General features: G+C 35.8%; 4 protein-coding genes, 1 long non-coding RNA gene and 1 pseudogene across 6 annotated transcripts; 3 read left to right on the top strand and 3 right to left on the bottom strand.

The window, feature by feature from the left end:
* The first annotated feature begins 34044 nt into the window (after nt 1-34044).
* On the top strand, nt 34045-36824 carry LOC120778379 (annotated as a pseudogene).
* A 5152-nt stretch (nt 36825-41976) lies between these two features.
* Nucleotides 41977-44127, top strand: LOC120777113 (UPF0489 protein C5orf22 homolog). Its single transcript, XM_040108249.1, has 2 exons — nt 41977-42733; nt 42786-44127. The coding sequence occupies exons 1-2, from the start codon at nt 42154-42156 to the stop codon at nt 43670-43672; spliced, it is 1467 nt and encodes a 488-aa protein (XP_039964183.1). The 5' UTR covers nt 41977-42153; the 3' UTR covers nt 43673-44127.
* Nucleotides 44128-45007: 880 nt separating this feature from the next.
* On the top strand, nt 45008-46675 carry LOC120777114. Of its 2 annotated transcripts, none has more exons than XM_040108251.1 (5): nt 45008-45454; nt 45563-45904; nt 45967-46223; nt 46291-46398; nt 46462-46675. In XM_040108251.1, exons 1-5 carry the CDS (start codon nt 45398-45400, stop codon nt 46649-46651), a joined length of 954 nt encoding a protein of 317 aa, XP_039964185.1. In that variant the 5' UTR covers nt 45008-45397; the 3' UTR covers nt 46652-46675. The 2 variants fall into 2 exon arrangements, with proteins under 2 accessions (XP_039964185.1, XP_039964184.1); XM_040108250.1 differs by having other exon boundaries at nt 45010-45454; nt 46453-46675.
* Nucleotides 46668-48083, bottom strand: LOC120777115 (protein Gemin2). Its single transcript, XM_040108253.1, has 3 exons — nt 47765-48083; nt 47519-47704; nt 46668-47457 (listed from the first exon to the last, which is right to left on the bottom strand). The coding sequence occupies exons 1-3, from the start codon at nt 47900-47902 to the stop codon at nt 46840-46842; spliced, it is 942 nt and encodes a 313-aa protein (XP_039964187.1). The 5' UTR covers nt 47903-48083; the 3' UTR covers nt 46668-46839.
* An 11181-nt stretch (nt 48084-59264) lies between these two features.
* On the bottom strand, nt 59265-60100 carry LOC120778728. Its single transcript, XR_005705578.1, has 2 exons — nt 60063-60100; nt 59265-59626 (listed from the first exon to the last, which is right to left on the bottom strand). It is a non-coding gene; the product is annotated as an uncharacterized LOC120778728 (long non-coding RNA).
* A 1454-nt stretch (nt 60101-61554) lies between these two features.
* LOC120778727 lies at nt 61555-62129 on the bottom strand. The gene has a single exon (XM_040110691.1). It carries the CDS (start codon nt 62096-62098, stop codon nt 61571-61573), a length of 528 nt encoding a protein of 175 aa, XP_039966625.1. The 5' UTR covers nt 62099-62129; the 3' UTR covers nt 61555-61570.
* Nucleotides 62130-72089: the final 9960 nt, after the last annotated feature.

The raw sequence follows: 72089 nt of genomic DNA, 5'->3' as shown, positions 1-72089 counted from the left end.
AATTATATAATTAAATATATAATAATGAAATGATTGCATTTTAAGTACAACTCTTCATTCATTCTTTCCTCATGCGAAGATTAAATCAAATCAGTTCAAATTCAACTGAAAGAAATTGTTTTCAATTCAGTTTCATTCGATGAAATTTAATTACATTCAATTCAATTTAGTGCAGTGCGGATTTAAATTGAACCAATTTAATTTCAATAAATTCTATTCTAACTAATTAAATTAAAATTTCACATCAATTACATGTCAAGGGAAGTTGATTATAAAGCCCCGAAGCATAAATTTCATTCATGGAAGCAAAGCCGTTCCAAGAATATCTGACGTTTTCGAACCAAATTTAATTCAGGGATGAGGCACATTTTTGTCTCCATGAGTATGTAAACAAGCAAAAATCCCGCATTTGGGACGAAGAGCAACCTGAGGGCATTCAAGACCGGTTATTTCATCCAGAAAAATCCTACACATCGCGTCAATGAATGGAGTTATTGAGAAAAGACTTCGGTGAGCAGATAATTTCACGTTTTGCGCCGGTCGATGGGCCACGAAGATCGTATGATATCACACCGTTAAACTGCTGTGTTTTAAAGTCTAAAGTCTATGTGGACAATCGCGCTTCGATTCAGACCTTGGAGCAAGACATCACTGCTAGTTACCAGTCGAAATGCTCGATCCATAATTTGGGTTCAGAGGTAAAAGCATTGCCTTGTCCGCTATGAGCGATCAAGTGGGAGCTCAATACGCTATAAGAACAAACAACGCAAAATAGATGAAGATCTACAACCAAATGCAGGATAACGAAGTCAAAGTATGACAAAATAAAACCAAAGGACTTATTACATAGGTCCAGGAAAATTAAATACAGCTATCATAACGGAGCACTGGTCATTTGGAGAGCATGTGTCGAAAATGGGAATGCCCCCATGCACGTGTCATAGCTGCAAACTCGAAGGAAGCAAGAAATCGGTTCTTCAGTTCCTCTGTGATTGCTAAGCCTTATCGCAAATTAGACATCGAAGCTTTTGAAACTATCAGATACCAAATTTTGAATGTCTGTTTACAAAAAGCGTAACGGAGATAAGTAGTTTCATTGAAGGCACCAAAAGATTTGAACGGTTTCAATAAAAATGTCCGAGAGAACAGATTGGGAAAGGAAAAAGCCTATCGGTCACCAATACCAAAAATGAAAATATTACAAAATCATAGACCAAAGGTATTTGCTTTCATTCGAATAAAAAAGACGGTTTTGGACACAGGAGACACTAGTTGAGAGAAAACTGTATTTCAATGTTTTGTCCCTTCGTGTTCCCTTTACTTTAAACAGCAAATAAATACAAATATTTGATTTTTTCTGCATTCACTTTGTACTTTCATTAGTATCCCTTTCGTATTTACTTTATCCCAACTGTGTGTGCTTTAAAGTGTGCTAGCCTGAGAGCGGGCGAGAGTGCGCCACCAGTTTTTAACGGTTAATGGCTGCGGATTGAAGTAAGGGATAATTTTATCACGCGCAAAAAAAGGGCAAAAAGAGAAATGCTTGCAAAAAATTGAAGACTTAAATGTGTTTTCCTGCGCAGGCAGACATAAAAGCGGAAGAGTCTCCTAGGGGAAAAAGTCGTGAAAGTGGATAAAAAGTTGGATACGGAACTTTTTTTAACTCAGTAGCTGGACCTTTATATCCCGGAACACAACTTAATTGCGTTTGCATTATTTACAGCCCATAAATAGACAATTTATTTGCAAAGTCGACAGAGCGAAAGTTAACGGTGTTTTATTGCTTTGTTTAATGTTGCTCTTTTATTTATTGTACAAATTAAGCAATTTGCTCGACAAACAAAATCAAAACACTTTTATTTGCACAATTATCGAGTGTTCTTTTGATTAGCAATTGTTTCGTGTCAGGAAATCAGAATATTGCATTGAAAACCCTCTTAAGAAATGACCCCTTTTACTTCACAACTGTGTCGAAATGGAGTATTTTATCAAAAAAATTTAAAAGCAATTAAAAAAATATATAAAAAGCTAAGTTTTGCTACTTTAATGATGGTCTTAGTTCAGGCTTTTATACAAAGTTCTCAAAATTTGTTTACCCAATATCATAAAAATAAATAAATTCGACATCTATACCACCCTTTATTTGAGTCCATATAACTGTTTTTATTATATTGAGGCGTTCCTGAACTACCTAACCTCTGGCCTCAAAAATATTAGTCTCGTTGTTCATAGACTTATACACCCCTAATAAAGGGATTTCCAATAGGGCACTACAAAAGTAAACCAATAGGAACAGCAAACGACGCAATATTTTTTCTCGCTCTTTTGACATTTCTCTTTAGTAAGGTTTGCCATTTCATCATGGAAAGATATACGATCCAACAACGAGTCGAAATTATTAAACTCTAAATAAGATAAACTCTAGAAAGCTATACCTGAAAAGGACTAATTTGACTATTTCGAGGACTGGGAATGAAATTGATTTGAAAGAACAATTAAAGAATTTACAATTTATCAACAAATTCACCTCACTGTTTGATAACAGTAGTAAATCAGACGACCGCAACACTCACAGTGGTTCACTTAGGGCCACTCTTATTTATTCTAAGATATAAAAGATTCGATAGTCGGAACAAGATTACTTTTAAGTATTATGTCCGAAGACTGTCAGTATCACTCTCAAAAAACATTTATTACTTGGGTCTATGTAACTTGAAGTTCCAAAATTTTCATACACATAAGGACTTTTCAACAGTATTTTTCTACATCTAATCTTACCGCCTCAGTTCTTCATGGTTGCGGTGATTCAGGGCTATTTCATGGATTAAGCCATTAAAAAAATTCTGAGCAGAAGAGTACAATCGGTTTTTTATAAATTTCATTTTCTGTATGTCTCTTAATGCAAGACAGGGCTGCTCTATTTTTAGAAAAAAATATGTATATTAGTCAGAGAGCAGCAACAAATATGACTGCATCAGATCCAAATCATCAAGCCAAAAATACATTCAAATCATTTCGGCTGATCATAAACAATATAGCTGATCGATTCAAGTACCGATAAACGTTAACTGATTTGAAGCAATATGAACAATCTACTCTTCGGTAATTACGAACTGGTTAGAAATACGTTAGGTTGAAAAAGTAGTTAGAAATACGATAGGTTGAGATAAATACAATAAGCTTACTGTAAAGGCAAGTCAGTGGATACAGCCCTGCATACTATTTTGTCATGGCTTGTAGCAGCCATTAGGGTTAACGTCCTGCCGGAATCAATCGTAACTGCTCTGGACGGTCTTGTGGGTTAATCAAACCTCAAACATTTTCAGTTCTGGGCGACAGAGTGAATGGAAGCCAATTTTCGAAAAGAGAGCAAAACCGGCATCGATTACCTTATACCATTGGCAAAAGGTGGGGTCTCTTACCGAAAATTGGCCTTTCGCTCTACGACACCATTACTCATTAGCATGTAGTACTATGGCCCACTCCAACCCTGACACGCCCACAACGCCATCTTGCACATAGTGTCCGTAGGCATCGTCGAAAGATGTATGGCTACGAAAGTTGCTATCAGACTCAGAGGATTTGCGTACCTAAAAGAAAACGTGTCTGAATAGACGGAAAGCCTCACACACTTTGACTTCATAACGGATCACTTGGATCATGAAGTCGAAAGTGGGCCATTCGCTCTACGACACCATTACTCATTAGCATGTAGAACTATGGCCCACTCCAACCGTGATAAGACTGGTATGGGTGCCAGGCCATCGCAGGAAACTGTAAAGCTAATGAGCTACCAAGGAAAGGTACCCTAGAATAGCTATCAGTAGAATGGGACACCATATCCTCTTGTGTTCTACTACTGGATAGCTGGGCTTCCCGGGAGCTTGGCTAGCACTGGGTCAAAGGAAGTACAATACCCAAACCAACTAGGAACTCGCCCTTTCCGCGTTCAATGCATGGTTAAATACTGGCTATCAATCAGTAAATCAAAGGTCCGAAACTCATGCACTTTTTCATAAGCCGGTTGAAAAGTTTTCTCACTTTAATAAACTATTTCTCTATAACCACTACTTAAAAAAAAAATCACTCAGGATAAGTAGCGCCTCAGAGAGTCCATTTATCTTCAATCCCACCTTCTCCGCTGCAATTTGCGACTAATGACTTATAAAAACGACTCCACAAAAAAGAATCCGCCATCCGCTGAGATTTACTCGAGGTAATCTACATACTTGCCATGCAACAGCGTTGCACCGGGCAGCAGTTGCTACAAACGGCCAACCAGCTGAGGCAGAAAAACTTTTAAAGAGACAGCCAAACAACAACAAAGCCCAAGAGCGCAACTCAATCAAGAAGTGACATTACAAACTGCGAATTCAAGGGAGAATATAAGTGCATGCAATGCAACGAGCGACGAGCATTACAACAAAACTAACCAAGCAGCAGGCAAGTGAGCGCATAACGGCAATGAAAACGCAAACATTGACTGAGTGGTAATTGAGAAATTGCGAGAAAAGCAGAAAGATAAAAAATCGCCACTTTCTGCCGAAGCACACGCCGCATGGCTTGGCTGCCTGTAAGAACACGCTGTCAACGAATTATAATTACATTCTCGGTGAACACTTAGAGCCGAGTTGGCAAGTTGGAAATTGATGGACCACGACACAGCGAGTGAGGGTGACACAACATGTGTGGGAGGGAAGCGGCTCGCGGCATTCGCCTACATACCTCGTTCTGTTTGTCCCGCATATCGGCCACTTTCAGCAAATCACGCACATTCAGTATGAGCACACGCGTGAGCGTCGACGAGACGGAGGAACGTTTGCGCGCGTAATGTCGCCGTCGTATGCCGCGAAAGGATTCGTTTTTGCCGATTGTGACGTCATTGAAATCACACGCCTCAAAGGAAACTGACTGTGCATCGTCTGGTGAGAGGTAGTTTCTGGACGGCTGCGGAGCTGGTGGTGGTGTTGCGGCACGCTGTGGCGCTGAACTGAAACGACGTACTGTCGAGAAATCTTTCGAGACGCGACGAAGATATTTTTGCGCGACGCGCGGTGAGTCCACGATAACCATAGCGGCGACGGCGGTGCGACTTTGGCGCTTATTTCACGAACTCTCATTAGCAATTTGAAAATTTCGATTACACGACCACTTTGCGGGCCATTTGTGGCTTTCACTCGGCTGATTTGTGTTACTCGCTTGTTTGGCGCTTCGAATTCATCCGCTTAGACGGTATTATTTTTGCAAACATGTGCCACAGACTGTGCCCTGCTCGCCGTCGTCGACTTTCTTACACTTATTCTACTTGTTGCTCGCTTTTACTTGCAACTTATGAAAGTTTTTAATTAAATTCACAACACTTTGCAATTAATTGCACACCGCAACACCGCGTATGTTCGCTTCGACGCGCCGTTAACAGTTGTGTTGCCAGCTGTATACTTTTGCTCAGCATCAGCCACAATCTAAGAGCCGCGCGTCCACGCTGCGGTTAGACAGTAAACTGCTCGGTCGACGCTGGGCCGTTGTCGCCATCACCTAAGCCCTAAGCGACTTGACAGTTTGTTCGCAGTAGACTGTTGGACTGTTGGAAATAGATAGGTGACTTGGCGTATACATATTTATATGTGTACATAGATGAATCTATTTGTAAGTATTTGCGCTATTAATATATAGCTGTAAATATACGCAGAAGCAGAAGCATTGATATATGGTAACCCCTCAGTAAAAGTAGATAAATATTTGAAAAAGAGAACTAGTTCGGAACTGTTCTTTTTACGACTGAGTTTGGCCTAGTCTTACGGTTAATTATCGGCACTCTACGTTTCAACTTCCTTCTGTCGATGAAGTTTTTGAACACTCGGTAACTAGCTTGGAATGTCTAAGATGAATAGCTTACCACCCCTAACTAGGAAACACATATTATAAAGCCTCCCAGTTGTCGATATCTTTGTAGATAGGCAAATTTCCTGACTAAGAGTAAATACGAAAAAATTTAGTAAAAGTGCTTGGTTAAAACAGGTCAAAATTTTATTCTTCTTTTCCAAAACTCTTTGGACAGTATCTATTAATTGTCATAAAATGAGTGTCCAGGGTTTAAAAAGTTCTCTACCACGTAGCCATCACAGCACTAGTCTCTCAACTAATAGTATTTGTCGAGCTTAAATATAGAAGAACTTTACTTCGTAGGCAAGATCCAGAAAATTAAACATACACTTTTTATTGATAGTACTCTTCTCTCCCCGACCTAATGAATGACGGAAATGGAGCATTTTGAAACACTATCATCCCAAAGGCATTCCAAATAAACTAGTCTTCCACTAGTTTTAGAACTATTTGTGTATGGAGGGGTTTGCCTTGCATACACACACACAACAAGTATTTATGGATGCATACTGAAGTGCAGAAGCTGTTGCTGTTTTTATTTACCTTTTTTTGTTTATTTATTCAGATTAGCAAAACGAGTTATACTAAAAAAGCCAGGGTTGCCAACTTTCTTACACACTTTTTGTTACAGGGAATTGTTTACCTTTTATTTATAGGTCCACAACCAATGCGTATAATGGAGAGAAGATAATAATATTTGAAGTTGAAAAATTCTTAGTCCAGAGCTTTTAAATTGAGCAAAAGCTTTTTTTTAAATACTATCTTTTATGGTTTTAAAATGTTAAGAATGTTTCTCTTAATAAACTAATGTTTCTTTTCATAATCTATACTACAGCATAGAGCTAATAGAGCTTTTATATGAGAGACATCACTGAAAGCTTTCAAAGAAGAAGCCTATTTTTCAGCCAAGTATGCTCTGATTTTTTACAAGTTATCATCAACTGGTTACGCTTTAGGATCTTTTAGAATGCTTAAAGAAGTTTTACCGATAATATTTCAGCAATATAGTAAAAGCTCACTAATTAATACCGATAACAAACTACAATAAAAAAAGTATAAAAACTGTTTAACTTTTATTATAGCATAGTGCAATAAATAATGGAGTTTAATTCAGAGAGCTTCACAGGAAAGGAATATATTTCACTTATTTTACTTGACAATTTGGGTTAAGAAAAAAATTTGGTGAAATTATAAAATAAAGACCTGTCTTTTAGCGCCTTAAAACATTCTTAAAATAGTTAAGTTCATTCCGCCACAGTAATCTAAAAAGCTTCAAACTTTTGCTTTTACAAGCTTTTAGAAAGACTTTCTTTGAATTTACTCAGAACTTAGTGCTTTTCAAAATGTCTGTGAAATATCTCACAATAATTCCAATAAGCAGAAGTTTATAAGTTCGGTAAATATATTGTAGTGAATAAAATAGCTTTTTGAAGCATTTTGGGCTTTTAGAAGCTTCATGTGCCTTCAATCAAAAATCACTATTTCAACCAAATTTTTATAATGTCGAAAATGAGTTTGATTTTTTATAAAATTCATAAACTTGTGAAATGATAAGATTTCGTCAGCCTTAAATTTTTAACCACTAGACATTTAGGTATAATTTAATTGTCCCAACAAATGAAAAATAATGATTAATGCCAAAATTTCACAATAAACGCATTAACCTAATTTAATCTGGATTGAATTGATCTTGAATTGGTTGAAATTTGAAAAGCTCTTTTAAAAAGTGTAAGCTTATTCAAGCTGTTATCCTTATCAGTTTCAATTTCGGTTTAATTTATATAGTTTAATATTTAATACTGAACATTTTTTCAAGAATTCGATACTTTTCTTTCTGTTAAAATGTAAAATTTTTAAAGAGCTCCGAGCGAGCTTTAAAGTTTTGTTCAGATATGAGTCTCATTTTCAGCGCAAAACACGAAATCAATGCTATATTTTCTATAGACGCTTCCGAAACTACTTTAGAAAGTGTAAGCTTAAATAAGATTTTATCGAGCTTTTACTTTTTACCAACATGAGTTTCGTTGTCAGCGCAAAACATGAAATCTGTACTATACTTTAGGTTAAAACTGTTAAAACTAATTTAAAAAGTGTAAACTTAAGAAAACGTTCTTCGAGCTTTTAGTTTATTTTAGCTGTGAGTTTTCCATTTAAGCGACAGAACATGAAATTCTCATTTGCTGCTTAGAAGCTTCTTGGAAACTATGTTAGAAAGTAATAATGACACTTTAAAAAAGCTTTTTTTCAAACTTTTTTCTATATTTCTCCAGCATGAGTTTCCTTTTTAGCGAAAAACGTGAAATCATTACTGTATTTTAGATTAAAGATGTTGAAACTAATTTAAAAAGTTTAAGCCTAAAAAAGCTTTAATCGAACTTTTAAGGTTTTTTTTTAACATGCGTTTCAATTTTAGCGCAAAACATGAATGTATTTGCTGCAGAAGCTTCGGAAACTATTTTAGAAAGTGTAAACTTAAGATAGCTTTTTTCGAGCTTTTATATTTTTTCAATATGAGTTTAATTTTCAACGCAAAACACGAAATAGTTATCAAACTCTCTGCAAAAGCTTTTAAAATTTTTTAAAGAGTGTAAACTTAAAAAAGGCTTTATTAGAGCCTTTAAGCTTTCTTTAACATGAGTTTAATTTTCAGCGTAAACATGAAATCGATACTACACTTTCTGTAAAAAGTTTAAACTCAAAAAAGCTTTGTTAGAGCTTTTACGTTTTTTTTTAATTTATTTTTTTTGTTTTTAATAACTACATAAATTTTTAATGCTTTGCTAAAAAGCTCACAAAAAATGTGAAAGCTGAATTCAGTTAGATTACTGCTCGAAATTTCTGTGGCTGCTAAATATCTAAATTAATGAAATGTTTAAAAATGACTTTATAATATATAATTTTATATCACTAAAACCATTTCTAGGAAATTGTACGTCGTTAGTTTTTGGTATTAAAATCAGACATATTTGGCGAACTTCTGCGTAGCGCTTTTAAGCTTATCTAAACAGATATTAAATTGCATTTTTTTCTCAATGAATTTTTGTTGAAGCATTAGAAAAAAAACGTACTTTTATAAAATTCCGTAATATTCATATTTTAAAATTATTATTTTTCCATTTTAGTGCCAACTGAATTTAAATCTCAATATTCGCACTAATTTATTAAAATATTTCATTTTTATCTAATCTTTAACTAAATTTGGGTTTATTCCAGCAGTGACTTGTAATTAAACATAAATAATATAAATAAAAGCCCCTCAACGTTTAAACTCGCTGTCGAAATTCCCACAAGGTTAGCAGCTCTGACGGCCGCCGCTTCCACTGAAGTGAGTTCGGGCTGATGCGCTGCCACCGTTTTGATCATCTCCAGCAGCTAGACAGACGTCAGCGAGGTAGACTTAGCGTACACATTATAAATAAAATAAAAATAACACAAACATTGTAAAATTAGGTGCGGGTGTTTGTTGTAGGGCATCTAAATATTCGTATGTATGTGTGAGTGTGTGTGTGTGTGTGTACAGCTGATAATCACACTGAGTAAACATTTTCCTGACGTTGTCTAAAATTGACAATCCGCTTATCGCGCTGTTATGGCATCAAATCGGTAGCATTGCGCACCAACACACACACACTCACACATGCACACAAAGACAGTTGGGAGAAGAGCATTCATGCATTTACCCTGCATTCGGCTCCCGCCTCGCGAACATGTGCGCCGCCCTTTGACTGCTTGTGCAGCGCCCGTTTCGCTGAGACTGTGCGAAGCTGGCGCGTCGATGCTGTCTAAATTGAGTTTACTTGCTTGGCATTGAGCGTGTTGGTCGGACAGACAGACAGTACACAGCATAATGCCGCACACGCTTGCCACCGCTGCAGGCAGTGCGCTGAGTTTATCGGCGAGAAGCACGCGCGTGACAGCAACAGATGAGCGCGTATGTGAAGTGGAATGAAAAGTTATAAATTGCAGCGGGAGGAACATGACACCAACACTCCCGCGCGCACTCATACACACACATGCACATGGTAAATATGCATATCCGCTTCCGCCCAGAACTGCAATAAATAACGTGACACATCCGTTACGGCAGCAACAAGGAGCGCTCGCATCTTCGCACAGCCACAACTATATCCGTGTCCGCATCCGCATCCGCAGTGGCTTGCGCTCGGTTTCGCGCACACATTTGTCTGTCAAAGTCGCTGCCACTCGCAGTGCTCGTATGTGTATGTGGCATGCGCGTGATGCAATTAGTTGCTTAACTAGCTATATGTATGTTTTTGTTGCTACTAAAGCATCCCTTTAATTTTGGGCAACTGCGATGCTCCTAAGCGCGCCAAACGCCTTGGGGAGACTTGGCGCTGCGCTGCGTTGCCAAGCTCTTAAGCGCTTATTAACTGTGTTGGCAGCGCCAAGAGTGTCAATCGCTTGCTTGCGGCCAACATAAGTAATTGTGGAAGCAATTTGCGTAATTGCTGGGGCTTACGTGAAGTTCTTGTTATGGCAGGCAACTCCGATAACTCTGGGGTTTGGTTGAACGCTAGAGACCTAAAACCAAATTTTATGTTCATCAATTGCAAATTGTAATATCCGTAGACCACAGTTGATACCACAACGGTACTCGATTGCTCTTTTCGTGTCCGACTGCTGCTAAGTTTAGCACCTTCGGCCATTTGATGAATACCAACTTGTTTTCCTCTTAAAACTTCGGTCTTAATGCTGGATTGACAACTATTGTCGAATAATGTAATCTAAGGCTTCAAATCTGCAAACAGATACCATTAAAGGTGTAGTAGATAGATGACCTTGGTAGAAATCAAGCTTCTTTGGCTCGGATCTATGCAAAACTCGACAAAAGTCGCTACTATATAACGGGTTTTTCAATAGGCACGCTGCAAACATAGACCGATACACAGCAAACGACGCCATATTTTTCCGTTTTTTTTTTTGATATTTCTCTTCATTAAGGTTTGTTTTATTATGGAAATATATAAGTACGTTCTAACAACGAATCGAAATTATTAAAACTTACTACCGAAATTCGGAGTCAGTGGCCTCAACTTTAAAAGCGCTATGTCTATTTTATGATCGTCATAATCATCCTTTCAGATCAACAATTGAGCGTCTAGGGGAAAAATTTGGATCCTCAGGCACAGTACAAAATATCCCCGTGCCAGTGAGACAAGGAAGTGCCCGTAGTGTCAGTCTCTCACACGTCGTTCTCAAGCGTTGAGCATTTCTGCGACGTCGTTGTGGCGAATTTTGCGAAAGTATTTTGGCGCACATCCTTAAAAGACCAAATTGACTCAAGAACTGGCGCCGCTTGACCTCCAGAATCGTCGGATGTTCGTGAATTTGGCTGAGAAACAAATTGAAAATGATCCGGATTTTCATCGAAAAATCATCTTCAGTGATGAGGCTCATTTCAAATATGTGTTAATGGTCCGGCAGCAATCCACACGTTCACGGTTTGGTGCGGTTTAAGGGCCGGCGGTGTCTGTGGGCCGTACTTGGTCGGGATGATCAAGACCGGTACGTTCCTGTGAATGATAACCGATTATTTTTGGTCCAAATTGGATGATATGAACTTGGACAACATGTGCTTCCAACAGGACGGCGTCACAACCCACACAGCGAATGTCACAATCGATTTATTGAAAACCAAGTTTGGTGACGGCGTTTTGAAGCCGTTAAACTATTTCCTACAGGGCTATGTCAAGTCTATGGTCTATGCCAACAAGCCAACGACGATTGATTAACTTCTTACGAATATCGAATGTGAAATTGCAGCAGTATTGGCGGATTTATGCTTGAAAACCGTCGAAAATCGGGTTCATCGTCTGGACTTCTGCAAGCGTGTTCGTGGTGGCCATGCAAAAGAAATGAAGTTCCACACATAATGGCATCGAATGTACTATCACAGGAATAAAGAATTTCATTGATATCCCAAACTTTTGTAACGCCCTTATTGAAAACGCCGTTACTAACTAAAAGATATCAAAAGGAATTAGAAAGCGTGTGCACTGAATTTTAAATCATTAAGCTATACCATACTACGTTTAAATACAAAAAATTTCTACAGTGAAAAATGTGCGCAAAATTGGTAAAACAGAACTTTACGAGTCAGGTGCACAAACATTTGTCACGCCCACTAAGGTGAGCTAAACTGTTGTTACACAGGCACCGCTTGTAGATATATACCAAGTAGCAAGCAAACGCAGTCTTTAATGGCTAATGACATTTAGCTCGGAGCGCGCTTTGAAGGCGGACACGGGGCGTATACGCAACAACACTTAACTCAATGAATTCAGCGAACGCCGGAGAATTTAGATGAGAAAAAATTTAAAGTGAAAGAAAACTAAGAAAGGAAATCAACAGTTAACTGCTCTGATGCAACAGCAAAAGTTGAGCACAGACGGAAAGTGCATGCGGCAAAAAAATGTGAAAAATTAAGTGAAGTGAAATAGATAAAATCAATTAAAGAACAAACGCAAAAGCATAAAATAAGTGTAAGGAGGAGAAGGAAAGGCTAATTTTTAATAAAAAGTAGGCAGACTAGGGGGAAACACATATACAGGTACGCAAGAGCAGCGCGTATTGGCGCACCTAAGAATATTTTCTCCAAAAAAAATCACTTGACAGTCCAAGCGAAGATCAAGGCTTAGATTAAATTAACCACAAATTACAAGAAGCACGCATTGCGATGCAAGTGAATTGATTTCATTTATTTATAGACTAGTTCTACGTGTATGTATTGGTGTAAAAATAGTATGGCCGACCTCACTTTGCACGCGGTACAATTCGCGTAATTAAAAGGCTCTAGAGAGAAATAAAAGGCAAATCGAGCAATTAATTAAAGTCAATTAATTAGACGCTAGGTGACGGTGTGAGTACACCCCACGGGTAGATAGCTGCTTATGTTAATACTCGAGGCTGAATACACACTCTACTCTACAGACTACAAAGAACTAAAGCTTTGACATAAGAGAGAGGAAGTGCGCTTTCACAGAGACATGTACAGAAGAGCACCCTGAAGAGATTCAATAGCTACCATTTCATTTCTTCAAAAATGATGCAGGTGAGAACGTAGCATTCAACGGTGACCGTTATCGCGCCATTATAACCGACAATTTTATGCTTGAAATTGAAATTCGTGATTTTGGCGACATTTGGTTTTAAAAAACGGCGCCAATTCGCACACATCGCATCAATCAATGGATTTATTGAGAAAACACTTTGGAGAGCAGATAATTTCAAGTTTTGGGCGATTGGACACCAAGATCTTGTGATATCACACCGTGAGACTGTGCGGACCTTCCCGCATCGATTAAGGCCTTGGAGCAAAACATCACGGGCGTCATTCGCCAGCTACCAGTCGAAATTGAAAGAGGCAATTTTTAAGTAATAAATGCCAAAGAATGTTCTTGATAATGATAATAAACATTCCCAGTTAAATTTGAAGTTTCTATATTTTTCTTTAAAAAAGTAGGGAAACTCGAAATGGATCACCATTTATATGTCATTAATAAGTTACATATATAGCGTTGATATTGTTAATGAGAAACGAAAATATTAACTGACCCAATCTGCATCCGATTTGCAACAATTCTGAGATAGTCTCAAAATTACACACGACTTGTACTTTGCCTAAATGTATATCTTTTGTTTTTAAACCTTTCAAATTTTAACTAGTTGACCTGCCTCAGATTTGAATTTCATAAAACCACATTGGCGTTTTTATTGACTTATATATGAGTAGCTTATTTTTTAGAATGAGGTGGGATCTTGGACCTTAAGAGTCAGTAAAGCTGCGTAGACCTAAACCTAAGCTGGGCTCTTTTGTCAGCAGTGCATCCGCATAGGTAGCCTTAATTATGGAATTTAAATTAATCACGAATGCTGCCTTAAGATACACCAGTGCATATGGATCGCAGATCCGTCTCAACAAGTATGACTTTAGCATCACTCAATGAGAGTTTTTCCTTTAACTAAGATTACAGACCTGGTTGCCTGGCGTTGTCAAATGTTTAATGAAATCAAGAAAAACTGCAGAAAAGTATTTACAATTTTCCGTGGCATTAGTTATAAAGTGTTCTACCTAGTGACATTGTTGAATTGTGTCATAAAATTTTCTGAGACAAAGCTGGAGATCCGGAATGAGTTATTTTTCCTCCAGCAGAGGCAAAGATCTACGCAAAAATATTGTTAAATATTATAGAATTAATTACCAGCAGGCTAATCAGTCGATATGAATTGGCCAGATGCTCTGGTTTATCAGGAAGCAAAATTATCTCAGCACATTTCCATTACAGAGCAAAGTAGCAGAGTCTGTGCTTATCATTAAAGATCTTGACGATCAAATTTCTTTCATAATCTGGCGATTTTTTGTTTGCCAGCGACTTGATCTTCTCCTATAGATGGTGCTGTGCTCGAAGCTTTGTTCTTGATTATATTTTTCGGAGCTATTTTTAAACTTGTAGAGGCGATACATAAACTTTAGATAAATACTGACGATTTCACTCTACTTAGCTAGTTATAAATTCGAATCATTACCGATTATGTAGACCTCACTACCGTGGAAGTGACACGGTCCTACCAAATCTAGAAGATATTAGAGTTCTCTTCTATTATTTTGCTGCGTTGGCTGATGTATTGTAGTTTTTAATTGAAATAAAAAAATTACTTAACAGTGTTGCCACTTGTTTAACAAGTCTAAATAATTAGGTATAATTATAATACAGTTACCAAATTAAAGAGAATTAATAGGTCTTACAAAAACAAAATAATTGAGCAGAGTTGCTACTGGTTTAAAAATTTGAAATCAATATTTTTGATCATATAAACGACATTACAATATGGTATTTTTAATACATTTTCAGTTACATTTTTTTGTGAACGTTGCCATCTGCTCAAAATTGTAATTTAATAAAATTGACCAAATAAACAAAGCAGGACAAAACTTGTGTCAAACCAAGGAGTTGGAGAAGCACTCACAGCTAAACAATTTTTTGAGCAGAGTTACCACTGCATAAAAAAATTTAAATCAATAATATTGATAATGTAAAAGAATTATTAAAATGAGGCTAACAAAATCATTTGCTTAACAAAAAAGTTTAGGATCACTTAAGTAATTCGAAAATTTTTGGTAGTGTTGCCAATTGTTTAAAAAATTAACTTCACTAGTTTTGATAATAGAGACGATTGCCACAATGCGGAATTGTAATTGGTATCAAAACTGTAATATAATTTATTTATCAGTTGCGTTTCTTATGAACGTTGCCACCCGATATAAATTGCATTTTAATAACAGTGATTTATCAAACAATCTAGGGCAATATGGGTATCAAACCATAGCTGCTAGAAAAACTATATTTTCAAGCGGAGTTGCCACCGGTTTAAAATTTTTATAGGAATAAACTTTATAATGTAAAAGAATTATTACAATGTGGCTAACAAAATCGATGCTTAACTAAAATTTTTAAGATCACTTTCACTAAACGAAATTTTTGGCCGCGTTGCCAACCTATTAGAAAAATCCCTTCACTTTATATAATATATACAGACGATTTGTGGCACAATGGGTATCGAAACGATCACATAATTAATTTACATTACGTTTTCTATGAATGTTGCCACCTGTCAAAAACTAAATAACAAATCATAAAAATCAATAAACAAATTAGGGAAATATGGGTATCAACCATAGCGGTTTGAGAGCACTTACTTATTTTGATATTTTTAGGCGGAGTTGCCACCTGTTTAAACATTTTATAAGAAAAAACCGTTTAATATAAAAGAATTATTAGAATGTGGCTAACAAAAACCATGTTTAATAAAGTTTACAGCTGAAACTAAATTTTAATAAAATAATTAATTTTTTATATAAACTAGTTGGAGCAGTACTGGTAAAAACTAAGGAGTTTTAGCAGCATTTCCAACTAATAAAGTTTTGAGCAGTGTTGCCAACTGCTTCCAAATCTAATCTGATAAAATTGCTAATAGAAATGATTTATTACAATATGCTATCAAAACCATATTCCGAAAAGTGTATATAAGAAATTTAATTTTAATGAAAGTTGCCACCTATTTAAAAAAAATTAGTTCGATAAACCTGGTAAATTGGACTAATTAATATAATATGGGTATCAAAACCATTTTCTTTAGAAAAGTGGATACTTGAAATTTAATTAGGAGGAAGGTTGCCACCATTTTCGAAAATTTAGTTCAATAAACCTGTTAAATTGAACTAATTTGTGCACTATGGGTATCAAATTACAGAGGATTGGGACGACTTAAAACTAACCCAATTTTTAAAAAGGGATGCCACATGTAAAAAAAAAAAATTAAGTAAAATATTTAATTTAACATTGCAATGTTCTCATTAAAGTAAAGACATTTAAGAAATTTTTGATTATATAAAAATATTTTCATACAAATTTTTTACACTTCACTTCCTCAATAACTTATTTTAACCAACAAAAAATGAAATCGGCTATATTTCAGTTAGTGAAAGGCAAAATAATTATATTTTTATTAAAACGCGTAAATTATGCAGGCATATGAATCATGTTTATTTTGATTGCAAAATCGCTCATACACATAAGTCAGATTTTCGACGAATGGTCTGCTTTGATTTACGGCTGGCAGATCGAAAAGGTCAACAGTGACTAACCGAAGAAGCACTTCTGACACGCCCAAACACTTTACTTCACTATCTGTGGCATTTGTGCGTACACAAATCAAATTCTCAAAGAATTTTCTCATTATTTGTGTTGTTGTATTTTTAATTTTTCGCTTTTGTTGTTGCTTTAGTATTGTTATTTTAATTTATGTTTTTTTTTTAGTTTTTGCATTTAAACGTTAAGCACTTCATAACAAGGAAACACTAAAAAACACCAATCAAATAGCAATAACAAATCAAAATTGTTGTTGTTGTTCAATTATTGGGTAAGGAGAACATGTAAACAAACATTTAACATTAAACAAACAAACGTAGGCACATAATGAGCGCACACACAGCCACACACACATAAGCAGCTATATATAAATGCGTATATGTGTCAGTATGGGTGTGTGTGTGCGTATATTTGCTAAAAAACGCCATACATATATACAAACATAAGCAAAATCGGCGTGAACTTAATCGAAGTGCGCATAAAAAACTAGCGAAAATATAAGTTTCCAATAAATTTATTGCACGAAACAATAATTACAAATAAATATATACACAATTATATTTAATTAACAAATAAACAAATGTTATATATCCAAAAAGAAAAGAAACAATTAGCACACTAATTTTTTTGGCGATTACAAACTGAGGTTTAGTGAAAGTAAATATTAAAAAAAACATTATAATCAAACAAAAATAATAATTAAAAAAATAATAGTTAAAAATAAATAAATATAACAAAAATACATTAAAGAAATAAATAAATAATAAAAATATAAAATACCATGTAAACAAAAGAAAAAATTTCTATTCAATTCTTTTTCTAAATTACTCAAAATTTTTGTGTGTTTTAAAAACGTAAAAATAAAAAGTTAAAGCAAAAATTACATAAAAAAACATTATTTAATACAATAATTTGTTTGCATTTTTTTTACATTATTTAAAATCTTTGCGTTTGAGAGAAAGTTTACAAATCTTTAAAAAAAAACACTAAAACAAAAAAATTTTACTTTTTGATACAATCATTTCAAATTTTTTTACAGAAAGTTTTAAAATATTTTATTTTTGAACATTTTTTCAATTTGTTTTAATAAAGTAAATTAGAAAAATATTACAAAAAAAAAAAACAAAAAAAAAAACAAAATAAAATAAAATAAAAAAATAAAAAAAAATAAAATAAAATTAAAAAAGGTTTATTTTCAAAAGTTTTAAAAAAATCGATTTTTGAAAAATATTGGAATAAAATTAAAAAATTAAAAAACAAAATTATGTAGAAAAATTAAAATTGCTTAAAACTTAAAATCTTCAACTAAAATAAAAATCTCAACAAAAAATTTTTGACACAAGAAACACTTTTGAAATATTTTAATAATGGAAAAAGCATAAATAATTTTTTTAAATTCCAGTTTCAGAAAGTTCTGAATTTTTTTTTGAGTTTTAAAAACGTTTCGATTCAATAAAAATTTCTTGACACAACAAAAAATGTTAAACTAAAAAATAACAAATAATTTTTTTTTTAATTTTTAAAACTTTTAAAATTTTTCACATTTTTCTGTTTTAGAAAAGTTTTGATTTTGGTTTCAATTCAAATAAAAATCTTTAACATAATAATTTTTTATTTCAAAAAGTTTTAAATTTTTTGTTTTAAAAAACTTTTCAGTTTTCTTAAAAAAAAACAATAATCAAAAAAATTAACATCTAAAACAAAAAAAAAATTATTTTAAAAAGCAACAACATGTCTTTTTCTGGAAAAATTTATTTTTTTTTAATGAAATAATAAAAACAAAAATTTTTGAATTTTTTTTTAAATAAAAAAAAACTAATTTTTAAAAAGATAAAATAAAATTTTAAATTTTAAAATATTTGGGTTTTACAAACAAATCATTTTTTTTAATCAACTAAAAATCTAACATAATAATTTTTTATTTCAAAAGGTTTCGAAATTGATTATTTTTGAAACATTTTTCAAGTTCTGTTTAAACAAAACAAAATCTAAAATTTAACCAACTAAAACTAATATTTAAAATTTTGTTTTCAAAAAGTTTTAAAATTTTAATGTTTTAGAGAAATTTTTGTATTTGTTGTCATTTAACTTAAAAGCTTTCATACGATTATTTTTACGCTTTTTGACATGAGTTATTTTTTTTAATTCTTTTTAAACAAAAATTATTAATTTATTAATTTAATCTTAAAAACTACAGTAAGTAGTCTTTTTGAACTTTTTAAAAAGTTTCAAAATGTTTGTTCTTTTAAAAATTAACTTTTTTAATGACATAAGATCGGAAATTTTTAAAATCTGAATCCAATAAAATATATTAGATAAAAAATTAAAATAATTAACAACAACAAACACGAAAAATATTAAATTTATTAAAAAATTTACCGACAAAAAATTAAAAAAGTTAAAATTTATTGATAAAAATAAAAATAACATAAAACAAATAAAAAATATTCAACTAAAAATAAATGATTTCTCAAGATTTTAAAATTTTTGATTTCCAAAAAAAATTTTAACACATAAAAAAATTCTAATTAGTTAACCAAAAATAAAAAAAATTTAATTTTATTCCAACATCTTTTTTTTTTAAGTTTTCAAATTTTTGTGTGTTTGAAAAAGTTTAAATTTTTTCTTTCATTAAAATAAGTTAAATAAAAGCTAATCAGCTAAATCAAACTAAAATCACATAAAAACTAATTACATTATTTGCAAAAACTAAGCATAATTTAAAACTAAAAAATTAATTAATTTAATTTAATTAGCTTACCCTGGGCACGGTTATGTTTATCAGCCCCCAACAGATTTTTTTCAGGCCCCATGGTATCTTTTGGTTTTGGTATGTATTTTACAGACATTTAAGTTTTTGTTGTTGTGTTTAGAATAAATCACAATTTTTGTGTGGTTTTTTGGTAACAATCACATTGGATTCTCAATTGCGTGGTGTTTGTTGAACAATTTAATTTGCCGTTATTTATTGAGTGCATTTTTTTAAAATTATTTTCAATTGAATTTCGGGTGCAATGCAAATAAAGTACAACAAAAAAAATACAATCGAAAATTTCAAATGTTCACATTTCATATTGTTGTTGTTGCATTGATGACGGTGATGTTGGTGGCGAGCATGTCGTTGATGATGATGATGATTGATTGACAAATATGCAGTTTTATATTTTTTTATTTTTGAAAAATTTCAGTGACATACAGGGTGTGTTTGCAAAAATTTTGGTGTTTTACAAATTTCGTATTTAAATTTTTCAATTTTTTGGTGATTTTTTTGCGTTTTTTTTTTGGAAAAGAAATGAAATGAGAAAAATAAAAAAGTTAATTTTTGAATTTTTGAAATAGAAGTGCAGTTTTACAATTACAGAATTATGAAATTCATAATTGTTTTTTTTTTAATTTTTTTTAGTTTTGAGAAAATTACCGTTTAAAAGTAGCAAGAAAATATTGAAATGAAATGCGTGGAAAGGAAATGTGTACGCAAATAACGGAAGAGTTACCAAAAACCAATAGAAAGTAATGTTGAAAGGAAGGGGCAAAAATATATCAGTTGAATATATATGTATGTAAATAAAGTACGAAAAGAGGTTAGCGCATAATTTCAGAGGACAGCACATGGTTTGGTGTGTGTGTACATATGTTTCGGTGTGTTGGTGTGCGTTTTCAAACAGTAGTAGTAGTAGTAGAAAGTTCGAAAAAGTCGTAGAAATGAAGGAGAGCAAATTGTTGGAAAAAGAGTTTTGAAAAGAGAAGTAAATAAAGAACAAAAGTTAGTATTAAAATATCACGGATAAAAGAATGCTTAACTTTTATAAAATAGTAGTAGTTGAAGCCACATTTTTTTGTAAACGAGCAGCAAAAGAACACGCGCTAAGTTGAGAAAATGTACGAACTCGGCTATTTTTTCTGAATACACTTTCATTTATACCAAAACTGAAATGGCAGCAGCATCACTTAAAAAATTTTGTAAAATTTTAAGCAAGTTGCGCATTCTTTTGGCGCTCGCTTACAAAAATATGAGACTTATAACTACTACATATAAATCTAATTAAGGGTAACAAGGGGAATGTGACTACTGGGGATAAAGTTTTGCTTGGCAGGGGCACTTTGCACTTACTTTCTAATATCAAAGGGTAGTGTTTAGCCAGCTATGTAAATACTATTTGTATGTATGTACATATATACTGTTAGCAACTTAACAACCGTTACGTGAGTATTTCTTTCATGTAGTTATAGAAAAATTGTGTAAAAATTTCAAAACTACGTTCAAACTGCTTGCTGTTGTTGTTGTGGCTTGCATATTTGCCATACTACTTGGCGTGTTCTGTTCTGTTTATGTGCTGTTGTGCGTGATTGTCTAACACCAGACCGCTTTTATTGATACCGCAATATGTGTAAGCTACTTACTACCGTTAAGTGGTTAGTAAAAATGCATGGAAAATTCGCAAAGCTTTCAATATTTTCAAATATGTTGATAAATACAATAAATTTCTGACTTGGTGGTTGCTATTATACAAGAAATATGACCTCAAACTTAATTGCGTAAATATTTTAACAATTTAATATAAATATTGTACAATATTTATTGCATATAGATAATGATTTTCAATTTGGTTACGTAACTAAAGCCAAAATGCAGACCAGATAACTATATATCGTCATCTAAAATGCAAAACAACGTATCATCAAAAACAAAAAAAAAATCGACAATCGCTGTCAAATTTAATAACCAATATATAACCATTTTATAACCAAAATGATATGAGATAACCAATATATAACCATTTTATAGCCGAAACCATAACCATTTTATAACTGAAAAGTGATGTTACGTCATTTTGCATTTTAGGTGACGATATACATGTACTACAGATATTTATGTGAAAAAGTATAAAAACAATTTAACTCGACTTAGCATTTTCATATTAACAAGCAGCAAATGGTATTATTATAAAAAAATTTTGGGAGTATTTTCTGTGAAAATTCGTAATCTAAGTAGCTTCTTGCAAAACACGTTTTTAAATGCTTAAATTGTGCATAAATATTAAATTTTATGGAGTTAAGTGGAAATATGCTTAATGGAGTTAAGTTGTTTTTTAAACAATCTCAATTATCACTTAAAATATGAATTTAAATATTTTTTTACAATGAACTGGTATTTAACTTTTTCAAGCATTACAAATTTCGGCATACTTAGGCTGTGGTAAATAGATACATATTTACAATTTTTATACCGTAACCATTTTCACATGATATACATATGTACATATAAATAATATGTCGAGATTCTAAAATAACTACAATAATTAAAAGTTTACATATACTCGTATATGAAATCTTTCATCAATTTTTTGAAATTTTTTTCTATATTTATATAACTGCCTTCAATGGATCAAATATTTGTAAACAAGTGAAACGAACAAGCCCTCAATATGTATAAATATATTAGCGCAACAGAAAATAGTTGCCATTCTTTGCTGAATACAACCCACTCACTCGTCTTTTAAATATTTGCAAAAGCTCGAGTTTACGAAGAATTTACGAAGAACTAGGAAGCGTTTACGAAGTACTACGAAAAGTTTACGAAGTATTACGAAGCATTTACGAAGAATTACGAAGAACTACGAAGTGTTAACGAAGTACTTCGAAAAGTTTATGAAGAACTACAGAGTATTTACAAGACTACGAAGTGTTTTCGAAGTTCTACTACGAGTTTACGAAGTACTACGAACTGTTTACGAAATACTACGAATTATTTACGAAATACTACGAAGCGGTTACGTAGTACTACGAAGTATTTACGAAATACTACGAAGTGATTACGTAGTACAACGAAGTGTTGACGAGGAACTACAAAGCGTTCTGATTGGACTATTAAGGAAACATGGAGATAAATCATCCAAAATCAAAAATCAAAGGTCGACAAGATTGTTTGACCAAAAACGCCAAGTAAAAGGGGAGCTACGAGTCAAACAAAGGTCGGTTTAGTGAATTTTGGCTAATGTTAAACTGGAACTAAAACAAACTATACTATTAAGAGATTCCATTTTTATAAAACAAGAAACTTTCTCTAAAAAAAACTGTTAGAAAACACCATAAGTTAGCATGCACAGCACGTGTAAAATTGGGACTATTGAAATAGTCAGCGTAGGGTTCTTATCACCATAACGTCAATAGGAAGGTAATATTTGAAGAGTGAAAATGATTGACACGATACGTAGGAGCTTGACTGTGCTCGAAGCAAACATAAGTACATAGGTAACTTTAAAAGAGTACCAAACAATGGCGAGGTTATTGTGTAATGCTCTTCTTCCATGGTGTTCCTAAGATAACCTTTAATAATTCGTAATGTCATAAACAAGCGTTCTGAGGTTGATGTTGCTACAGACATTATATCATAGTATTATTTAGTCCATATTTTCATCAACGTCTGCTTTTAAAAATTTGTTTGTCAAGTAAGAGTAAATCTGGATCATCCCCTGATACTACATGAGCAAGTAAATACAATCACTAGCATTATATGATTCCAAATTTCACTTTTTCTCTAAATTTGGTTTTTAAACTGCAAAATAGTTTTCAGGTTTTGAAAAATACTTTTCTTGAATCCATTAAATCGGCTCTTCGAAAACTCAAGTGGTTCTAAGCCAACAATTATTTAAAACACCCGATGACAAAGATACATTATTCAAGTGAGCTTGGATAACTGAGCTTCAGTAGTATACTTCGTCCCAAACACTAAGCTCAATATATCAACCGAGAAATGATTACAAGTTTTGGTAGCTGTAACGACATGAAACTCAGACATTTCTCTAGAATGCTGCCAATTCCACAGTATTTCACTGGATAAAATAATGTTCCATTCCCAAAATTCATCAGATAGTTCGAAACAGTCTTAAAACCGAAAACTAAATCACCGACATTGAAAGAGAAAACCAGTGAAAGAACTGGTAATATTTAGGTTAGACGACAGAGATCATGGGAATTCACCTAGATAAGTTTAAACAAGGACCCTTGGTAGTGTCAAAAATGTCTGGGAATAGTTCAAAAGAGCTAAAAATAACGACGAACTGCTCCGTGCCTACTAAAAGTCTGTTAGGGTGACTAATATTGATCTCAGTCAAATCTTCAGGTTCAGGTAAGAGTTCCAAGAAGTGATTTTTGTTGAGAGCAAGTGGTTTAATAAACCAATGGTAAAATTAATGGTGTATCTTTCTTAATTCCAGCCAGCTTTAAAGCCTTTAATTAACATTTGTAGCAAAGCAAAGCAGTCCACTTTATTAGGGTGGTGAATTGATTATTTGTATGTTATTAGGTCTAACAAGATTAAAAGTTATCCTTTAATCCAGAAAATAAGAGTATCAACTTTTCTAACCCACTAAAGTTATATCACTTATCTCCTATAATGCACACTCTTCGCGAAAACAAGTAGTAATTAGGATATAACCACAAAGTAGTGACAACATAAAGAAAACAAAGCGAATGGAGTTGTAAAAGTTTTGAAGAGCACTTCCGTTTGATGGACCATTGACTAACTCAACGCAAAATTAATGTAAGCGCTCACACGTAGAGCTGCTAACTGGATTTACACACTCTTTCGCGCGCTTATTTACGAGCATATCACCATCCAATTAGATTAACCACTTAGCCACTAACCGGCGGGATGATGTAGTGATTTTTACGAGACCGAGCGGAATGAAAACAGTGAATAAAGCACAGCGAACAAGTAAGCCAGCGGACGAGAGAGAGGATACGTGGGTGTGCAAGTGTGTTATGTAACGCAGCAAAAATGCAGTGAATCACGCAGCACGTAGGAATTAAATTCTTCTCCTCTCTATTTCACACCATTTTTTATATAATTTTTTCTCTGCAGCTGCGTGGGAACGCTAATCAAACAAAAACTTTACTGAAGTGAAAGCGTCCGCTCACACAGTTGCATATACGAAAATGAGTTTCCATGAGCGTGTTTGAATTTGCACAGAAAGTAGTTAAAGCTGGGTAAGACACACTTTTTGTTTTGAATTGTAGAAGGGCTTGAGTATTACAACAATGATTTGTTACCACTGACTTGAAGGTAAAATAATTTGTCTCCTCATTCCCACACCTCAATTGAAATGTTCCCGGTCTGACACATAGCTGGCGCTACTAGAATTAAATCTATATGACTTTCAGTTAGCCCTAGCCTAGTTAGCCTTCAAAAGACGCGTGAATTACTTTGACATCAGACAAGTCTCGGGTCATTAGTTTGTGAATTAGATAATTTTCAGGGAATCAACCCTTGTTATTGTAAAAAAAAGGATAAAGAGGAAGTTCGTGTGTTAATAAAGTATTGCTTTTTGGGGGATAAATACAGTGGAAGAAAAAACTTGGCTTGATTACGATTTTCCAGGAAGTCCGATTAGACTGCGAACCCGCTCCAAAGCGTGGAAAAACGCAGCAATCGGCTGGCAAGGTTAAGGGGTCTGAATTTTGAAATGGGCATGGAATAATTTTTAATGACTACCTAAAAAAAGATAAGACCAGTGAATATTACAAGCCTTATTGAGCCTTTTGAAGAACGAAAGCCGACAAACGGGCGCAATTGAAAAAACGAAAGACGTTTTTCCCCAAGACAATGCACCGTGTCACAAGTCAATGGAAACGATGCCAAAAATCCATGTATTGGGATTCGTATTCTGTAGCGCTGGCCCCAGCGACTATTTCTTGCTTTCAGATATCAAAAGAATACTCGCTGGGAAGAAATTTTCGTCGAATGAAGATGGGATCATTAAAACTGAGACTTATTTTGAAGCAAGTCCAAATCGTACCACAAAAATAAAATCGAAAAGTTGCAGGATCGCTATAATCAGTGTATCATCCCATGAAACAAACAATGTTGAATAAGGAAAACGAATTTTGCCAAAAAAAGATGTTTTTAATATTATAGGACGGAAACTTTTCAATTGACCCGTTATTATTGGAGAATTGTTGAACAAAAAAAAAATTTCGATTGAACGTGTTCGACATACCTATTTTACAATTTTATAAAGCCACATTTTATAGGGATTGTCCCTTAAAAAGGTGTCCATTGCGATTCAACATGTAATTTGGGTACGTGGATAAATTGAGGTTCCATCATAATTTACCAGACTAACAATATATCTAAAATTATTTTCTACTGACCGAAGTCCTGGCGAGCTTAATACCAACTCTGTTTCTAATATTATTAGAGTAATATAAGATTTTTTCCAGGCGATTTAGAGGAAAGGAAAGACACCGATGTCAGAGACATAAGAGCCGTCCCGATGACAAATTTATATAGTTAGTGATCGGTTGCAAAAACTGTTGAAATTATTGACTTTCCAAATATTGAAATTATATTGTGTTTGACTAATCTGACAATAGGAAAAGTCACGTAGCAAAAGAACCAGCGATTTATAGCAGAGAGACTATGGGTATCGTAAAAAACATGAAAAGATAAACAAAAGTCAAGCAATGGAAACAAAGGAAATGTTCGAAACATTTAATATAACAGCAGCCGTACGGTTGTGAGGAGAGCTTCAAGGGATGTTATTATATAAAGAGAGATCGTCTAGAGGTTCTAATTAAATGAAGGTTGATATTCTTCATTTTAAAATTTTCATTTTTAATCCGAACTATATGACAACTCTCATGTCAGAGGACGTGTTTTCTGGGAAGCAATCAAGAATAATTATATTTTTAACCAAATCTGTTTGACACAAAAAGCTCTCAGCGATACACAGAAGACTTCAGCGGTTTTTTTTAGATAAATATAGCGTATACACCCACAGATAATGCAGGGAAGCAGAGTGGTATACTCCATTTTATTTAACAAAATTTCTTTGTAATATAGTATTTCCAATATCAGCGGTATTACAAGGTGCATTCCAAAGAAAACAAGACTTAAAAAAAAAACAGAACAAATGGTTTTTCGGCAAAATCAATTTATTTTATTCAAAGTAGTCTCCTTCTACTTCAATACAGCTTTTTGCTGGGATCAAAAGCATGTCGAAGGAGTGTTTTAGCTCGTTGGCCGGTACGACCGCCAGTATGCCGGTACAAGCCTTTTGAATGGTCTCTACGTCTGCACAACGCTGTCTTTTCATGAGCAAATACATTTTTCCGAGAAGAAAGAAGTCGCACGGTGCCACATCAGGTGAATACGGGGGTGGTTAATGGTTAAAATGTTCTTTTTGGTCAAATAATCGGTTCTTCGAATGTTGGATTCTGAGCAATTTTTGCTCGTCAGTCAATTTTGTGCGGAACAAACCGTACACACCCTTTTAGTAAGCCCTAATATTCGGTCAAAATACGATAAATCGATGTTTTGGAGATGTTCAATACCGTTTCCATGAATTTCAATGATGATTTCGGCTGATTTTTAATGAATTCACGCACAGTTTTGAACATTTCCGGATGGAACACAAACATACTGACACTTAAAGCGCAATAACTTCACTTCCAATCAATGAAATGTCATGAAATTCTCACTGGACAATCAATAAAAATAGCAGATTCTAACGCACCAGTCGACATATAGATGGCGCCACCAGGGGGCGCTAGATTCAAAAAATCCTGTTTACTTTGGAAAGCACCTTGTAACCATAACACTTACGACCAAGTTTCCTTTCTTTTATAATATATAATGTAATTTTCAAACTCTAACAAAATTAAGTTTATTTGCTTATTTCAGCCTCCGTTTCTGCCACGCCTTGTTAGCAATCAATCTATAAGTCACTTCAGCAAAAAAAAAAATTGCAGTTCATTGCCATCAATTTATATTAAATATCAATCAAATTAAGTTGTCGGCGCCAGTGGGAAATATGCTGAGATGTCAAAGCATATTAAGTAATTGGAATGCCATTTTTTATTTTAGCTAGGGAAGTTCTCAGAATCGCTATAGCGGATGCAATGGATTATGTGAATAAACGGTAAATTTACGAGGTAAGGGAAAGCAACCTTGTTTGTGCACGTGTGAGTAAAATTATTGTCAAATAAGAAATTGAAAATGTGAAATATTAAAAACAGCGGTAATGGGAAAATTAACTGTCACTCCCACATTGAAGCTCTTTGCAAAGCAGAGTTGTGAATATGTACGTTATTATTTAAATGATTTAGAGAGCAAAGTTTTAGAAAGAAATATCACCCAGTAACATACTCAAAATGTATATCATTATTTAATTGTTCACTAATTTTAAGCATTTTAATTCCTAGCATTTTTTTTAAGCATTTTAATTCCTAGCTAATGGTGAAATATCGGTAAAAAAAAATTTCGAAAGGAAATGAAAATATTTATTTATCGGGTATCTGTTATCGAAACGGTATTTTCGATACATATATAAAAAAGCAATTTTTTCTATCGTGATAGGTGGGATCAAAATATGTCTATTATTTAATTGTTAATATTTGTGGAGGTCCGGGTTTATGGTAAAAGAGCTTATGAGGAACTACGAAGTGTTTACGAAGTACTACGAAGTGTTTATGAAGTACTAGGAAGTGTTTACGAACTACTACGTAGTGATTACGAAGTACTTCGAAGTGTTTACGAAGTGCTACGAAGTAATTACGAAGAACTACAAAGTGTTTACAAAGAATTACAAAGTGCTTACGAAGAACTACGAAGTTTTCTGATTAAATGATTTAGAAAACGCGGTTAAAAATTTGTTATTTGCTTTACATAGCACATGATTTAACAAAAATCAATTGTCGACAACATTGCTTGACCTAAAACTCCACATAAAAGTGGAGATACGAGTTAAATAAAAGCTGGTTTTGTAAATTATGTCTACTATTAAGCTCGAACTAAAACAAGCTATACGATTCGGAGACCCATTTTTCTAAATCAACAAACTTTCTCTACGAACAACTTTTCGAAAATACCGTAAGTTAACATAAGGCGCCAAATGGTCTACATTGTTATCCGATTTTTAGCATAGGATTTGTATCTCCATAACCTCAATAGAGAGGTAATATTTAAAGAGTGTTGGGGTGTTGTTGTTTAGTTTAGTAAGTGTGTTTTGTAAGTAGTGTTAAAAAAACGTTAGGATCGTTCTTGACTGTGCTCGAAGCAAACATAAGTACATAGGCATTGACAATAATTTCTTGCATGAGCGCCAGATCGCATGACAACAATTAAGCCCATTGCACTCCCGGCTGGTAACCGAATTAAGCCTTTTGTAGCTACTCATTGGATTTGGTGATAAAATAGATATTTTTCGTACCAGCGTGGAATATAGCCCAACTCAAACGGCTGAAGGCTGTGCGTATGCATTGATAATGTTCCTTAGTAAGTGTCGCTCGCACTGTGCGTCAGCCGAAGCACCTGTTCGGAAAAGAGATATGCAGTGACAAATTGAACTTATTAAGCTAACAACATCATTAATAATTCCCGGAATGGTATCCGCCATTTTTGTTTGAATCATGCTTTCTGGCATTTTCTACTGTCATAGATTCCCAGTAATTTCCTCTAATTAAACCACAAATGTGGATGGTAAGGTCTAAAAATGAAGCATTTTCTCTAGAAAAATCATTCACTTAATACGAAATGGACAGCGAATTTCCATGTAAATTCACTGTTTTTCTGGCTGAGCTCAAAGCATGTGTATTTCAGTCCTTTTTAGTATATCATGCTTTGTTGCAAATATTGTAAGTATTTCATAGGAAAATTTGTGTTACAGTTTATTACAACGAAAGATAATTACAAGACGTAGAGAGTTCTGTTTTATCCATAATTGAGTAGTTCCTTACAAAGTTTGTAAAACCTAAAAAGAAACCTCAGAATTCATATGAAGTACAGTTGAACTTCCTTAACTCAAATTGCCATAATCCACAAAAAAACTTCGAGTTGGAGAGACTTCGAATTATGGAAGGAAACTAGTATGAAATTTAACTTCTATTGCCAATTCCAAAATTCGAGTTATGGAAGTTCAACTGCATATAGAGCGTAATGGCTTGCTGAGACTGTCTCCGACTATCACTCAGCGTGAACAGTTGCGTTTCTTACACAGTGCGTTTTGTTTTCTATTCTGTCTATCTGCTCTATTCGAATTAAAACACGTGCATTTGTTGCTTACTTAACTAAGCCGCGCTTAAAAAGTCAGTGACACAAATCAACAATTTGCCAATATGCCCCCCGGGGCTTCTAACCTCGGAGATAACAGGTTCGCCCTGCTGTCTCCGAGCTCCAGACCTAAACGAAAAAAAGCAGAATCGACTCCACTGGATCTATTCCCAGAACTACCAATTACAAAAAAAGACGATCCTAAATTCATCGTAATAAAAGCATTGGAAGGTAACAAACCACTAACGAGCTTATCGTGTTTTGCCGTACATAAAGGTATACTAGCCATTAGCAAAGATGTCAACACTATATCCGAGCTTCGCGACGGCAGTTTACTTCTGCTTCTCAAAAATAAGAAAATTGCAGAAAAGTTCTTGTCAGCAAAATCTCTTCCGGGAGTGTGCGATATCACTGCTAAACTTCACGATAACCTGAACAGCGTAAAAGGAACAATTTTTGCTCCATTCCTGACTCATTTGCCTGAAAGCGACATTATAGAGGGTCTTAAGACACACGGCGTAACTTCTATATATAAGTTTAATAGAATAATTGATGGTGTATCTAAGCCTACTGGCTCAATTCTCTTATCATTTGATAAATATCATCTTCCCGAAAAAATTGAAGTCGCATGGAGAATCCTTTCTGTCCGTCCATACATCCCAAATCCCATGAGATGCAAGTCATGTCAAAAACTTGGCCATACAACAAAATACTGCAAAAAATTCCCAATGTGTAACAATTGCTACCTCCCTCCCCACTCCCCTACCGAATGTATAAGAACAATGTGCGCTAACTGCTCTGGTGAGCACCCGTCCTCCTCAAACGATTGTCCAAAATTTCTACAAACTAAAGAAATAGAATTTAAAAATTAGAAAAATGCAGCATGCACGAAGCAATAAAAAAATACAAAAATACAATCCCGGCTCCCCTTAATCCCTCATCATTTGCCAATGTGTTAAAGCCTACCGAATTCAACAAAAACGAAAAACCACAATCAACTGCAGTCTCAAACGAAAATAATCCAATTCCCAACCCCGCAAGTTTCTCTCAAACCATCAATAACAACTCATTACATACATACTCAGCCAAACCATCATCCACAAAGAACATCTTGTCTCCACTTAGCTCTCACGCTGCTGACCTTTGTCCGCAATCATTTAACAAAAACCCAACAGCAACCAACGCAATCGTTGATAATCCACTCTCTCAAAACTCTCTCTCTCCCATCTTAACAGACATACTCTCGCGCTATTGCACGTCACTTCCCTCTCCCCTTCCTATCCCTCTTTCCTCTCAATCTCCAACTAATAAACATGATGACTCAATTACGCTTTCCCCTCCTTCGCATCCAGCAGAAACTAATAATATGGACATTTCTAACTCATAATATTTTTAGCTATATACTTAACAAAAATAAATACCAGTTTTCTTTTCTCTTTTGTACATATGTTTGTAGTTTTACAGTGGAACATAAATGGATATTACAATAATTTCATCGATCTTGAAATATTAATTAAATCACACAATCCCTCTGTAATCCTTTTAAATGAAACCCACCTCCCCTACATGGTCAATGCTCGTACCCCTTTGGCCTATGTTGGTTACTTTCATAATTTGCCTCATATTTTATCTAGTAAGCAAGGAATTGGTATCTTAGTGAAGAAAAATGTCCCGCACATATGTTATCCTCTCCAATCCCGCATCTCTTCCTTGGTATTAGAAATTCAATCCCCCAATAAAATATCCATTGTCTGCGCCTACTCCCCTCCTGATCAAACATTTTCAACCACTGACTTTAATAGTATTTTTCCGTCAACTGATAGTCCTTTTATTGTGGCAGGCGATTTTAACGCCTGGAGCCCTATGTGGGGTTCCACTTCGCTTAATGCTAAGGGCCGTGTAATTGAAGACTCAATCCTTGCCTCCAACTCCTTTGTCCTTCATAACGGTTCCCCGACTCACTTCTCTACTCACAAATCCTTCACCCACTTTGACCTCACCATATGTTCGATTTCCCTTTCTGCCAAATGCGCTTGGCTAGTAATTGATGACCTCCATGGCAGTGATCATTTCCCCATTATTACCAGACTCCCTTCAAACTGTTCTCCATCAACATTTCGCCCGAGGTTGAAATACCAGACTGACTCTGCTGATTGGTTAAAGTTCCAAGATGCGTGTCTACATGGTTGCAGCTTCTATCCCATTTCCCTTAACGTCAACGAAGAAGCGTCCCGCGTCCAAAAAATCATCAGAAGTGCGGCTAATCTATCTATCCCACAATCAGGTAGCAAAACTCGTAGGCCGGCTCCATTGTGGTGGAGCGCTGAACTTTCAACTTAAAGGCAAGCCAAACAAAGTACATGGCATGAATATAAGCGTGAAAGGTCTTCCTCCAATCTCCTTCAGTACAAAAAAGCTAATGCTCATTTTCGCCGCAAAGCCAAACTTGCGAAAGCTGCCTGTTTTGAAAAATTTACCAGCAACATTAACTCTTCATCCAACCCAAGAAGGATCTGGGCCGACATCAAAAGACTAACTGGGATGGCTTCTTTTCCTACAATATCTGCCTTAAGTTCCGCTCGCGGCACTCTTCTATATCCTTTAGATATAGCTCAAGAGTTCGCCAGCTACTTTTCTACGGCCTCCTCCGATTGCAACTTCCCCCCTGAATTTATTTCAAATAAGTACCAAACAACCTCATCCCTGTTTCCACCCAGCAATCTTTCGATCTCTGCCAAGTACTTAGAAAAAGACTTATCGCATTTTGAGCTGGTCTCTGCCCTTTCTTCAGTAAAAGGCAAAACACCTGGCCACGATACAATTTCTTACCCCATTATCAAGAACCTTCCCCTTCCTATCCTATCCCGCCTTCTTAACCTCTACAATAATATCTTTTGTACAGGCATTTTCCCCCAAGCTTGGAAAACCAGCTTGATAGTTCCCATCCTCAAACCTGGTAAATCTCCTCTTGATGTCTGCAGTTACCGCCCAATCTCCCTTCTCCCGTGTTTAGGCAAACTGCTAGAAAAAATGATTGCTTCCAGACTCTCTTGGTTTGCCCGCAAAAATAATTTCATTCATCATAACCAAGTTGCATTCAAAAGAGGGCAGGGTACTATCGACTCACTTGTTCATCTTGACCACTACATTTCTAATGCTCTGTCTAATAAAAGTCACATCTCCTTGATGTCTCTCGATTTTCAAAAAGCCTTCGATCGAATAGGCATTCATATCGTACTAAGACAACTAACCAAATGGAAAGTGGGTCAATTTACCACTATTGAGCACCAACTGTACGCTGACGATGTTCTGGTGTACTCCAAAAACACTGATCAAGCAGCAGTTCAAAGAACCTTCTCCGATATCCTCTCCAAAATCTTCTCCTGGTCGCAAACTTCCGGCGCTTCAATATCCCCTAGCAAATCCAAATTGTTGCACATTTGTAGAAAAAGAAACTGTATCACCCATTGATATAACTATAAATTGTACAAATAGCCTTAAGTTTTTAGGTATAATATTAGACTCTAAGTACTCTTTCGCACAACATTGTCAATATGTAAGAGATAGATTAATGTCCAAACTATTAATAGTTAAGTACCTCTCCGCAAAGCGCTCATTTATCGGTCCGGCACTGTTGATTAACGTAACCAGGGCACTTATTGTCTCAACTATACAATACGGTTTGGAAGTTTATGGACACCATGCAAAAAATAAATTGAAAATGCTTAATGCCCCTTACCACGCTGCTATTCGAAGAGCGCCGCGCGTTTCCAACGACTCCCTTAAATAATTTATTCGCAGAATCTGGGCTAAATACAATATTCGATGACGCCGAAGATTCAATTCGCAAACTCTATGCTAAGCTGATGTTTTCACCGAATGCTCTTCTTAGAACGGACCTACAATTAGCGATTTCGCGCAAACGGCCACCCAAAGTGCAATCATCTGTTTACTTATGCGGCAAATTCGCAAAGAATATCGGCATTCCACTCCAAAGGCCTCATATTCTCAAAAGCATTCATCCGCCGTGGCTGTTTAGAAATGATTCTTTTATCAATGAACTTGTCCATCTGCGGAAGGCGGATACTCCCAACGATGTATAGAAGGCAAATTTCCTTGAAGTGGCAGCTAAATATAAATCTACTGGATGGGATCTGATTTTTACCGACGGCTCAAAATCATCACAGACTTCATTTGCTGTCGTGAAAGAACATGGAGAAGTAATTTCTTATGGTATCTTGTTTAATTTCTGCTCGATTTACACAGCAGAAGCCGTGGCAATATTCAACGCGATGCTTTATTCCGTACGAAATAAAGGAAAATGTATAATTTGCTGACAGTATGTCATGATTTCAAGCTATTAAGGGATGTAACCAAACCAACCCCGTTATTGAAAACATTCGTAACATCCTTATTTCACACCCCAAGAATATCAAAATCATGTGGGTCCCCGGTCACGCAGATATAAACGGCAACACGATTGCCGATAAGATCGCTAAAGATATGGTTCTTACTCCTACCATAACTTCCAACGTTCTTTTTAAAAGGGATATCTATCGGATTATAAATAATGAGAGGCAAAAAAAACTGCTAACCGAGTGGAGCCGATATAACCATCACTACTCCTCAATCAACCCCAGTCGTACAAAGCCCTGCCTTGGCCACACGATTATTACAACCTCTCATTTGCTTCAAGGCGCTACTCCTAGTTGCTGCCCTTTCTGCAACTTTTCACTTAGCATTAACCACCTCTTGGATTGCTGCCCGAAACTTGACGCCCAAAGACTACACTATTTCAATGATACTAATCCTACACAGCTGGTAAAAAACCTTACTGACAATAATATTAGCAAGATATATAACTTCCTCAGAGAGACCGACCTACTCCGACGCATTTGAAACCGCCCTAGCCAACATGCCAGCCGAAAGCCTCCGACGCTAGCGCTGCGTTATCTTTAGTTTATGTAATAATTTATTGTTATGTAAACTTTTATAAGTAAATAAATAAATAAATTCCCATAACCTCACATTATTACTTTTTCTTTATTTTTCTATCCATGTTATCCATCCTTCAGTGGAATATCAACGGATACTTAAATAACTACATCGAACTCGAACTTTTAATTAAAACATTCAACCCTCAGCAATATTATTAAATGAAACTCATCTTGCCAACAATATTGTAGCTCATACCCCCAAGGCATATATAGGTTATTTTTATAACCTCCCCAGCAATACCACCAGCAAACAGGGAATAGCCATTCTGATCAACAGAAAAGTACCACATAACACCCTCCCCCCTACTCCTTCAAACATCTCCTCCCTCTCCATAGAAATTCTTTCTCCTTATAAACTCATCATTACTTGTGCCTATTCCCCTCCTAATGAATCTTTCACTTTAAGTGATATCTGTCATCTCTTCCCGTCTGGAACTACTCCTTTCTTACTGGCCGGTGATTTTAACGCTTGGAGCCCCCTTTAGGGGTCTTCCTCAGCTAATCCGAAAGGTCGAATTATTGAAGATGTTATACTTAGTTCTAACTGCATTGTTCTTAATGACGGTTCTCCCACCCACTTTTCCACTCACTCTTCCTTTACACATATTGACCTATCGCTTTGTTCCCCATCCCTACTCACCAAAACTGAATGGCTCCGGATCGATGACCTACATGGTAGCGATCACTTCCCCATTCTTTCTAAAATTTCCTCTCCCCATCATGCATCCCGGTTTAAGACTAGAGTATGCTTTAAAACAGACTTGGCTGATTGGGATATACTTGAACATTTCTGTGAATTTCATTCCCGTCTTTTCCCCATTTCGGCCAATGTCTATCAGGAGTCCTCACGTATTCAAAAAATTATCCGTTCCGCAGCTAATTATTCCATACCTCAGTCCTCCTCAGCCAAACCTGCACCTCGTTGGTGCAATAGTGAACTCTGTGCGTTTAGGCAACAAAAACAATTTGCTTGGCACGAATTCAAGCGCACTCGTTTAAATGCTAACTTAATGCAATACAAAAAATCTAATGCGATTTTTCGTCGTAAGGCGAAATCTGCTAAAGTTCTCTGTTTTCAAAAGTTCACTAGCGAAATCAATTCCTCTATTAACCCAAAAAAGATTTGGGCTGACATAAGGAGACTGTCTGGTTTAACCTCTTTTTCTCCGATTTCTCTCCTCAATTCCCCTCGTGGCAATCTTCTATATCCGCAAGATATACCCTAGGAATTTGCGCTTCACTTTTCCAACGTTTCCTCGGATTCCAGTTTTTCTCCTGAATTTTCCTCCAGCAAACTGTCCGCTCTTTCCTCCTCTTACCTGCCTCCCTCGAACTTGTCTTCTTCAGCTAGGTTTTTAGATTCTGATATATCCATTCTTGAACTCCTCTCTGCACTCTCTGTAGTTAAGGGCGAAACCCCTGGGATTGATAAAATATCCTACCCTATCATTAAACACCCCCCTGCTATCTCGTCTAATTAATCTTTATAATAACATCCTTCGGTCAGGCAACTATCCTCTGCTTTGGAAGACCAGCGCTGTCATTCCCATTTTAAAACGTGGTAAGCCTCCCTGCGAAGTCAATAGTTATCGGCCTATATCCCGCCTGCCTTGCCTAGAAAACTAATGGAGAAAATCATTGCTATCAGGCTATCCTGGTATGCTCAATCTCACAATCTTATTCACCATAACCAGTTTGCATTTAAGAAGGGGCAGGGGACGTTAGACGCTCTTCTGCATCTTGACCAATTTGTCTCTGATTCATTATCCCACAAAAATCATGTATCGATACTTTCACTTCATTTTTTAAAAGCTTTTGATCGGATTGGTATACACGTGGTATTAAGGCAGCTTAGAAAATGGAAAGTCGGCTCACATATATATAACTTTGTTAAATCTTTTCTCTCTAAACGTAAAATTAGTGTACTTGTTTCTAATGTCCGATCCCCTATACTACCTCTTGATAATGGAACACCCCAAGGTTCCCCCCTTTCAGTCTTTTTACTTTTTATTATCGCATTTGATGAAATCAGTACAATTTTATCTGTCTTCCCTAATATCAGTCACCAAATCTATACTGATGATTTAGTATTATTTTCTAATGCCTCCGATTTGTCCGTTGTTACGTCTTCCTTTTCTAAAATCTTATCCCTCTTAATCCATTGGTAGGGTTCTTCGGGCACGTCAATTTCTTCCTCTAAATCTAAGTTATTACATATTTGTAAGAAACATCATTGTAATACACCCACACTTACCGTTAATAATATAAATTTAATCTGTACAGATAGGTTTAAGTTCCTAGGCTTAATACTAAACTCTAAGTATTCATTTAAGCAACATTGTCAATATGTAAGAAAAAGACTATTTGTTAATTTAAACATAATCAAGTATCTTTCATGTAAGCGCTCCCTCATTGGCCCGGCTCTACTGGTAAAGGTCTCCAAAGCTCTCATCTTATCAATAATTAATTACGGCTTAGAAATATATGGACATCATTCTAAAAATCATATCAAGTTGCTTGCCGCACCGTATTATTCTGCTGCCCGTCGTTCTATTCGTGCGTTTCCAACATCTCCGATAAAAAACATATTGCCTAAATCTGTACCGCCTTTTTTAAAAGACAATATGGAAGACAGCTTATATAAACTCTATCCTAAGCTCATAATCAATCCCAGTTTTATTCTGAAAAAGGATTTCCACTCAGCTCTGACACGTATACGATCGCCAAAGATTCAATCATCGTTATACAAATGCGCCATGTTTGTGAAAGTAAATGAGTTACCGCATAAAATAGCTTTACCTTGGAGTATTAAACACCCCCCGTGGCGTGTGAGTGTAGCCTCATTTGTTTCTGATTTAGTTCAACTACGAAAGAACAATACTTCTAGCAATGTTTATAAAGCCCACTTCCTGAAAGTAACAGCTCCTCTCAAATCAGCTTGTTGGAAACTTCTATTCACAGACGGATCAAAAGCTGAAGCTACCGCAATTCTTAAAGCTGTTCAATACTCAAAGCTAAACAAAGGAAAATATATTATCTGTACTGACAGTTTATCCTGCTTTCTAACTTTAAAAAACTGCAATAACTCCAATTACATCATTTGCGCCATCAGAGACATTTTGATATCTCTTCCACATAAACTCAGAATTATGTGGGTTCCCAGCCACTCGGGTATAATTGGAAACATGCTTGCGGACTCAATTGCCAAGGAAATGTGTCACTCTCCCACTGTAACCTCACCATTTTTCGTTAAGGGCGATATCTACCGGCTCATCGCTCAACTGAGAAGCACCAATTTAGCTGTTGATTGGTCAATCTCATCACTCCGTACGTCAGACTCCGCATTGGACACACTATCATTACCAATGCACACCTTCTGGATGGTAGTCACATCAGCCAATGTCCCTTTTGTGAGTCTACGGTTAGTGTGCTACACCTACTCGTTTTTTGTCCTACTCTGGACAGCTTCAGACATAAAAACTTTAACAATGATGATCCTGTTCAGCTTTTAATGAACCCAACTATTAGCAACATATCTAAAATTTACAGTTATCTGAAGGATACAGATCTCCTTCGTTGTATTTAAACAAGTTTCTAATTTTTCCCACCAGTCAGCCGAAATCCTATAATGCTAGCGCTGCGTACTTTAGTTTATATAATAATTTGTTTATTATGTAAGCTTTAATAAAATAAATAACTAGAGTGGTGTTTTACAGTGTGGAATGTCAGAGTTCCTTCTGCAGCCCAGACTTTAAGTGCCGTTGAAGATGATTTTGTGACCATGAAAGTATCCAAGGATTGCGATGTTGAAGAAGTTCTCACGTTTTTTTTTTTTTGTGTTTCTCTGAGTTGACGTGTTTTCTTAAATCATAAACTCCTAAAACAATTGAAACATTTAAACATTCCAACTATTAGCTGGCAAACTTCATTTATCATGCATAATGCATCATTTAAAATTCAAATTATTACGGTTCAAAGAAAAAAGATTGAGAAGACAGAAAAACGTGCATTCAATCAACTACAATACAAGCGAGAAAAAAATCTCATAAAGTTTTTAGACACATTCAAGAATTTATATACATTAACAATACTTTTTTTCATGTCGTACTGTATACTGTATGTATTATTGATCTTAGAGAAGAAATTAGAAAGGGCACCCACAGCCATGGGCAAAAGAAAGGGAACAAGGACAAACTTCACACTTCACTTCTTGCTCGGTTTTGCCATACATACGCCAAACGGCATTATACAACTAAAAAATTTAAAATTATATAATATTTGTTATGTAATTAAGAGGGATGGATTAAGAGTATTTAATACTAGTATAAATAAAACTATAAATTGAACAAAATTGTAAGAATAGCAAGAAAGTGGAAAACGTGAGACTAGGGATATTGCAGGAGACGTGATTTGATAACTGGGATGAAGGCACTGAGTGATCCGCTATAGAAGTCCACATCACTATGTAATGAGTTGACGAGCCTGGCCAGACGGTTGTGAGGACCATTGAAAATGTAGCTCTTGGTAGTTTTCATAGTCTTCAGGAGGCGGTGAGGGACCCACTGATGCAAACTCGAAACTGCTGATGATGTCTGGCGCATCGATAAGGCCGTTCACGACTTTGGAGAAAAATATCATGTCAGCTACGTGACGACGTTCTTGCAGGCTGTTGATGTTATAGTGTTTATAGACATCAGACACTGTGTTGTAACCACCAGGAATACCATATCGATAGCCAAGACATTTACATAGCTTTGATTGTATTTTTTCAATACGACTAGAGGCAGCATCGGTATAAGGCGTCCAAATTACAGTGCCATATTCTAAAATTGGCCGAACCATTGATGAATAAAGGCGTAACAGTGATGATCTAGTAATGAATACCAGAATTTTAAAAGCCTGGAGAGTAATCTTCTCAATATGCTTGTTAAACGTCAGTTTATTGTCTATAATGATACCCAGGTCCTTTACATGATCCACTTCACTTAACAACTCATCGTTTAGATAATAATTAGCTGGTATTCTGATATGTGACCGTGAGTAGGATACAGTTACACATTTTCTGACATTCAAGTCCAATTTGTTTAATCGGCACCACAACGAAAGCTTGTCTATGTCATTCTGAAGAACTCGAAGGTCTTGCTGGTTATCATTCTGAAGATCTTCAAATCGTCTGCATAAAGCAAAATTCTGATTGAAAGTTATCGAAAATATCGTTTACGAAGATATTAAAGAGAATAGGCCCCAGATGTGACCCTTGAGGTACTCCTGAGGTTACATTATGCTTAGCAGACAGGTATCCGTCTACTTTGACTTGGAAATGCCTTCCTGTAAGATATGATTGAATCCAACACAGTGCATTACCGCATATACCGTATCTTCTAAGTTTGTTTGGCAGTAGTATGATCCACCCTGTCAAAAGCCTTGCTGAAATCGGTGTAAATGGTGTGAGCTGAGTGGCCATTGTTTAGGGCACCTAGTAGATAAGTTACGTAGATAAACAGGTTAGAGGAAATCGACCTTCCGCCGACGAAACCATGCTGCTTGTTGGTGATAATATTTGTGAAGAATGCAGTCAGTTGTGGAAGAACTATCTTCTCGAAAAGCTTGGCCAAAGCTGATTGGATGCAAACTGGCCTATAGTTAACGATCTCAGACTTTGGGCCGTCCTTGTGAATCGGACAGATGTAGGATGATTTCCATATAGGTGGGAAGACACCATTTTGTAGTGAGTAACTGCATAAGTGTGTGATATGCACGCTAAGGCTGTCTGCACAGTTTTTAAGAAAAGTATTTGGTAAGCCGTCCGGACCAGCACCTTTCTTCAAGTTCAGTGTCGACATAATTTTATGGACATCATTGATGTTAACCCCAAATTCATCCATGGTGACAGTCGGAGCTGGTTCTACTTCAGTTGACGGTGAACACTGGTGAGAATTTTGGTTGTACACACTATTGAAAAAGGATGCGAACATATTGCTAAAATCGATACCTGAGTCTGCCGTCAGATTATCCCAGGACATGGTGGACGGGATGTCACCATTACCTCTTTTTTTATGTTCGACAAATTTCCAGAAAACATTAGCATCATCCTTTACTTGTTGTTCAATTTTATCTATGTAATTCTTGTAGCATTGTTTATTGCGAATTTTACATAATCTCCTGAGTTCGCTAAACTTTCTATAATTCTTTTTGCAATTGCACTTCTTGTATGTAGTATGGGCTTCCTTCTTAAGTATAGTTTTGTGTTTTAATTCGCTTGAAAACCAGTACGGAAAGTTGTTGTTATTTTGTGAACGGACAGGTCCATAGGTGGATATACCTCTTTGAATAATGTCATATCCGTAGAAGACTACAACCTTGCTGTCTAGGGTAGAGGATGAATACAGGCTCGACCAATTGACGTTTAGATAAAATGCATTAACGCTCTCCATAGTCAGCACTTTTGAAATCATGGAAAGGTACAGTTAGTGGTTTGAGGCTGAGCTGGAGTTCGATCGTGATACCAAGGGCTGGATGATATCGACCCATTGTGGTAATTGCCTGCGTGTGATCAACATGTATATGCTGATTACTGAAACAAAGATCAAGTAAATTATGATTATCGGCTTGAATGTTATTAAATTGGCGGCATTCTAACAGAGAGAAGCCTTCATAGAGTAAATTTTCACAGTCTATATGAGGCGAGCTACTTGGAAGGTTGAAATCCCCCGTGATGAGGAAGTTGGTATCTTTGTGCTTTACTTTCAAGTACTGGAGTGTATCGAGAAACGCTTGGTAAGCGACTAGTGATGCTCTCGGAGGAATGTAGACACATCCAATAATGATGTCTGAACTATTGCACTTGATTTTTACGTAGATACGTAGAGCTTGGTACGTAGTCCCCTCACATTCTGATAGTGGATGTGCAAGATTGTTTGAGTCTCCCTCATCGGTGAACAAGCTAAAATTCTTATTGACTAATTTCGGGACTCCATTAACGTATTTTATTGTCTTAGAGGAATCGCCATTCTTCACCAGAGAATCCAGCTGTGCGAAGGTTCTTGAAGTGCGTCAACTGAGCGGGAGTGAGATCTGATTTAAATATGACTTTGGATGATCCGTCAACAGGTTCCGGTGGTTTACGGCCAACAGTTGGGCGACCCAGTCATCGAAGTTTCAAATCATCCAAACCGATTGGCAAGACGGACTGGACGGTAGCTCTGTCTTCATCAATATTGTAAGTTTAATCTCTTGGGCTGAGCATACAATTTTTATAATAAACTTCCTATAAGTTTTCATTTATTTTTTTGGTTATGAAGCAAATGAATCACAATTTAAAAGCTTTTATTCTAATCGCTGCATTAGAGTTGTGAATAGGTTTGAATGAGAAGAAGAAGAAGACGCAAACAATCGCTGATTTTCGCCGAAATTTGTTACTTTCATATTCAAAGCGTAAAGACAGAGAAAAAAAAGTTCAAAGCACTTTTCAGACTAGTTTACCAAAAGAAAACAAAACAGTGATTTTTCAAAATTTTCGCTTGGCAAGTATATTAAAAAAATCTAATTTGAAATGGAAGGAGATTCAAATGTACATAGTGCCTCGTCCACGGTGGAGATATCACCAAAAGGGGTAATAGAGGCTAGTGATGGACTTGTAGAATCATCGTCGGCGGTAAGTGAAAGCGTGTCAGCGAAAAATATTGATACGGTTTATGCTCCAAAAGAAACGACTGAAAGTGAGGCGGGAACAGAGGAACAGCCGCCAACAAAGCGCCCCAAATCTGATTTAGATGAAGAAAGTGGTTTGGGGAATGTCTCCACCACTTCTATAGCAGGAACTGTATCAGATAGAATTGCGTTAAAGCCGAAAGATTTTACTTTGGATACAGAAGAATTCAAGAATGCACAACCGCGCAAATTCCAACGCATTCCTATTTTTATTGCGGACTATCACAATGATGTGTTGGAATTTATATATCGTTGTTTGGCCACACGACACTTGCCGCTGGAGAATAATATTCTAATACATTTTGATTCGCACCCTGATATGGTTATATCACGGGAAATTCCAGCTAGTGCTTCTTATGATAAGGAAACCATGTTGGCAGAGCTTAGCATTGAAAATTGGATTATGCCGGCTTGCTATGCAGGTAAAATTGTAATAATTTTTATAAAATATGTATTGCTAATTTTTATTTTTAGGTCACTTCAATAGAGTTATTTGGTTGAAGAATTCTTGGTGCCAACAAATTCCTTTAGGCAAATACAACTTTAAGATTGGCCATAAGAATGATAAAATTAGTGTAGATTGCCCGCTTGATTATTTTATATCTGAGGGTAACTACTGTGATACAAAAGAGTTGCTAGATACGCGCAATATGGAATTGCAAGTAATTAATGTAGATACTTCAAGTAGTAGTGCACCAATTGACACCGCACAGTTCATCAAAGAGGCAGATGGACCAAATTTTGTATTAGACATTGATTTGGATTTCTTTAGTACTTCAAATCCATTTTTAGAAATTTATAAAGATGCAAATTGTTATGAACAACTCAGCGATATTTTCCACTTTGAACCCGAAGTCAAAGACTGTGGTGGCACAACTGAGCGACGCAAATTACAATTGGAAGCACTAAAAAAGATATTTGAACATTTGGAAGAAACAAGAACTTTAGATGGTCTAACACCGGCACCTGATCCGAACATTATTGCGCCAGAGACTTATGCTCGCATTGAGAATCTAGCAAAATCACTACAGAAACATTATGCAGACGATGAAATAGACTGGCTGCTTATATATGATTCAGGTAGTACAACCGATACAAATGGATTACCACACCACATTAGCACATCCAAAGAATTGGAACAATATATCGGACAATTTAAATGTTTATTACAAAATTTACCCACTCCGCCTGTGCTCATAACAATGGCTTGCTCTGCCGAAGATGATTACTGTCCCAAACATCAAGTGGGAGTTATTCAAGAAAGAGTATTGGAAGTGTTGCGAGAAGTCTTTGGTAATCGTTTGCATGATAAACCTATACTTCATTATTTGGACGAAGAATGGGATGTAATGCAGTTGTAATGCGTTAATTCGGGATTCGATGGCTGTGCTTAAGTGTGCGTACACTTTAAGGAATCGGCACTACTCATGGCTGCTGAGTTCGTATAGTTCCACCATTGCAAATTAACATATGAAACATACTCTAAGTAAATGTGCATATGTAGTTAAAAATGTTTAATGGCGAGGCTTGTCCCATACGCCATTTGAACAAACTATGAAAACTTTTTACGGTGTACGCACTGTGCACAATTTATACGTAGTTGTAAGATGATAATGATGTAGTAATTCTAGAATATTATTTTTTATTTAAAAGTCAGACATATGTACTAATAAATATTTAAAAAAATATTAATATAAATGATATCATGGAGAACTATTAACTAAGTAAATATAAATGTATGCTATAAAACTCGAAGAAATTAAATAAGTATCTAACAAAGCACGATTCAATAAAGGAGCTTTTATAGCTCATTTTATCGCAGAAAAGTTTTATTTGTTTAAAAAATAGCCAGTTCTTAGAAATATATTCGGCAGATAAACAAGCTCTTTAAAATACAATAAACCGTTACATATTGCTATGTTAGTTAATTGTTGAAATGGCAAAAATATGGCTTTTATTTATTACACTCTTCTGAGTGAATTTCATTTTTATAGCCACAAAAGCTTGGCGCATTACTCCACACGCTAGCATTACTTATGCTGTACTAGGTATGCTCAAAGTAGATACACATATACGAATTGTGTGTGTATGTCCTTTACTCTGTCCACCCTTAAATCGCTGACCATTCGTGGCGTTGTAAGGTGCTGACTTTGTTTGGATGTACTATTGGGGACCCTATTGTGTTACACAAAGTTTCTGTGCCAAGAACGGAGCGCCACGTGAGAGCACAATCACCTTTGGCGAGTGTTTTTGTTCTTTCTTTTAACATACATACGTGTGAATGGATAAGTTTGGACGATAAGTTTTAGTTTTAAGTTGGTTAGTTGCAGTTCATTATTGTATCAGCTGGTTCTGTTGGAGGAGCAGGAGCGATAAGTAAGGCATATTTTTTGGTGATCAGAAGTGTAACATATTTATTGTGTTATTTCAATGCATTAACACAATCATTTAATTTTATAATACATTTTGGGCTGTGGCTTAAAAAAAGTTTATATTATTTATTGTGTTATTTCAATGCATTAACACAATAATTTAATTTTATAATACATTTTGGGTTGTGGCTTAAAAAAAGTTTGAAATAAATTTAATAAAGTTTCCGTGAATTTAGTGCTAATATTAATTATATAGCATTCAAATTTTGTTTACATACGTATTTACTAGATACATACATACATATGTATTTAGTAGTTCAAGTGCTACTTATGGACGTAGTTATGCTTAAACATAAATATCTAACACTTGTACATCTGAATATTCAAACAGAAAAAGCAGAGTACTAACCTAGAGAATACCTTTAGCAACCGCTGGTTAGCTACGCGTTCATTTTAAATTCACCGGCAAAACAAAAAATGAGACATACATACATACATATTTATGTATGTACATACATATATGCTTGCGACTGAACGTAGTTCAAAGGGGAGCAGTCCCTTGCGACCCAACTCCACAACCTTTTGTTGTTAACGAAAGCAAAACGAAACAAATGTCCACTTTCTATACAAACAATTATTTTCAAGGGCGCCCAGTACAGAACAGAACAGAAAAATTGTATTTTATACTAATTTATTCCTCAATTTTTCTTAAATATGTGGAAAATGTACTCGAAACGTTTGCTTGTTAAAATAGAATTTCAGTTACATGCGGTAAGTAGTTTCACTAATTATAAATTCGTGAACAAATGCAAGCAAATATGTATTATAAAAATAATTATTATATGTACAATTTGGAATACACTATTACCGTTATTTTAGGTGACTTGTCCCGGGGTGTGGCTTTGTACACATGGTTATTTGGAGGTTACTATCAAAACATTGGGTTACTTTTTTCGTACCGGAGCTATGGAGCCACGTTTCCCCCTGCTCTGCCATGACAAATTCACTATGGATGGCTACTTTAAGTCTGTCGGCTCACTGAGTGACTTGGAACGCGTGTTAGCCGCTGAGCAAATGGAGATAACGCTTTGGCAGAATGGGCGACGCATGGCGTTCTTTATTGGTAAACTGGCCGATCTAATGAAATCAGATGTACCAAAATTGTCCTGTGAACACAATATCAACGTACAACTTCTGATGAAAGCCACGCCATCATTTCCGGTAATTAAAAAACATATTTATTTTATAATTCATTTCCCAAAATGTGCCACTGGGTCTTCAAGGGAATTATTGCACCTAAAGTGGAGTTGAGCGCGCATATAGATGTGCAGGACCGTCCACAACGGGATGAGGGAAATGAAAAATTTGTACAGCAGTCTGGCAACAATATAGCTTTGAAGAAACTAGAATTTGAAGCTAAACGCAAACTAAACCGGCACACTCAGCAGTCACTATCTCCCCCAAATAATTGCTTTAACTATTTGGAAGAGAAACGACGTCAGCGACCAGTTTGTCACCTGAAAACAAATTGTGGTAGTGGGTGTGTATCTTCACTTAGTATTTTATACTTATGTATTACATGCATTTGACTACGTTTCGCTCACAAGGTTTTCAAAGAAGAGTAGTGCTTTTCCTTGTTCGAATGCGCCAAAGTCATACAAAATAGATGCAGTGTCAAGTCAAAACAGCGAACGTCGCCTTTCAACTGGTTCTAGGTGAAGTATCCTTTTTTTTACATTTGCATAACTATTTATAAATCTTCTTTTTAGTAATTTCAGTAATACTAGTTCATACAATCTCAGCCAAGTTACGCGTATGAGTTGTCCCTCACAACAATGCCATTCTATTTGCACAGTTTCCTCGATATCTGCGCCGGACGATCACCTTCGTCGATGTGAGACCTGTCAATCGTACCGAAAAGTATTCTATAGCAAATATTATACAAATTTACACAGAAAGAACTACTGAATACAAACTGATGTTATGATGTTAGACATGTTTTTTATTCACTTATATAAAGAATACTTTCCAGATTTTGAATGATGGCATGTTTGCACTTTTTAGTTAATGCTTCAACTTTCTTTTCTATTTGTCTACATCGTTTAGTAAAATTTATTTTACATGCTTGTGGAATTGTCCATATGGAGTGTGGCTCATCAAACGAATTCGGCAAAGTCCATTTGTCCAAATGCCTTTGCAATCAATAGTATGAATAAATTGTATGGCACAGCTTTACCCGTTGCTGTGGCTGGTAAACGACCCCGCAATCGTATGCAAACACGTGCTATGTCGCGCAAAGTACTATGCACCTCTGGTTCAATGGGTATATGTAGGCAGGTAAGGGCACCATATAACCACGTACCTAACCATGCATTTGTATCTGTGAGATCTAATATGACCGGTTTCATATTTTCATTGCAGCCGGCACTTGAAGTCGAAGGCATTATGTCGTCCTCTGAAGAAATATTTTCCAAAACTACTTTCTCTTCACCAGCACGCAGCCAATCACAAATGAATTCCAAAAGTTGCTCTAAGGTGCGCTGACTGAAGCGCAATATTGTTTTTAGATATGGTGGATTGTCGTGACAGAATTGATGCCATGCAACTGGATCAGCTATTAATGGAGGTTCCAGCGTTTGGTCGTATCGTTGTCTGTGCAGTTCTAAACGTAGAAGCACTATTTTCTCGCGCGTAGCTTCAAAATCTTTAATCTGATAGTCCTTCCACTCTTTTGTAGGCAGTATTCCGTTATATGCGATAGATTTCAAAGGTTCCTTTAAGTATACTTATATATTAATCACTTCATTAATTAAATTACATTGATAATGCACTTACGTCTTCATCTTTGAAATTTTCGGCCAAAGCAGCGGCAGTTCTATTCTTTTTACACTTGTTCGGCTCCCGTACCATTACGGCTGGACACTTTTTTCGTTCATACAACATATGCATAAGATATTCATCGCCGTCTTTTGGTGCTACAGAGGGATCGAAATCAAGACCGGGTTCACGTATTTCTAAAGCCTTTTATATTTGATACATAATTGAATCGTAAACCAAGCATTGAGTATTATAGCGTTATACCTGTTGTTGAAATGTTTCCATTGGACAACCGCCATTGACGGTAGCATCCTCAGTTGTTTCTTTATCGGCATTGTATATATTTGATTTGCGCTTTTGGTTTCGATCCACTTCATATAAAATATCCTTCTTGGTGGACATGATTGCAAAATTGTCTGAATTCAAATTTTCACCGAATGTAGAAGGAGATCGAAATCAAAACAAAAGCCGCAAATGTTTAATAAATACAATCCAATTGCCTAAATCCTGAGGGTTGCATGCAGGGGCAAGTGCGGCCAATCCCTATAAAGTGGAAGTGCTACCAAAGCAAGTTTGAATTATTTAAAATTTAAATTATTTTAGTTAATATACGATCATAATTTATTTATGCTTTTCGGAATTTAATTTATTTTTATATTTTTATGAGGTAAAAAGAAATGCAAACTGTTTTGAAAATATCATGTTTCAGTCAATATAATTAAAGTGAATATAAAACAAGTTACAAGAAATAAAAATATGTGTCAGTATACATGTATGTATGTTTATACAATTTTTTGAAGAGTAAAAGTATAATGGCCGCTTTACATACAATTTTCGTTGCTTTGCTTTAAATTAAGTACTTTAATAGCAAATTAAATAATCTAAAAAAAATTTTCCCTACCAGCACTAGATTCCGATCGTTCAGTTTGAATAGCAGCTATATGCTATAGAAAGCCGATCTGAACAATTTCTTCGTATATTACATTATTATCTTAGAAAAGAACCTGTGCCAACTTTTGTGAAGATACATTGTCAAATGTGAAAGTTTTCGATACCAGAGCTTGATTCCCATCGTTCAGTTTGTATGGCAGCTACATATATGTTATAGGGGTCCGATTTCGGCAGTTCCGACAAATGAGGAGCTTCTTGAACGTTTGCAAAACTTCAAAACGATATCTTAAAAACTCAGGGACTAGTTCGTATATATACAGACGGACACGGCTAAATCGACTCAGCTCAACATACTGATCATTTATATATATGTCGGGTTATCGTTCGGATTCTGCATATTTTATTGCGCGGATTGTACATGGCGAATAAACTTGATCACGCCACAGTCAACTTGAGACTGTCTGCCAGCATTTTTGCATACCGACAATGTTCTCCAGAAAATGCTGCAACGAACATACTTGTATCTCTGTCTCTCGCAGTGGTTCAAGCATACACGCACAACAATCGTAGTGCGTATCTCTCTCTCAAACCTCGAACCTAACGCAACATCTCTTTCTCATGTTCGCATCGAACTATCCTGACCATCTGGCGAATAAATGGAACAAAGCGTACTAACAAACAACCGTTAGAGTGCAGAGGCGAGATTTGTCACTTTTACACTGGTTACCATAATTTAAGATCCGACATATATACTTTGTAGGGTCTCCGACGTTTCCTTCTGTGTGCTACCAATTTCGTGGCAAACTTAATATATCCTGTTCAGGGAATAATTATGGTATCTCAGAATGAACGATTTGCTATCCGTACTTCTCTCTTACAAAAATCAGAGAATGTAGATTTATGTAATACAATCTATATTACACAATATAATCTACTATTTATATAATATAATCAAAATTCTCTGTGAAATTGAGGGCTGTTGTTTGGCAAAGCGTGGAAAAATAGTGTTGCCCAACATTTTACTTCGCTTTCCTACTCTTCGCTTCGATGCGAATGTATTCATATTGTTCACACACGGACTCTTTTGTCGCCCAAATCGGTGTTTTGTGGGCGAGAGGACGACGAAGAAAAACAAAAGGATCGTGCCTCTCGTGCTGGAATGGCACGCTTTGTGTTCTTGTTCGTAACAGTTGGATGCTAGACAATTCAGCACTCCTTTTAATTTTTTTTTCAATATTATTTTTTTTATTGGATCTGCTTTTTTTTTTAAGCCTAACGATAAGTTATAAAATCTTAAATTTCTTTAAAAACTAGACTGGCTCAAGCAAGTGATTGAGCTGTTTTGGTGATACGTTGCTCTTTAATACGCAGGTATATCTTTTCTTTTAAGGCGTGTTTGATCGCCGGAATACCAAGGTCTTTATGGATATTTTCGTTACGCATGTACCACGGTGAACACGTAATTGTTCTAAGAATTTTCGATTGGAACCTTTGTATTAAATTAATATTAGTTGCACAGGCCGTATCCCCCAGTTGAATGTCATACATCCAAATCGGCTTTATGACCGCATTTTATAAAAGCACTTAATTGTCTAGGCTAAGTTTAGAGTCAGGAATAATGGGATGCCAAACTCCTCTCTCACTGGAAGTGAGAGAACAATTGCTAAACGTCAAAACAGACAGTTGACTGGATTGGGGTGGTTTTGACGTTTAGCAATTGGAAACGAGCGATGGCCAGATTGAAATCTTACCAAAAAATATATAAACGGAGGGATTTGTTGCATCGTTCAAGACCACTTATAAAAAATGTAAAACAATGAATATTAAATAATATTGTGAAATTTAAAGGTATTTGATGAAACGTTTTGTAATTTGAAGCATCATAGTTTTATTTTCAATGGAAAATGATTAAAAACATTTAATGATTGAGAGCTAACAAGCTTAAGTCCTATTATTGGGTATTGAAAGGAAAAGAGTCAGTTGTTATAATATTCTTTAAAAAGATGTAAATAGTTTCTTCATATAATAAATAACCACTATTTAGTAATTTTTATTCGTACTAAATTTGGGTATTGGGTTGATAAGTGCACAAAAATTGTAATTTTGTTCAATCTGGCCATAATGGAAAATGTTATAAAAAACGCTAATTTTGAGGCGCTCTCACACTGGAATAAGTTTAACATCCCTTTATTCCTGTTTTATACTATGTTATTAATATGCATAGCATAACACTAATATTTTGAAAAATGGTGAATAAGGACAAAAATAAATATTAATATAAATAATAACAAATAAATAATATTTTGCAACATTTAGAAGTATTAAATGTAATAATATACATATATAAATTAATTTTAATAAAAACGGATTTTTTTACTGTTTAAGATTTACATAAAAATATTAAGACGCTTTAATTTTTATTTGTTTTAACCGCAATACGCATTAATTAATTCACGACTATTATATAACAATTAGAAAATATATAGAATAACAAAATTGGGCGCTTTTAACACTTTCCAAAAGAGTAGGAAATATTAGTAGCGTATATTCAGTACATTCTGCTGGATTATGCATAGACTGCCAGACGGATATTTGTTAGGAAACGTGTAGGCGATTTGTCATTGTTCATACGTGCATACGTACAACTATTTGCTACTTTTGTTCAGAGATTGGGGAAAAAGTAACACATCGCCATTTGATGTTCAGTGGTTTCCTCGCTCTAATCAATTGCAGATATGGCATGCTGTCTTGTTCTAAGTCACCTCTTATATGCGTACCTTTTTTGTTATATTTTAGTTAACATTGACCGTTACTAATGATTACATTGGTAATGAAATCTGTTTGCAGTCTGTTAAAGGTAACATATACTTTTGTTAGCAGCAACAAGCATACATATCTGTTGCCTCGATTTTCCTTGATATGCTATTTGATTAATTTTCAAAAATTATATTGTTAATATTTCACTTTTTTTATTATTTAAACATTCTTCTTCTTCTTAATTGGCGTAGACACCGCTTACACGATTATAGCCGAGTTAACAACAGTGCGCCAGTCGTTTCTTCTTTTCGCTGCGTGGCGCCAATTGGGTATTCCAAGCGAAGCCAGGTCCTTCTCCACTTGGTCCTTCCAACGGAGTGGAGGTCTTCCTCTGCTTCTCCCGGCGGGTACTGCGTCGAATACTTTCAGAGCTGGAGTGTTTTCATCCATCCGGACAACATGACCTAGCCAGCGGAGCCGCTGTCTTTTAATTCGCTGAACTATGTCAATGTCGTCATATATCTCGTACAGCTCATCGTTCCATCGGATGCGATATTTGCCATGGCCAATGCGCAAAGGACCATAAATCTTTCGCAGAAATTTTCTCTCGAAAACTCGTAACGTCGACTCATCGGTTGCTGTCATCGCCCATGCCTCTGCACCGTATAGCAGGACGGGAATTATGAGCGACTTATAGAGTTTAGCTTTTGTTCGTCGAGAGAGGACTTTACTTTTCAATTGCCTACTCAGTCCGAAGTAGCACCGGTTGGCAAGAGCAATCCTGCGTTGGATTTTCAGGCTGACATTATTAGTGGTGTTAATGCTGGTTCCTAAATAGACGAAATTATCTACAACTTCAAAGTCAACAGTGACGTGAGAGCCAAGTCGCGAGTGCGACGACTGTTTGTTTGATGACAGGAGATATTTCGTCTTTCATCAGAACTAACGGCGCGGGTGTTGAGGCCGATGATATCAATATCATCGGCACACGCCAGCAGCTGTACACTCTTATAGAAGATGGTACCTTCTCAATTTAGTTCTGCAGCTCGAACTATTTTCTCCAGAAGCAGACTGAAGAAGTCGCACGATAGGGAGTCGCCCTGACTGAAACCTCGTTTGGTATCGAACGGCTCGGAGAGGTCCTTTCCGATCCTGACGGAGCTTTTCGTGTTGCTCAACGTCAGTTTACACAGCCGTATTAGTTTTGCGAGGATACCAAATTCAGACATCGCGGCATAAAGGCAGCTCCTTTTCGTGCTGTCGAAAGCAGCTTTGAAATCGACGAAGAGGTGGTGTGTGTCGATTCTCCTTTCACGGGTCTTTTCCAAGATTTGGCGCGTGGTGAATATCTGGTCGGTTGTTGATTTTCCAGGTCTGAAGCCACACTGATAAGGTCCAATCAATTTGTTGACGGTGGGCTTTAATCTTTCACACAATACGCTCGATAGAACCTTATATGCGATGTTGAGGAGGCTAATCCCACGGTAGTTGGCGCAGATTGTGGGGTCTCCTTTTTTATGGATTGGGCATAGCACACTTAAATTCCAATCGTTGGGCATGCTCTCGTCCGACCATATTTTACAAAGAAGCTGATGCATGCTCCCTATTAGTTCTTCGCCGCCGTGTTTGAATAGCTCGGCCGGTAGTCCGTCGGCCCATGCCGCTTTGTTGCTCTTGAGGCGGGCAATTGCTATTCGAACTTCTTCATGGTCGGGTAATGGAACGTCTGCTCCATCGTCATCGATTGGGGAATCGGGTTCTCCTTCTCCTGGTGTTGTGCGTTCACTGCCATTCAGCAGGCTGGAGAAGTGTTCCCTCCATAATTTAGCTATGCTCTGGGCATCAGTGACTAGATCACCTTTGGGGGTTCTACAAGAGTATGCTCCGGTCTTGAAACCTTCTGTAAGCCGCCGCATTTTTTCGTAGAATTTTCGAGCATTACCCCTGTCGGCCAGCTTATCAAGCTCTTCGTATTCACGCATTTCGGCCTCTTTCTTCTTCTTTCTGCAAATGCGTCTCGCTTCCCTCTTCAACTCTCGGTATCTATCCCACCCCGCACGTGTAGTGGTCGATCGTAACGTTGCGAGGTAGGCAGCCTGTTTTCTCTCCGCTGCGACACGGCACTCCTCGTCGTACCAGCTGTTCGTTTTCTCTTTCCGAAAACCAATGGTTTCGGTTGCAGCTGTACGTAATTCCCACGACAGCCGGTTCTACGCACCGGAATTGACTCGGATTTCATCCGACCAAGGGCTGTTCTTTCGGCGATCTAACCCCGTTTGGATCGGTAAGTGTTGTGTTGCAGCTGTACGTAAGGAATTTGAAATGCCGTCCCACAGATCCCTTATACCGAGTTGTTGACTAGTGCTCTCAGAGAGCAGGAGTGCAAGCCGAGTAGAAAATCGTTCGGCTGTCTGTTGTGATTGCAGCTTCTCGACGTCAAACCTTCCTTGTGTTTGTTGGCGTGCGTTTTTTGCTGCACAGAGGCGAGTGCGAATCTTAGCTGCAACAAGATAGTGGTCCGAGTTGATGTTAGGACCTCGGAGCGCACGCACATCTAAAACACTGGAGACGTGTCTTCCATCTATCACAACATAATCGATCTGGTTGGTAGTTTTTCGATCCGGAGACAGCCAGGTGGCTTGATGAATCTTCTTATGCTGGAATCTAGTACTACAGATAACCATATTTCGGGCCCCGGCGAAGTCAATCAGCCTCAACCCATTTGGGGATGTTTCGTCGTGGAGGCTGAATTTACGGACCGTAGTGCCAAATATACTTTCTTTGCCCACCCTGGCGTTAAAGTCGCCAAGCACGATTTTGACATCGTGACGGGGCAGTTCTCATAGGTGCGCTCCAAGCGCTCATAGAAAGCACTTTTGGTCACATCGTTCTTCTCTTGCATCGGGGCGTGTTCGCAAATCGGCGATATGTTGAAGAACCTTGCTTTGATGCGGATTGTGGCTAGACGTTCATTCACCGGAGTGAATGATAGTACTCGGCGACGGAGTCTCTCTCCCACCACGAATCCAACGCCAAACTTGCGCTCCTTTATATGGCCACTGTAGTAAATGTCACAAGGACCTACTCGTCTCTGTCCTTGTCCCGTCCATCGCATTTCTTGGACGGAGGTGATGTCAGCCTTTATTTTTGCGAGGACATCAACCAGCTGGGCAGCGGCACCTTCCCAATTAAGGGTCCGGACATTCCAGGTGCATGCCCTCAAATCGTAGTCCTTATTCCGTTTGCCATGGTCGTCATCAAAAGGGGGGTCTCTCCTCCGAGGCTGTTTCAACTTTTTAATTGGTATTGTTTTTTACGTGGCGGGTCTTAAGCCCAGCGCACAATCCTATATAGGGAATGTTTCGCCTTCGAACGGATGTTCTTAGGCTACCCAGAGGATACTTGGTCAAAGACCGGAAGTAGTGAGCTGCTTGAGCCATGTGTAAAAGAATCGTTTCTGGCCACTCCCAAGTGAATGGCGATCAGAGAACTTTCCTCACTTGCGTGAACTTCTACACATGACTCCATCCTCCATTTAAACATTCACAAATATTAAAATTAATTAACAACTTAAAAATATATGTATATAAAAACTAAGTTTAAAATGAAATATTGGAAATTAAAATATCCTTATACAACAAATTTACAAGAAACAAGTAAAAAAGGGCAACCGAACATTTTATACTCTTGCAACTTGCAACAATTACATCTTATGACGTAAAATCTCAAACATCAATCATATGGAGTAAAGTCATCCAGATGCTCGACAATCCTAGTAATAGTTACATGGGGGGTAAGTCAAGTTTTCACCCAATTATATCTAGTTTAGGCACAAAGATATACTGTTAAGAGTAAAGCATGTTCTGTAATTCTCATTGCGATAACTCAAATATTGGCCGATATACATATGCGGTATAAAGTCACCTGGAAGTTCGAACATCTTTGTATTAAGTACAGAAAGCACCTCCAAAGTAAACAGGACTTAAAAAAACAGAACAAATGTTTTTTTCGGCAAAATCAATTTATTTTATTCAAAATAGTCTCCTTCTGCTTCAATACAGCTTTTTGCACGGTCCAAAAGCATGCCGAACGTGTTTTAGCTCGTTGGCCGGTATGGTCGCCAGTATGCCGGCGCAAGCCTTTTGAATGGCCTCTACGTCTGCAGTTTTCCGAAAAGGAAAAGGCCGCACGGTGCCGTATCAGGTGAATACGGGGAGTAAATGGTTAAAATGTGATTTTTGGTCAAATAATCGGTCACAGGCGTTGATCGATGAGACGGCACATTATCGTGCAACAAACGCCAACTTTCATCTTCCCGATATTTGGGCCGAACCCGTCGAATACGGCGCACCAAACGCTTCAAAACTCCAAGGTAGAATTCCGCGCAACGGACCGTAAATCTTTCTCAGAACTTTTCTCTCGAAAACTCGCAACGTCGACTCATCAGTTGTTGTCATCGTCCAAGCCTCTGCACCATATAGCAGGACGGGAATTATGAGTGACTTATAGAGTTTGGTTTTTGTTCGTCGAGAGAGGACTTTGCTTCTCAATTGCCTACTCAGTCCGAAGTAGCACCTGTAGCAAGAGTTATCCTGCGTTGGTTCCAAGATAGACGAAATCATCTACGACTTCAAAGTTATGACTGTCAACAGTGACGTGAGAGCCAAGTCGCGAGTGCGACGACTGTTTGTTTGATGACAGGAGATATTTCTTCTTGCCCTCGTTCACTGCCAGACGCATTTGCTTTGCTGCTCACCCATTTACTGATATTTTCTATATAGATAATGTTGTCCAAAAATTCGGTACCAAGAGGCTTGAGTTTTCGTTGGACGTAAACAATTTTTGATCGTAAGGTAGCAGAAACTAAAGGCATTATTCGTGAAAAGTTTTATCCCGTTATATTCAGGGGTGTTGTGGAATCCAAGACAGAATTGCTTAGCTGTCAGAATTGCAAACCAATTCTGATTATCAATGGTGTCACAGAATCTGATTGGATTGTCGTCTTTTCGAACATACGCAAAACCAATATTCGAACCAGCTGTTTACTAATGTGACAAAACTTGCAAATGAATACATTTGGATGCAATCCTATTAAAGTTTTTAATGAGTTCCGAATTAAAGAAAGATTTTAAGTGATAACATTTGTAGATGGGAATTAGAAATATTGTTGAAGCTAGAAGGGAAATAATGACCGAGCGATATATGAGCCCTTGGGCAGAAAGCGAAAACTTTGACTCGGTTTTTCATTTTTACGATTTTTCTTAATTGGCGGGCAGGATTGAAAAAAACTAAACGTATGGAATTGGGGAAAAATTTATTATCTTTGGCATTAAATTATCTTCTATTTAAACTAAACAAATTAAGAAAATTTAAGTTTGAACATATATTTAAGCAACATAAAGTAACATTTTTTTGGTCAAAAACCACTTTTTAAAAAATTTAGAATTTTATTTTTTGAAATTTTCCTAGTTTAACTTGAATATAAGTTATTGACAAATATGAATCTCTTTAAATTTTTTGTTTCCGACAGAAATTGCGACCTGCATACTTTCCGCCGTCCGACAAATGCACACGCGAGATGCATCGGGCAATTGCTTCCCTAAGGCAGAATATCAAAGAATTCGTATCCAAAAAATTTTCGGGTGATGTTTAAATATAGAACTATAAACCCTAAAAATTTCGCTTTAATCAATTATTTCTTTCCCTCCCAAAAAAAAAGAATATCAAGCCTCTAAAGCGGCTCCCCCTCTTAAATATCCGCATTTTTTCCAAAACTCAATAATTAAAACATTTCGTACTTTATTCATATGTTTTCTACCATAGAAATAAAGATAAATCAATTCGTAACAATAAAATAACTCGATTTCTTAACTTATAGCATTGACAGACGGCAGCGTTAAACCAGATTAATTGCATTTTTCGGGATTAATTCAGGAGTTACCACAGCAAACTCCGTTGCTGAATCCAAAAATAACTCTCAAAATTTTAGGGAGTTTGTGAGATTTTCGTTGGCAACATTGTTAAAAATGGCCAATTTTCATCTATTGTGAATAATATAATATCAATAAAACTTCTATGTTATGATGCAGTTTTAAAAATAATGTGTTGATATGCTTTTGTAATAAAAAATGGTTTGGTAAAAATTGGTCGGCTAACAACCGTAATGTTTATCTTCTATCAATTTTCATTGAAAATATTATAAAAAGGACAATGAGCTGTTTATGAGAGTTTCAAACTCGCATAGCTGCCGTCTGTCACCTACAAATTTGGATCTGATTAAGTGCGCAGTTAATCCGGATTAACGCTGCCGTCTGTCAAGGCTATTACATTTCAAATCAGTGTGCGACTATCTTCTTGCTTTGTTTCTGACAGCAAAACCGATAAAATTGGTTTCTGTGACACCCAAAACCGATACAAATTCAGTTTCGAATATCAAACCAATAATGTCTGAATTCATGACATCTACTGCTTTTTTTGATCGGTTTCAATTCTGATTCCGACAACTATCAGATTCCACAACACCCTTGATTAATTGCAACTTGAGAGAAGTGAAAGAATCAAATAGAATTTAACAGGCCTATTCTGAGAAAACCTCACAACTGGTTTGTGAGGTTTATTTTGCGAGGTTGGCTGTGAGGTTTATTTTGTGAGGCTATTCTTGCTCAAACCTCACAAGAGAAAAGCACAAAAGCCTCACCACACGAGTTGAAAACCACTTTGCTTTGAACCAGCTATTCAAACAAAAAAAAAACACAACAAAATTGTGAAATGGACAACCAAGAATACTGAGTAATTTTGCAAATCTGGTAATTTTTCTGGATATATAGTAATATCATTTACTTCTAGGATTTCAAAATGTGAAAGAACAACTCAGTAGCTGCTGCAAGATTACTACATACATATTATTTAAACACAAATATATTTTTATTCGCACATGTATTAAATACATACATATTTACAAATAAAAACTTGTCCGAATTATTTAAACATAAATGTGTATGCATATTAGGCCGGGTCGATTTGTATGGGTGGAAAAAAACCAAGAAAGCGGCTAGCAAAAACGAAAACTACAGAAAATTCTAAGAAAGTTTTGCCAAGAAACCATGGGTTTAAAATTAATTTCCAGTTCGCGCAGAGCGACTAGATTTTAAGGTCATACTTATTAAATTGTACTCAAAAACCTATACTTTCATAAGAAGCGATACGGAAAATTGTGCTTGGTTTCTTCGGTTATAATGAGAGTTTGTGCTTCTATGTATGCAGCATACAGATATTCCCATATTTTTTAAAAAATTCTAAAATTGTGGAAAATACGGTGGATCGAAAATAAAATTTTATTATTGTAATTAAGTTTTTAAAAAAATAAATGTTTTTGTGGTGCAAGTTACAGACATTGGTTTTTCTGCTGATGACTGGGAATCTTTTCTAGTTTTAGTTTTTTTAGGATTTAAAGTCTTTTTTGGATTCCATGCGACTAGTACGACTTTCTATAGTTACGGCCATGATATCGTCTCTATTCTTTGCAATAGCGCATCGGGAAACTGTTGTCAGAAGCTGTACACAACTCTCAGTTGCTTGGGTATGACATGGAATCCCTGGGTCATGAAGCGGCGGATCATCAGACTCAATAAACTGCAACAAGTGTTCATATGGAATGTTTGCTGAGAATGGAGGCTCAGACAAAACACTGTCATCATCTAGGTCAACCAGATCAAAGTAGTCTGAGCATTCAAAATTTATTGCGAACATCTTTTCTCTTATCATAAAGCATTGCCAGTAAAATATTTTCAGGATGAGCGAAGTATGAATTATTTTGGATTACAGTGTTAACAATTTCTCGCAGTGTTGTATGGTAAGAGTACCGTACGATTGCTTTTTGTTGTTGTTTTTTGCTCTGCCACGTAAAAAAAAAATAAGTTACACAAGCCTGCTATTATTGCATTAATTGCATGGCATTCTGTTATTTTAAAACTATAGGTTTTTGAGTACAATTTAATAAGTAGTAGCTCAAAATTTAAAGTCGCTCTGCGCGAACTGGGAATTAATTTTAGACACATGGTTTCTTGGCAAAACTTTCTCTTTTGCTAGCCGCTTTATGCGAAAAAAATTCGATCCGTCCTAATGTATATGTCTTTTTTATTCATACTTAGAAGGTAGTTAAATGTACAAAGACGGTAAGTTACATATTTATTGTTAATAGACAAATACTTATAGTTATAATAGATAACGCCTTTGGAAGAATAGTTCCTCCATTCTATTTCAATAAAGTAATTGCAAATTTCTTTCAACAAACATAATCGATTTTGCATTGGGAGGTTTGCTTTCACACATCGCAAATTTGTGAGGAAATTTTGAGTATTTGTGCTTTTGAAATCGCTTCAGCATACGGAAAGCCGCACAATAGTGAGGGTGGTGATTTTTGTGAGGGTATGAGAATAGGCTGTAGGCTGTACGTCCGGCCGAAATAAATGTCCGTTTCTAAAATTAAAAAAAAGTACAAATCCATATGTTATTAAAATCAATATAATAAGAATAATTACACAAACCAAAAATTATAGTTTTTAAAATTCATGTTTGCGTAAAAAAAGTAAAACTAGAAACTAATATATTTGTATACAACTTAAAACTAATATACAATTAAACTTATTTATCATCGAATTCATTTATCCAAACAAATAAATATTCTTATATTGGCAAGCTAGCTATTTTAAAAATTAATTGTGAATTGAAATGGCACATCAGTTTGAATTATAAGTTTACGCGCAGTGTTGCCAACCTCAAAAAACTAAAAAACCACAACTCGCCTAAAAAAAAAACAGTAGAAAGCGGTAGGTAAAGAAAAAAGGCAGATTTCATAATTTTGCTCATATGTACAATTAAATAATAAACAACTTTCTTAAATACTAGAACTCACATCAATTGATATTTTTATAATCACAGCAACATAAAACAAAAATCTAAGTAAAATTATTTTTCAGTTTCATTTTCAATTGCCTCATCTTCATTATTTTCACACTCATTTTTATTTTTAAAATCATACATGTTTTTGTTGAATTTCTTCATGTGCTTTTCTGTGGCTTCGAATGAATAGCAATCAGTTATTTTGGATTTAGTGTGTAATACTCCTTTAATAGTTGTAGTCGATATTCTATTGCGTAATTTGGTTTTCATAATATTTATAGCAGAAAATAACCTTTCTACGGCGGCGCTGCTATGTGGTAGGCACAAAAGCTTCTTTTCCAATTCACACAATGTAGGGAGTGTTTGAGATTCGTCTCCATTTCTTAATTCTTGTACATGTTTCCAAAAGTCGATAACATCGGGAGTTTTGTTTTGGTCGAAAGAAAAATCGACATTTCTTAACATTCGCCATTCTCTATCCAGTTCCGATATATTATTTGAACAAATCTTTGGGAAGAAATAATGTAAATTTGCAATGGAAGGGAATTTTTATGCTTGACGGTCTTTGTCGTCAAAAGGAAACCATTTTAATATCTGTTTTGCAGCCTCGATATAAAACTCCTTACACTTTAAGTAGAAATTTTTCAGTTGTTCTTCCTCTAGTTCTCCTAATTCTCTCTTTCTTCTGATCAAATTTGGCACCATTCCACCAACGTATATAAGTATGTTGCATCGGTAAATGTTTCTGCTCACTCGAAAAGTCAAGGTTTAATATTTTAGTTTCTTTTGCGTGTAAAATATTTTGTGCTTAATTTTTTTTCTCGTTCAGTGAGATTCAAATATTCAGCTTGTACAAAGCATTCCAAGATCGTTGTGTATGCGGTCAGTATTTTGTCGTATGGTAAATATAATTTCGGAGTCTCGGATTGCATTTTTTTATTGAGATCGGTAAATATAGGTAAAGTAATCTATCTACATGAACTGCAGCTTGAAAATACAATTTTATAGCTGGTAATTGTTCCAGAAGCCTACTTACTACCTCAATAAGCGACAACCATCTGGTTTGGCTAGGGTGGAGTAATTTGTGGGGTTTAATATTTGTGAATGCTTGAAATGTTTTGAAATCTCCAATACGTTTTGGTGAATTTTGTACGTGATTATATATGTACGTCTCTACAGAAATCTTCCACGCCCCTTGGCAATTCCTCACATGCGTATGATGCGCATAGGTTAAAAGAATGACAAATGCACTTCATAGTAAAAAGGTGAGGTATGTCATTTTGAAACAAAGTGACCAATCCAAACTTGACGTTAGCGCCATCAGAAGCAAAGCCTATCATGTTTGATTTGTAAGGAATATTTTTTTCAACAAAATATTCTACTATTTTGCCATACAACGCTGTTGCTGTACCATCTACGATTGGTATTAAAGTCAGAAAACTATCTTCAACGCTGAAATCTAATTTTACTATTCTAGCGACAAGCGCTAAATGTTTTATCGTAGATTTATCTGTGCTTTCGTCAACAAGTAATGCAAATCAACATCTCTATTATATTTTCATCAGCTGTCTGCCCAGTTACATTAACAATAATAGCTCTAGCTTTTATGCGGCTTATAGATAATTGTTCGGCAATTTTCGAATCTGGACATATAGCGCAAATCAATTTATTCAAATGAGATGTTATGTTAAAAGACTGATTATGCTCAGCAATAAAGCAGGCCATTTTTACTTCACCCGCTTTAGCTGCAATTTTTGTATCTTGTGAGTTGGAAGCTGAGGTAAACATTGATGTCAGTTTTTGGTGTTTTTGTAACTTCAAACTATTCTTCGCGTGTTTGGTTGAATCTTTGTGTCGTAGCAGTTCGTGTATACCACATTTTCTGTCGCAATTACGCGCAGAACAAAAGAAATAAGTCTCATCTTTAGTGCTCTTCTTTAACCAGCCTTTGAACCTATCATCTTTTAACCACGAATTTACGAATTTCTGTTCATATTTCACATTTTTCTTCTTAGGAGGACTTTTTTCAGTCGATGAATCACTACTCATTTTATCAAAAACTTTGTAATTATTATTTTTTCAAAATAGACGCCGCAATTCAAAGAAACTGTTCAAGGTGTTGTGACTTGTGACTATAAAACAATACCTACGCAATACAATAGGCGTGTAGGCTACACGGTCGGTGTAGCTGTTATTCATAAATAGGGATTTCCCCGTGCGTAAAAATATAAAGAAGATACTGCCATCTAGTGTCAATGCGTTTTATTACGTAGTGGTTTGTCATTGCGTTTTATTGCGTAGTGGTTATCAAAAAATGTTTGCATAGTAGTGTATTAGTTGGCGCTGAACGCGAAAAACAGTAGAAAATTGGAATGAAGCAGAAAACATGGTCATCAATGTGAAAACAGCAAATCTACTGTTAAAACAGTAGGGTTGGTAACGCTGGTTACGCGGATCATTTGATTTAGCAGTTAAGATCGTAGCTTCAACCAAATTGGCAATAACGTTTTCACTGCTAACAGCAACATGTTGCAAGAGTATAATATTTTTTGTAGCACCAAAAGATGAATAAGGCATACATTAAATGTTACATAAGTATATATTATCGAACTACATTTCTTTATTTTGTAAAGCTATTACTTTATAACTTACCCACCTGAATTGATTTGTAATCCTCAATATGATGATCTAGGAATGCTCCAAATTGTCTGTAATATTAAGAGTTTTAGTTTTATAAACAGCATACAAACCACAACGCTATCTTATTGGTCATGTCTACTTTACCATTTTCTATATATGTACATATGTATGTATATAAAATAAATTAAATATAAAATATAAAATTATCGAAGAACGAACTTACCTCTTCAAAATCCAATTCCATATACATATTCGCCTTTCCTATTTTAGCATGTTAATATTGCAATATGTTTCGAATGACGATAGTTTTTCTCTCTATACTTAAGCTTTCTCCAAGTTAATTTGAAATTTCAGAATATTTAACCGTGTGGGTGAACAGCTAGAAATGTTTCAATGTGTTTGTGCAATCTGCCACCTCAGTCTGGGCAGGGTATACACTTATATGTAATTACTTAAGTAATACTTGACAACATTCCTTATCAAATAGCACAATTTCCTACAGTTCACGAATGTGTATAAATAAATATCTGCTTTTGGCAATTGATTCAGCAATACTAAAGTTTGTTCTGCTGCTCAGTTGCCGCTTATAACTTTTGGAGCAACTTATTTTCAGATAAACTATTTAAATTTATTTCCCGAAAAGTTCCATCACAAATTATGTAAGTAAGTGTTTAAGTAATTACGGAAAAATTTATTAATGTCAGAGGTTGGCAATGACGTCAACCAGTTTTTAGACGTTTTTTTGCAATATAAAATTTAAATTTCTAGTAATTTTAGGGCCAAAATTTTTCGAAAATTTGTCATTGTCATTTATTGATCGAAGAAAATTTTATACTACGATCATAATGTTGGTCAAGTTTAAGTATTTGTTCCGCATAATCGGTCCTATATGAGCAATAATATCCCTAAACTTTATTTTCCAACGAGTTATTCAACATACACCCGGTAAAAGTAATATAATTCCAAGTTCTTGAAATGATTCTGGGAGGCTACAAAGGCTCTTTAAGACTGTTCGTACTGCTAAGTATGTTTGCAGATTTGCTTATGGAAATAAAAAAACTTTACATAATAATTTGCTACCGATACATTAAGTGAGACTTTGAAAGTTATCCCTATAGTAAAATTTATTCCTTAAAAAAACACCTTACCCACTCGAAGTGTTACCTATTCAAACGACTATAATTTTTTAGTTTGATAATATTTTTATTGATTCCAATGACAAAAATATATGAAAATAATAAAAAATTTAGAATCCATTCACTTTAGCTCGATATGGCCACCTTTTGCCTTGACTATGGCCCTCAAACGGTCAAAAAACGAGTTGCATGCTGCACGAATGTGAGCTTGTGGTATTTTGGCCCATTCACGTACAATCGCTTTCTTGAGCGCATCCATACTGGTGTATTTTTTAGTCCGCACCTTGCTCTCTAAAATGGACCAGATGGAAAAGTCCATCGGATTTACGTCTGGTGAATTCGAAAGCCATTGTGTCGACGAAATGAAGCGTGGAACATGATTTTTTAACCACTCTTGGTTAATTCTCGCTTTATGTGACGGCGCCGATTCTTGTTGGAACGTCCATTCTTTCCGGCCGAAGTGTTTACGTGCCCACGGCTCTAAAGCACCTTCCAAAATATTTTCACGATAATAAGTCGCATTTACTTTGACACAAGGCTCGAAAACGACTGGAGAGCGCCCATCAGCGGTCACGGCAGCCCATACCATCACTTGCGATGGGAAATTACTTCGGGTGGCCATTCGTAGGCTTAAATTCTCGTACGTGCGTTCGGTCAAGTAAACACGGTCATTTTGAGAATTTATGTATTGCTCAATAGGGAAATTCTTCTCATCAGAAAACACAATGTTCGGAAATTCGCCACGTTCGTGCAAGTGTAACAACTCCTTCGCTCTTTCGAGTCTAACTTTTTTTTGCTGCGGTGTAAGATTGTGTCCTTTTTGGAACTTGTAAGGCTTGACCTTTAGCTCATTTTTCAACAGTCGTTGCATTGAACTTTGCGAAATTTTCAGCTCTTTAGCCATTTGATTGCCACTTCGACGTGGATTTCGTTGAAGTCGAGCCTTCACTTTTCGAATCATCTCAGGGATGTTGCTGTTTTCTTATGACCACCTCCATGGCGTTTTGCGATGCTGCCAGTATCATTGTAACGATTTATAGTGCGATACACAAACATTTTGTTCACTTCGAGATGTTTTAGCTGACGAACAATTGCTGCTTGTGATTTTCCAGCCAAATATATAGCAATCACACTATTACGTTTAAATTCCATCACGTATAACTTTTTTTTCACACGACACAGACTAAAATGTTTTTGTACGCTTGTAAACAATGGAATGATTTGTTATTGGTGTAAATTTAAGCGCGCTGTCATTAATAGTGTGGTAGTTATAGCAGTTTGAATTTGGTAACACTTCGAGTGGGTAACCCTGTATATGTATTCGTTTCCTGTTTGTTGCTATTATAATGAAGTTTAAACCAAAGAATTAATTGAAACTCACCAAAGAAACTTGTCGAATAGTTGATCACTTTCTATTTCATTGGCAACTTTCATTTCAAAGAATATTTTTTCTTGCTTTTGTTTCATCCCAATTATTACAAGTTTATTGCGTTAAATTTTAATTAGTTACAAAGGGTATCATTTCAGGCCTAAAAAAGAAATGATGGTCTAGGACCACACTTTCAATTAAGATTGCTTAAGTCGCGCAAACCTGGAAGCAAGATCGGTAACTGCATAACCAGAAATATAGCCATAACCCATGTAAAGGGTGATCTATTTCGAGGTTTCCTATTTTTTTAAATAAAAAATACAGAAAGTTCTAATTTAATGGGGAATATTTATTATCATTCGAAAATACATTCTTTGGCATTTAATTTTTGAAGATTATCTCTTTCAGATGTTGGTCGCGGCTACGTCTTAGATGGTTCATCCGTTGAGTCCAATTTTCGATCTTGGTGGTCAATCGACCGGCTCAAAACGTGAAATTATTTGCTCAACGAAGTGTTCTCTCAATGAATACATTGATTGATAAGATGTGTGGGAAGTGGAGAGGTCTTGTTAAAACCAAATGTTGCCGAGATCACGAACTTCAATTTCAGGCATCAAATGGTCGCTTACCATGGTGCGATAACGGTCGCCTTTAACGGTTACGTTTTCACCGGGATCTTTTAGAAATATGAACCGATGATTCCGTCAGTTTTTTCTGGATGAAATGGCAGCTCTTGAATTTCTCCAGGTTGCTCTTCGTCCCAAATGCGGGAATTTTGCTGGTTTACATACCCATTGAGCCCAAAATGGGCCTCACCGCTGAACAAAATTTTGTCCGTCCGTGCAAGCTGTAACTTGAGAAAAAATTGAGATATTTTAATGAAACTTCATACACGGGTTTTTTAGTACAAAAAAAGTTCGAATTCATTGATGGGCCACATAAATCGCCATTAACCGAAAACATATAAAGTACCATAACTAATCACTAAATTAAGATATAAGACTGTAATTTGACACAGAGGATCGCATCAGCAAAGGGCACTTTTGATGTACATGTCTCTTAAAGCGTTTAAGCTACAAGAACCAAATTTGCTAAGAAGATATCTAATAAGAACTTCTACCGTCAGGGTGAAAATGGATAAAACCGGAGGATAACCCCTCTCACTCCCCATGTAACGGAACCGTTAAAAACTACTAAAAGCGAAATAAATCAATAGCTAAATACGCCAGAGACATTAAATTTTACCCACGAGATGCTATGAGAGGGCTTTATGGGAGCCGGTGTAAAAATTGGAAAATGGAAATTTCAGGACCTAACACACCGATTTCGACAAAATTTCTGCATGTGGCATTCTTCTTTTCATATTTCTTTGCCACAGAGCGAAAATGGACGAAATCGAAGTACAACCGCGCCTACTTACCATATAGCACAATTTTTAAATCCACTTGATTAGTTCAATTTTCAGTACACAAATCAAGAAGCAGTTAATATAACGGGATTAAACTTTGCACAAGTTTTGTCTTTAGTATGTGCCACCTTATGACCAAAAATTGTTCAAATCTAACAAAAAATGTTCCAGAACCTTGGTACCGAATATGTGAACCCCAGTACCTATAGTTGATTTTTGATCGAAAATATTGGTCAATGTGTGTGATATACTTGTATAATTGAAAATCAGAGATAGTCTTTTTCTGACAATGGTATGTCTGTATGTCAAAAATGGTTGAATCGGGCCAATACTTTCCTTAGCTCCCATATTATCGGGTGACTTTGTGCATACATATGTGAGTTAAAGCAATGAAAATGAGAGAGCGTGTTTTGCTCATAACAGCGTAGCTTTGTGTCTAAAGTAGATAAATCTGAGCGAAAACTTGACCCATCCGCTATATAATAAATTTTTCGAACTTCCGGCTGACTTTACTCTTATGATTAGTTTTTTAGTATGTGACATGTTAATAGTATGTGGTATTATGAAAAATAGATAAAAACTGGTCGATACTACCCCAACTTCCATATTCTACTATATAAAAATAAGTCGGGTTTTCTTTCCTGACGCTATAACTCCAGAAGGAAATTCAGAAAAAATTTCAACAGAAAAGCGGAAAAATCTTCTGTACATCTGATACATAGCATGTACTACAAACCAATATTTTAAGTAGAACTAGTTTGCAAGTACTACATATAATGGTTTTCGTTTTTCTAACAAACCCTATATGGCTGTCAGTATATGAATTATATATAGTATATGTAGGTAAAAATTTCTTAGATTCCGTTCATCTGGTTAAGGATTTATACCTTAAAGTATTTCCCTGGCTTTGATTCCAGCAAGTTGCCAGAGCTTAAAATGTTTGGTTAGCCCTTCTTTGTTTGTTTATTAATTGCGTACGTAGTCTATTCGGTCGAATATTATCTAATAATGAATGCTGCGTCTCAAGATGGGTGATGATGATGCGAATAGTGTGTTTAGTAGGCCAATTATGTTGAGCATAAGCTGAGCGAAGCGTGTAAACCACATTCCTTACAGAACATGAGTTTTCGTAATAAAGTCCAACCATTATAAACTATTGAAATAAAAAATACTTGTATCCCCCGTTACTTTATGGTAATTTTGTTGAAGGAAATTGGCAACATTCGTCGTTGGGCCCTGGGCTAAGGTATGAACCGGACTGATTTCAAAAACTTTGCTTATGCATCAAAAAATCATTAACCAATTTCGACCGATTTGGATCAACGTTTCCATATGTCAAGATTAGTATTTGAGTCATGTTTTATTTGCATAAAATTGTTATTTTTTGTAACGAAAAAGATGCTACGGACATTGAACTATATGCCGTTGGGCGTGGTTATTACCCGATTTCGCTCTTCTTCAACCCGTGTCGAGAGTACTTCAAATTTAATAGAAATCGGTCGATTCGTTTATGACATATGAATTATAAAGAACTATAACCGTATTGTGGGCGATGGGCGTGGTTATTACTCGATTTCGATATGCTTTACCTGCATCTGCGACAGTTAGTTTTTTAAGGATGTCGCCAAAACTTCACTATATGCAAATAATTTTCAGATATCTGCAGGCTCTCACATTTGAACCACTGAATTAGAGTTTCGGGCAAATTTCAGATAAAATTGTAGAATTCACGATAACGGAAAATTCAATAAAAAATTCGTAGCAACCTGGGTGGCAAAAACCATTACTCCTACTGATTTTCTATAGAAATAAGAGATTTTACGTACCACAAGAACAAAACAAAACCAAAAATTAGCACGTAAATACACACACATTAACACATATATGCATACATACATGCAATTTGCAACATTGCCACCGCGTATTGCCTCAAGCGCAACAACCAGATGCTGCTCATTAATGCAGTTTCCGTCTCTCTGTCGATGTGTTTACCTTCGGCACGCCTCCTATTTGCCAGATGCCGCTCGTTAAATTCTTTTGCATTGCAATTCGACGCTGAAGTTGGCGGTTGAGTACCACTTGAGTTGCAAATCGAAACAGTTCTTGTTGAGTGTTAACTGGCGAAAATGAAAAAAGTGTAGTTCCGTTCCGTCGATGCCGAATATTTTTCTGAATTTTTATTCGCATTTCCTTTCTCTTCTATCTGTTGCGACTGAATAATTTAATATTAGATGAAGAAATTTGTTTGGCGAGGGTTGTATCGGTGGGAAGGTTGGAGGCAGGCTTTCATCAAGGTCGCTAGAAATTCATCTTCACTCCCTTTATTTATGTTTTTGAAAAGGTAAGATCCAATAATTTTCCTTTTCCTCTTTCTTATTATAATAATGACTTTTTACGGCAAAAACTTAATTTTTTTAATTGTTTTATTTAGAAAAATTTCAGAATTTCAAGCTGAAAAAGCTTTTGGTGAGTTATCAAACTTGTACAAGGTGCTTTCCAAAGTAAACAGGACTTTTTGAATCTAGCGCCCCTGGTGGCGCCATCTAGTTATTGCATTTTTTTCAAAGTGGTCGTGAGAACATAAATGACGATCACCATGTGAGCCAATCAAAATCCGTGATCACCGGAAATTCCATCGAAACTGTGCGTGAATTCATCAAAAATCAACCGAAATCGTCATTGAAATTGATGGAAATGGAATTGAACATCTCCAAAACATCGTTTTATCGCATTTGGGCTTACGAATGGTGTGTGCACGGTTTGTTCCGCACAAATTGACTGACTACCATAAATTGCTCAGAACCCAACCTTCGAAGGACGATTATTTGACCAAAAATCACATTTTAACCATTAACCGCTCCCCGTATTCACCTGATATGGCACCGTGCGACTTCTTCCTTTTCGGAGAAAGGCATTTGCCCATGAAAGGAAAGCGTTACGCAGACGTAGAGGCCATTCAAAAGGCTTGTACCGGCATACTGGCGGCCATACCGGCCAACGAGGTAAAACAAAAAGCAGCCGTGCAAAAAGCTGTATTGAAGCAGAGGGAGACTACATATTTTGAATGAAATAGTTTTGAATACAATAAACTGATTTTGCCGAAAAAAGCCATTTGTTATGTTTTTTTAAGTCTTGTTTACTTTGGAAAGCACCTTGTATGAGGTCGCGCGATAGCCTTGTTTAACTTGTAGTGGAATTGATCAATTCTGTCTTCTTCCATTTGAGGGCATCACTCACTTTGTTCAGCTGATCACAATACGGGGCATCTCGACAGGATAAAATTTATGGCATACTAAGTGCCTAATCTATTGCTATTGCCATTGCCAAATCTGTATGTGGGCATTTGTTACCGTAACATAATCATTTGCGCAAAGGCGTAGGGTAGGTAGCTGATGTAGCGCATGTTTTGAGCTCTTGGACTGTTTAAATCGTTTATGTGGAAAATAAAAAAAGGATAAAGATCTTTTTTTACAAATGTATTTCTGGGAAAAATAAGAAGTCATATTTTTGGACTACTATATAATATTTGCGGTACAAATTTTATATACCAATTAAAATAATAAATTTCAAATAAGCAATGATATTTTGATTTATGCTTGTAAAAGTTTATTAAATTTAAGACTTCACTCATTCCCAACCCAGTTTGCATAATTTTTCTGGAAATTAATTAAACTAAAAATAAATTTTTTGGAAAATTGTTATTTTGAAAACGTACTTTATTTTTATAATATAACACAAACGTCTTAATACTCGCTCTACTAAATTTCATATTACCGAAATGAAAATGCCGTCGGCATATGTATGTGCAAATGGGATATGTTGCCTCTTCGAAATTTTCTTAGAAATGAAAACTGCGCTGTCAAACTGCTGAAGTGACAGCTTATTGCTTTCAATATATGGAATACTAATTGGTATGGAGTTAGTATAAGATAAATTTTATCCTGTCGAGATGCCCCGATACAATTCAGAACTAATCGTGGTATTGTCGGGCAAAAGATCAAAGTAATCCATCCCTTTAAAGTCCCACCGAACAGACAACATAAGCTCTTTTTATGACTATGGGCCTTCGAAGTGGTTTGAACTGGTTCATTCATTTTAGAACATTACTACTTGTGCTTTACATACTTGTAAACAACCCGGTTTCCTTGGCCAGTAACAATGCGGATCACTTCTTTGACGTTTGATAAGCAAATTACAGTCGTTAATGCGTGAAAACAACTTTCGTTCTGTAAAAATAAGAGAAACCCAAGCTTCGAAATTGATCCCAGACGTTTCATGTGCTTATGAACAGTCACGTTAAAAATTATAATCTTTCAGCAATCTCTTGAGTTTTTCGACCAAAATCTTTTTTTATCCACTTCGGCTTCAAGATGCCTTCCAGGATGTGGTGCATCCTCAAGCTCGAAATTGTCGGAATGAAATTTTGCAAACCAATTTTGGTATTGGCGTTGAGTCAACACTCCGTACATATCACGTATTTTTCGCCTTGATAACTGTTCAAAAATGAACATGAGCCAAGGGTTACCATTTAATATTTATTATAAACACATACATATGTATACAGTCCACTAATATTAAATATCTCCCTGCCAACCATGAACGGGTAAAACACCAGATAATCAGTTGATAAGCCTGTGGTTAATCAATAGGGTTAACATGTGTACTTTACCATAGGCCGAGCGAATATTCTACCCACTCACGTACGTATACATGTGATCATACATCTTTGTTGCGCTCATTCAGCAGTGTCATATAAAAAAGTATATCTGTCCTGCTCTAATATCCCCAATCGCTGATGCAGGGTTGCATTTTATCTTTTTAAATAGCTGATGCAGGGATGCATTTTCTGATTCCTACTTTTAAAATTTCTTAAAATTTCAAACTAAATTTTTTAATTTTTAAAATTTTTATTTTATTTTTTATATGTTTACAAAAAATGTGTAACAGTGTATATAAATAAAAATATATTTAATTAAAAAAAATGTATTATTATTGATACCGGAAAACAAAAGACAAATATCTGAAAAAAGATTGAAACCAAATAAAGGTTATTAATACCTGAAAATAAATAATAATTACATTGAATTTGCAATATCTAAAAGAAAAGATTAATATAAACTGAAAAAATAAAATATATTAAATACGAATAGAATTTACTCTGAAAGCAAAGATTAATTAAATAAAAATCATAATAATATCTGAAATAAAAGAATAATTTTATCTGATTATTTAAAATATAAAGCAAACATTTGTTTTCACATGTTATATTGGATTGTGCAGGCCGCCTTAAACGCATAAAATACATATGTACATACATATGTATGTATTTATTTTTGCGTATTATATTGGACTGCGCAGTCCAATTTCAAAGTACACACACTTTTTTCACATACTTACTTAACAATTGATATTTGCCGCTTCTGATGATATAGCTGCTGCTACTACTTCCAATTCAGTTCTGATTTCCAATGCTATATATATAAAATA

The sequence above is a fragment of the Bactrocera tryoni genome, chromosome 5 (genome assembly GCF_016617805.1).
Source record: "Bactrocera tryoni isolate S06 chromosome 5, CSIRO_BtryS06_freeze2, whole genome shotgun sequence".
Classification (NCBI taxonomy): domain Eukaryota; kingdom Metazoa; phylum Arthropoda; class Insecta; order Diptera; family Tephritidae; genus Bactrocera; species Bactrocera tryoni.
This window is presented reverse-complemented; position numbering and strand designations above follow the sequence as displayed.

Excerpts from the sequence above, each read along its gene's own strand:
- LOC120777113 (XM_040108249.1), top strand. The coding sequence starts at position 42,154 with ATGGAAGGAGATTCAAATGTACATAGTGCCTCGTCCACGGTGGAGATA. Across the intron at positions 42,734-42,785 it reads TATGCCGGCTTGCTATGCAG|GTCACTTCAATAGAGTTATT; the intron begins GTAAAATTGTAA and ends TTTTATTTTTAG.
- LOC120777114 (XM_040108250.1), top strand. The coding sequence starts at position 45,398 with ATGTGGAAAATGTACTCGAAACGTTTGCTTGTTAAAATAGAATTTCAG. Across the intron at positions 45,455-45,562 it reads TAGAATTTCAGTTACATGCG|GTGACTTGTCCCGGGGTGTG; the intron begins GTAAGTAGTTTC and ends CCGTTATTTTAG. Across the intron at positions 45,905-45,966 it reads AAGCCACGCCATCATTTCCG|GGAATTATTGCACCTAAAGT; the intron begins GTAATTAAAAAA and ends TGGGTCTTCAAG.
- LOC120777115 (XM_040108253.1), bottom strand. The coding sequence starts at position 47,902 with ATGTCCACCAAGAAGGATATTTTATATGAAGTGGATCGAAACCAAAAG. Across the intron at positions 47,705-47,764 it reads TGGAAACATTTCAACAACAG|GCTTTAGAAATACGTGAACC; the intron begins GTATAACGCTAT and ends CAAATATAAAAG. Across the intron at positions 47,458-47,518 it reads AAAATTTCAAAGATGAAGAC|GAACCTTTGAAATCTATCGC; the intron begins GTAAGTGCATTA and ends GTATACTTAAAG.
- LOC120778727 (XM_040110691.1), bottom strand. The coding sequence starts at position 62,098 with ATGAGTAGTGATTCATCGACTGAAAAAAGTCCTCCTAAGAAGAAAAAT.